This window comes from Phocoena phocoena, chromosome 6 (genome assembly GCF_963924675.1).
Source record: "Phocoena phocoena chromosome 6, mPhoPho1.1, whole genome shotgun sequence".
Taxonomy (NCBI): domain Eukaryota; kingdom Metazoa; phylum Chordata; class Mammalia; order Artiodactyla; family Phocoenidae; genus Phocoena; species Phocoena phocoena.
In genome coordinates this window covers 112070581-112141100 of record NC_089224.1, presented here as the reverse complement: position 1 = coordinate 112141100, position 70520 = coordinate 112070581, and the positions used below count along the sequence as shown (strand labels likewise).

At 57.4% G+C, this 70520-nt stretch overlaps 1 protein-coding gene and 1 pseudogene across 1 annotated transcript; both read right to left on the bottom strand.

Annotated features, from left to right (window-relative positions):
• Window positions 1-30680: 30680 nt before the first annotated feature.
• On the bottom strand, window positions 30681-37820 carry LOC136125154 (transcriptional enhancer factor TEF-4-like; annotated as a pseudogene).
• A 4098-nt stretch (window positions 37821-41918) lies between these two features.
• On the bottom strand, window positions 41919-42269 carry LOC136125153 (dynein light chain 1, cytoplasmic-like). The gene has a single exon (XM_065879968.1). The coding sequence runs from the start codon at window positions 42267-42269 to the stop codon at window positions 41919-41921; it is 351 nt and encodes a 116-aa protein (XP_065736040.1).
• Window positions 42270-70520: the final 28251 nt, after the last annotated feature.

Genomic DNA, 70520 nt, shown 5'->3' with positions numbered 1-70520 from the left:
GTTCATGGTAAAGTGTTTGCAGACTTGACGTGGCCCCTGCAAGTCCCTTTGTGCTGACTCCTATGTCCTTCTGATACGTTTCCCCAACCCCCCCATCCTCTGAGCGCTTCTTTACTTTCTGGCAGAAAAGCACGTTCTGGGTTCATCTTGTCCTTTCCTGACCCCCGTCCTGAAACCAGCCATCTCTCTGAGAAGCCCTGGTTCCTCTTAGATGGAGGACATTAAAAACCAGGATCTGTGCAGCCCGTGGGCTGCTGGCCCCTCAGGGACAGCGCAGGGGCGTCCTTGTGGGCACGTCTATCCCTGAGGTCCAGTCCAACCCCGCAGGCTCACCTGGCCTGCCTCCTCTCCGTCCTGCAACCCTCACCTGCAACATCACCCTTGACGCAATACTCCTGTGCTCTGTCCCAGAAGACACAGAAAGCAGCTTCGGAACTCCAGCCCGCACCACCCGGGAGAGCAAAGCTGCTAACTGGAGGTTTCAGACACGGGGTGTGTGGTCAGAACACTGAGGTCCTGAGGATTTCTTTGTGTCTTTTAGTGTGGTTGTTCCATTCACTTGAAATAAGTTAGATCCACTGGTGTGTTTGCTTTCCGTCCCTCCCTTATTTGTGTGTGTGTGTGTGTGTGTGCGTGTGTGTGTATAAACATTGGCAGGATTCAAAAATGTCCTCAGAGGAGTGTTACCCACCCCCCAGCCCCACCCCATTGTCACCCACCCTCCCCGCAGGTAACCAACCTTCTTAGTTTCTTTCTTTCTTTCTATTTATTTATTTTTGGCTGCGTTGGGTCTTCGTTGCTGCGCGCGGGCTTTCTCTAGTTGCGGCGAGCGGAGGCTACTCTTCATTGAGGTGCACGGGCTTCTCATTGCGGTGGCTTCTCTTGTTGCGGAACACGGGCTCTAGGTGTGCAGGGTTCAGTAATTGTGGCTCGTGGGCTCAGTAGTTGTGGCGCACGGGCTCAAGTTGCTCCGTGGCATGTGAGATCTTCCCAGACCAGGGCTCGAACCCGTGTCTCCTGCATTGGCAGGCGGATTCTTAACCACTGTGCCACCCAGAAGTCCCCTTCCTTAGTTTCTGATTTATCCTGCCTGTGTTTTCTTTCCTCCTCCTCTGCCTCTTCCTCCTTCTCCGAGAATAAGTAGATCCATGTGGACATGTTTTCTTAGTTTTATGACGACTCAAATCTAAGCAACCTGCACACACATGCGCACGCACTTTTGCACTTTGCGTGCTCTCGCCCTCCCAGCTGTTCACAGAGAGCTTTCTCTATCTGTTCTGAGCTGTGTGGTGTGCCGTACCCACGTGCGTGGTTCATCCACCCACGTTCCCACCTCCTATGCAGGAGCACATAGATCGTTTCCAGGGTACGGCACATGCAGACCACGCTGCAATGAATGACTTCGTGCACAAGTGCTTTTGTGCGGTTGCGGGTGTGACCTCAGGGCAATTTCCCAGAAGTGAGGATGCAGGGTCAGGGTGGGCACCTGCGGATCGTGGCAGATACTGACCGTTCACCCCCACGAGGATGGTACCAATTTTCCTTCCCACCAGCCCCCTGCTGCTGGCTTTGCAAGATTTGCCAACCAAAGAGGTGATCACGGTCACCCTGAATTTTAATTTACATCTCACAGAAGTCTTCTGAGCGTCTTTTTGTTTTCATTTGTCCTTTCTAGCTAGGTAGCATGGCCTCCCATGGGAATTTCACAGCAACCTTTCCAGAGCCCTCAATGATGGCCGGGGGTTTGGGGGGCTGTGCTGAGAACCTTGTAACACATCTCACTTGCCCCTCTGAGTTACCCTACTTTACAGACAAGAACACAGGATCAGAGCTGAGAAGCTTCAGGGTGCCCGGAGATATGGGGACAGGACGTCTGACTCTGACTTGGGCTCCATGTCCCTGCAAATGTCCCCCTCCATGGGGATGTATGCAGACCCTTCCCTGAATGAGACACGGGTAAAGAGGCTCTCAGCAGCCGTGACAGCCCAGCCCAGCCCAGCCCTGCCCAGCCGCATCGAATCCCAGGTGTGTCCCAAGCCGATCAAAGATGCTGGAACAAGGCTGCCTGCCAGGTGGCCCCATCCCTGTGCTCTCCTTACAAAGGCTCCTCAAAAACGCTTTGATTATGAAATATTTCATGTCCTCAAGAAATAACATGAAAAACACCCATGCACCCACCACCCAGCTTTAACAGATGCTAACATTTTGCCATATGTTCCAGAACTGTCTCTCTTTTGACGGAAATAAAGCATCAGAGACAGCTCATGCCATCCCTGCACACCCGCCCCCTTCCTGTTCCCTCCGGCTCTCCAACGAACGGCCCTCCTGGGATTGGTGCTTCTCATCCCACGACGGGCTTCATTATTTCCACGTCAAGAGAATGTCTTTCAGCACCGCACAGTGTAGCCTGGGGGGCCTTGGGGCTGACACGGCGAGGGTCTCGGGGTGGCACGTCCATCGGACGCCATCCAGTCACCGTCCATGCGGGGGGGGGTGGCGGGAGCCTCCTGGAAGACCCCACTGTACCCGAGGGAGGGCCCACCAGGGAGGCACCCTGCGGTGAAGGCCTTCAGTGTCACTGGCTTTGCCCAATCGCCCTCTGAAGGTTTGTGCCCCAGAAGAGCACATGCAGCTCGTCATCGTCGTCCGACGGCAGGCCCCCTTGCTGCTTTACTCACGTTTGCACAATTCCGGGGGGAGGGTCCATGCCCTCACGCACCTCCATGGGTCACTCTAGCCTCCTCTTCCGGCCCTGAGTGCACCAGACGGGGTCCGGCAGGTAACAGACACACAGAGGGGAGATGAACACGATTTAAGTGCTGTGGGCAGAACTCAGGGTGAACAGCAGGGAGGGGTGCGGAGCCCAGGCTGGAAGGGGCAGGAGGGGGTGGACCCTGGCAGCATAGTGGTCTCGCAAGTGACACAGCCGCCTTCGTCCCCCAGCAGGAGGAAGCCTCACCACCCCCGCTCTTGATTGCCGGCAGGGCCTCCTGTTGGTCAATCCACCCTGAAGCCAGAGGGCACAGGAGCCCAAAAGGAGTGCTTCCTAGAGATCAGCACCCCCAGGACATGGGAAGGGGGAGGGGGAGGATGGAGAGGAGGCAGGAGGGAAGCAGGCCTCCAAAACCCATCCTTGGTCAGTCTCAGGCAGAGGGGTTAGGCTGGGGGTCTGGGGTCGGAGAGCGGGGGTCACAGGCTGCCCACATTACTTATGTACCAGCTGTGGCCTTGGACTTAACCTTTCTGAGCCTCAGTTTGCTCATCTATGAATTGGGAAAACAACAGAACCTCCTGCCCAGTTGTGGGACGAGAGGAGGCTGAGGTGAGGGATGTAAAGGCCTCACACGGAGCCTGGTACCCCAGAAAACTCTCAGAAAGTGAATGGGGGTCCAGGCAGAGTGTCCTCCTCTGAAACAGCCAAAAGACAGCCGAGGTGGCTACAGCAGAACCAGATAAAATATACCTATAGCAACGAACATTAAAAGGAACTAGAGCGGACCCTACACATAGCAAAAAGTTAATTTCATTAGGAAGCTGTGACAATTCTCAACTTGTATGATACTACGATCCGCTAAGAGAAAACTGACAGCCCTCCAGGAGAAAGGGACAAAAACTCCAGGATGGCAGAAGACGCTGACACCCCTCTCTTGTAACTGATGGCTCGAGCACATCAAAAAATCAGTAGGGACGTGGCAGATTTGAATAATCCAGTTAACACGCACAACTTCACAGAAAGTTCAACCTAGCACCCCAAAACTTCAGGTTACACATTTTTTTCCAGCACAAAGGGAAATATTTTTAAAATTGGATGACATACTGGGATGAAAACAAGTCTCAAGAGATACAAAAGCTTAAGGAACACAGAGACCACATTCTCTGAATGCAAAGCAATTAGGTCAGCAATCAGTGACAAAAGGAAAACTAGAAACGCTCTATGTGGGGAAACCAAGAAAAATAATTCCAAATAACTCCTGGTGCAAAGAATGTGTCAAAATAAAAGCTAGAATATATCTAGTACTGAAAGGTAATAACAATACTGTACGTCAAAACTTAAGAAATGCACCTGAAACGGTATTTACAAGGAAGTTTATAGTGTTAAGTGATTATTTTGGAAAATAAGAAAAGCTGAAAATGTGTAAACTAAGGATGCATTTAAAAACATTAGCAAAAGAATAAGAGACCAAAGCAAAGAAAGTAGCAGAAATTAAATAACAGATAAAGGAGAAAATATATACCAGAGACAGTCAAAAAACAAAAACAGCTCATGGGGGGAGAAATGGGTAAGATAGACAAATCTTTGGAAACATGGATCAAAAATAAAAGAAGATACAGGACATATAAAAACTATTAGGAATGAAAACATAATTTTATACATAACCGTGATTAAATAGTTAAGAGGGCATTACATCAATAAACAGAAACTTTACGCCAATATATTTGAAAACTTGGGTAAAATCGACAAATTCCTAGACAAAAAATACCTTTCAAGACTGACTCCATAAGAAATAGAAAGCCTAAATAATCTTATAAACATTCAAGGGACTGGATGCATAATTTAACATCTTCCCCCAAAGAACACACAAGGCCTGACAATTTTGTGCAGAGCCTTGACTACTTTTCATACAAAATGTCCTGCCCTGGATCGAACACCAGTCAATGCAAGAGAAAAACCAAGAAAGAAAAAAACATCTGAAAGAGGCAAGGGCAGGCGTGGCTGGTGGACATCCCCTCGCCCTGTCCCCAGCTCTCCCCATGCAGACACGACGGATGGGCCTGCCACAAAGACAGGCTGTCACCGCTACACACGACCCGGCCCTGTCCTGCCCACCCAGGCTCAGCTCATGGGCTGCATCTGAAGGATTCCAGCCAACCCTCCGAGGGCTGACAGGAGCCTGGGGCCAGCCCTGGAGCCCTTGGGGGAGGACGGTGGGGACTGCTGGTGGATGTTTGAGGCAGGAAAGCCGGGATTTAGGGCCGGGCAAGACTGTCCACAACCCTGCTCATCCCCCCAGGGCTCCAAGTCTGACCAGGACAGGTCCCCGACCTCCTCCTGCCTGGAGGAGGGCATCCCGTCTCCTGGCACAGTGGTTTGGGAACCAGAGGTACAGCTGGTGGCACGAGGGTGCTTGGCAGCCTGTGACCAGCACTCATGCCAACGCCAGTAGCTGGGACCCGCCCCCCTCCACAGGTGGCCCCACCTGCATGGAACGTGGGCTGGTCGGAAGAGCGTGGCTGGAGGAGGGGACGCACCTTTCCTAATTGCACATGGGCAGTCTGAGAGGGATTATGAAGCAGATCCCCGAGGATGGGTTCACAAATGTGGAGTTTGGAAGAGGCCCTGTGGTCCCTGTCCTCTGGTCCAGGCATTTGACAGGAAAAACACGATCCACTTCAAAGACCCATCTTGCTCCAGGGAGGACCTGTGGCCGGTGGAGACACACGGAGCCCTGGGGACAGGAAGACCCCAGGCGCCCCTGGCCTGTGGTCTCCTGTGTGCTGCCCACAGGACCCTGCAGAGATCAGAGCCCTCAGTCCTGAGTGATGAACATAAAGACCACAGAACACAGTGGTGTCCCGGGGACAGGTAATTTTGGAGCACAGAGCCCCAGGGAGGAGGCCTGAGCCCAGAAGAGGGCCTGGGAATCAGCTGCCGCCACATGGTCAGCCCTGGCCGGAGGCCAAGACCCCCGTGGCTGGGTCTGGGGAGAGGTCAGCATCTGGGTCCCTCCAGACTGCCCACCTACCACGTCTTAGGGCTGAAGGGACGATGCCTGGACTCCACGGAGCTTGAGACCCCCTTCAGCCAGGTCGGGACCCAGACCCTGGGGAGGCCTGCAGACCTTCCACGTAGCCCGGGGTCACCCCACCCACGAGGCTGGACCTGAGCGCTGACCTGTCTGGTTCCAAAGCCCTCATTCTTAATGGCTAAACCCATTGGTTTTAGGGATTAATATTTTTAAAATGTTTACTTCCACATGGCAAAAAACACCTCCAAACTCTCCATAAATGGTCAAAAGACAAGACAGGAGAACACTTTAGCACTTTAGGTCACAGACAAGGGTTCACCTCCTTAAAATACACAAGATCTCAAACGGTGAGGAGTAGACAACCAACAACCTGATAGAAAACTGGGTACAGGACGTGTGAAGAGACCTCACAGGAGAAGAGAGAAAACAGTCCTCAGAGATGAACCCAATGAGGAGAGAAGCCATCACACCTCAGGCTGGCACATGTCCAAGGCTCCCCGGCTCCGAGGGGGACCTGTGGCTGGTGGGGACCACAGAGCCCTGGCGACAGGAAGACCCTGGCATCCGAGCCAGGCGAGGATGTGGGCCTCGCAGAAAGCCATTCCCTTTATCACCCCGACTTCCCCCCGGAGCCACGGACCCACGTCCAGTAAGTGCCTGGAAATCACATCTTGCTACTTCGGTGAAGGCTCGGAGGCTGGAGCCAGCTGAGAAGACCCTGCCCAGCCCTACCCTAAGGAGGACCACCAGGGCGGTGAGACCCACCCCCAGAGCTGAAGGAAGGGGCAGAGCCACGTGCTGTGAGCAGTGTGAGGCAGAGGGGATTTCAGATGTGTGTCTATGGACTTGTTTTCACAAAACAGTGGCTAGATGGAACGAACGTTCCCTAGAAGGGGGTGGGGGAGGGGAGGGGGGAGGGAAGATTCTCCAAACACACCTTTCTTTAAAAGATTCGACGCATCTCTGCTTTTCCCCAAACAAAACGGAATCAAACAAGAAAAATTCTTGCCCCACCGATGACTTGCTAATGGCCAAAGGAAGTCACACCTTCCCAAGGTTGGCACCGGGACCAAGGGACCACCTTCTTAGCGTCAGCACTTCCAGCCCCTGGCGCAGGCGGTCCAGCCCTGAGCCAGCCCCACCCACGTCCTGGGGCCAGAACACCCTGAGTCTGATGGAGGCACCACAGGGAACTTCCTGTTTCCAGACGCACAGGGGACCGGAGGTGGCGCTGCAAGGCCACTGGCCGGTGCTCCCTGGAGGATGACGTCGCTTGTTAAGATGTCACTTCCCGTCTTTGAGTGCACAGCTTCTAACTTCTTGGGCTTAAATCACAGTGTCGTTTCACGCACCAAATAAGTAAATAACAGCTTTAGGCTTTTAGAAAATAAAAGCCGTGTTTATAAATTTAAAAAGTGAATGTTATAAAAAAAAAAGGGGGGGTAAAATTTCTAGCTGAAAAGTCACTAAAGAGGCATCAGCAAATAAGTTGTGTGAACCTTAATTGAATTCTAGTTCAAAAAAATATCTAGGAAAGACATTTGGGGACAATTTGGGCATTTCCACACGCAGGGGCTAGGAGGGAGAGTTGGAAATTATGACTAATTTTTAGGTGCAACAGTGTACTACGGTCACGTAAGGAAACACTCCTGTTAGGAGGCAAAGCCTTCAAACCTCCTAACGTTTGTAACAATTTCAAATGGTTCTGGGAAAGGAGAGGGAGAGGGAGGCAGAGACAGAGGGGGACAGAGAAGGAGAGGCAAGTTTTTAAATAATTAGCATGACCACACTTGGGGGTTGTGTGTGACGGGGGGGTCCGTGCCCAGGGTAGCTGGAGGCCTGGCTCCCACAGGTGAGTCAGGGATGCCACCACCTGCCGAAGGGGAATCAACACTCGCGGAAGGAAGGCCGGCCCCTTGGGATGCGGACACGGGATGGGGCACGTGGTCAGCACGGGAGAGCCTAGTGGCTGGGCTGCATGGAGCCTGCATCTCCTGCGAGCGAGGCTGGGGGCGGGCACAACCCTGCCTGGGATGAGGCTGAAACCATCAGGGGACGGAGACTATGGAGGGGGCCCTGGGGCTCCCGGAGGGGATTTGTCCTGCCCAACGTCAGGAGCCCTCCCTGACTGCCAGAGCCTCGTGGTCATTATTGCGGTCACGTTTATCAACTGCTCGCTCCGTGTGCTGGAATCTTACCATCAACTGGGCTAGCTCTGCTCTGTCCCCCAGAATTTTCTTTCCTGTGTGCTCTGAGTCGGCGTGGCCGCAGCAAGACATTTTGTGCTCCATCTGGAAGGCTGTACCCAAACGCACCTTGTCCCCCGAGCCGCCTCCTGGGCCACGTGTGCGCCTTGCTCCTCTGGAAAGACACCAGCCAGTCGTTCCTTCCGGACTCCCGTGGCGTCACCAAGGACCTAGAGACAGGGCCAGGCCTGTGTGGGCTCCAGCCCGCCCTGCATGCCCATAGGCAGACCCTGGACACACGGTGCCTGGACCGGGGGAGGAGAGCAAGGCCCTTGGCACCTTGGGTGCCGAACTTAAGGAGGTACCAAAAAAACCCTCGGCAATCCAGATAGATAATATTTTAATGCAATACATTTGAAGTCAAAATTAATGCGAAAAAATCCATGATGAACAGATATCAAAAATTTTAAAGAAAGACAGGATCAGTGACGGCCAGGACTGCAGCTGTGTCCAACCGTATGAGACCCTGCAGCAAAAGGATACATGAGAACATCGGGGATCCGGGTCCCACCCCGTCAGTGAGCCCGCCTCTCAACCCTGCTACCTCCGTCCAGTCACCACTCCAGCGGGCTGGGCACACATGCCAAGGGCCCAGGACCCGCCGCCCCTGCACCTGCCGTGATGGGGCCGGGCCCGTGTCTAGGAGGTGGGGAGGGAGAGGCTGCACCGCGGGCTGGACTTACAGTGGGTTTCATTTATTAATCAGCCGAAAGCCACACGAGGGGTGGGGTTCGTGGAAGCCGCGTGCCGTGTGTGGTCTGTCAGTTGAGCTGCTAATATAAATTTGCTCAGCTGTGACACACACAGGCTTGTTCTGGCTGAGAGAAAAAATAAACACCGGCCCATTATTTTCTTGCCGATGGAGCTAAAACTCTCCCGGGCCCACTGGAGTCAACAGGCAGAGCCGGCCTCCTCCAGGAAGATCAGCTGTTCCATCCGGCTCTGTCGCTCCCCAGCCACAGGACCTTGGACAAGGCAGGGCTGTAGCTCCCCCACCTCTGAGTGGGGACAGAACCCCTGCCCACCCGGGGTTGGGAGCTGCTGTCTAAAGAGGAGGGGCTTGGGCAGGGGGTGTGGCCTGAGCGCATGGCTTCTCCCCAGGAAGCCTGGACACGGGGCAGGCAGGCACCGTCTGGAAGGAGGGGAGCCCGTGGCCCCCATGGAGAAGGTGAGCCAGGGGCGGGGTGAGTGGGGGGCAGAGGCACACGTCCAGGTGGGAGACGGTGAAGGCCGAGGCAGGATGGAGGGATTCTCGGGGTCGGCAGACAGGAGCCAAAGGCCAGCTGGAATTTAGGACATTCCGGAGGACGTGGGCCTCAGTTGGGGCAATCCTCTCTTGCCCACACGTGATTTTACAAGGCAATTAGGCACGTATCTGATCGGGGACTTGCATCTACATTACATAAAGAACTTGTACAACTCAACAGTAAAAAGACAAACAACCCAATTTTAAAATGGGCAGAGGAGTTGAATTTCTCCAAGAAGACATACAAATGGCCAACATGCACATGAAAAGATGTTGAACACCATTAGTCATCAGAGAAATGCAAATCAAAACGAAATGTGACACCACCAGGATGGTGATAATCAAAGTGACAGGTAAAAACAAGTGTTGGCAGGGACGTGGAGAAACTGGAGTCGTATGTGTGGCTGGCAGGGATGTAAGATGACACAGCCACTTTGGAAAACAGTCTGGCAGTTCTTCCAAAAGTTAAACCCAGAGTTCCTACGTGCCCCAGAAATTCTACTCCTAGGTATCTACCCGAGAGAGATGAAAGCATATATCGGCACAAAACCTGTACATGAATATTCCTAGCAGCTGATCAGAAGGTAGATTGATCAGATCAGAAGGTAGATTCAACCCAGAGGTCTGTCAGTGGGTGAGCAGATAAACAATACGTGGTCCATCCATAGAGTGGAATATTATTCAGCCATGAAAAGGAATGAAGCACTGATGCCTACAGCATGTGTCGGTACACACGATGCTGAGTGAAAGGCCATATAGTGTATGCTTCCCTTTATACGGAATGTCCAGAGGAGGCAAATCCATAGGGACAGAAAGCAGACCGGTGGTTGCTTAGGACCGGGAGGGGGGAATTAGGGAGTGACCGCCAACGAGTAGGAGGTTTCTTTTTGAGGTAATAAAAACGTCCTAAAATTGATTACGTTGACGGTTGTGCAATACTGTGACTATACTAAAATCCACTGAACGGCACACTTCCAACGGATGAATTGTATGAAATGTGCATTATATCTCCAGAAGGCTGTCACAGAAAAGAAAACTTTCCAGTTCGTCCTGTACTTGTTATTGTTATTTTGGTGTTACAGAATTTCATCGACAACTACATACAAAAAGACGCACGGGGGTGTGAATGAATGTTTAAATCCATTCTAATTCATTTTTCAAAGGGAATTAGGTCATCTCCGTCTCTTCCAGGGTCCAGGGAACAGGACTCAGGACTCCTGGGTTTGATCCCAGTTTGGACGCTGACCGCATCCCCATCCTTGGCTGTGGGACAGGGCTGCTCCCCGCACCTCTCTGGGCTGCCAGGGGAATGAATGGCGATACGATATGACACCCAAGCCAAGATGCTCGCTGGAGGCGCCCCCAAAACTCAGCCCCATCAGGACCCACACATGGGGGCCAGCCTGGTTTCACGGAACAGGAGCGGGGGCTGTGGAAGGTCTGCATCACCCATCCCGGCGAATTACTGAGTCACTAACACGGGTAGGAGAACGGGGTCTTCCCTGGACAGGCTGAGCACTCGGGGGGCTCCCTGCCTGCCCCCGCTGTCTCCCAGGGACTGTAGTCATGGTGCCTCTATCCCTCATAGGGCAGCAGGTGATGGGCACACAAAGGATGCTGGGAGAATCTTGGTGTTAAGAGCGTGATGGTGGCTGGGCTCTCCCTCTGTCTTCTCTCAAGTTTTTGCTCAGACAGCTAAGAAGGAGACAAGGACCAGTCAGGCTAGTGACTCCACAGCGCTGAGGGTAGCCATGGAAGAAATAATAATAACAACAAATAATAATAATAATAAGAGTCTGGGGAGAGCACCAACTTGAACTAAGTGCTTGGCCTCAAACCTCTCCCCAGCAGGACCCTCAGTCCCTGACTCACCCACCCCCCCCAGGCCCACCCCAGCCCCACAAGGCTCCTCGTGTGGGATGGCCCTCTTTTCCTGGCACCTGTGTGCCCTCCCCCACGTCTGCTTCCTCCAAGAAGTCTCTCCTGATAAGCCCCACCTCTGGCTGTCTCTCCCTCCCCTTTGCTGGTGCAGGCGCTCTGCTCATTCTTGTTCTAAAGAGGGACTCAGGGCACAGGGCGGCCTCTTCAGGGGTCCCTCAGTCCAGGGACGGGACAGGACAGCAGGCAACAACGGGAGAGGCGTGGAGCAGTGAGGCTCCCTGGCAGACACTGCTGGGCCTGGAATCGAAGACCTGGAAGGCGGACAGACCTAGGGGGACAGGTGGGCTGGGGGGAGAGGGGCCGGGAGGGTAGCGGAAGGGAGGGTGGGGGTGGAGGGGGAGGTGTGTCCAAGGTAGAGGGACAACACACGCTGAGCCCTAAGGGAGCCTGCAATTCCAGGGGCCACAGGGGGACAGGATGGGCATGCCCAGGATTTGGTCCCTGCCCTGGATGCGGTGGGGAGACACCACCCCACGTGTCTGTGCACCCCTGACCCTCTCCATCGGAGATCACAGCATCTGTCTCTGCAGGAAGCCTGGGACGTTCTAGAGCAGCTGTCCTGGAAGAAGCCAGGCCTGGGCCTTGGGTGCTGTCAGGTGGGAGTGGCCGGGGTCCCAGCAGCCCCTCCTGTCCCTGGCCTGGGACGCATCAGGCCGGCCTCTCTGCCTTGGAGTGCAGAGGCCGTCAGCAACTCAGCATCAGCGACTGCGTCACGGGCCGCAGGGACCTCCCAGCAGTTTCTGACATACTCAGTCGGACTAAACTTATTTATGTTTGCTTTTCCCTTTCCGGTGGTTTCTGTCAGCACTGGTGATAGATGGGTCCGTGTTGATGGATTTTTCAATCTGCTCCCCATAAAAAGATTATATTTTGACTACTTTATTGCTTTGTGTGGTGTGTGCGATCCTGGTGTGATAATTACTGAAGGAACAGCTACGGCCCTGCAACGGGTGGAGGAAGGACGCCAAGGGACCCTCGGTGCCCTTCCCGCCGTGTCCCCCTCCCCTGCCCGTTTTCTGGCTTTCCAGCCTTGGAATGAGAAGGTTCTCAGGCTGGAGAGGGCGGAAGTTGGGGAGACACACAAGGAGTCCTCAAATTCGCTTTCTGGAGTCTGGAATTCTCACCAGAGGAGGGAGGCTCCCCCACCCCCACTTCTCGACACAGGGATGCACAGCCAGAGATGGTGTGAGCACAGACACATGCACACCCCTGGTGGCCCTCGTCAGGCTGGGGTCCTGGATGCCAGCAGATCTCCTGCACTGGGCACAGGACCTGGCTGGGAGCTGAGAATGTGGGACCACACCAGGGACACACTCAGGCTCAGAGGGCTGCCCGGGGACTGTTTCCTGAGCCACAGGCCCCGAAGGACCATACACGGAAGAGCTCGTCTTGGCAGGGAAGCAAGGCCATGGGCAGGAACCCGGAGAGCAGACCCAGGTGAGCCCTGGTGATGGGCCGGAGCCCTGAGAGCACAGGGCCGGGAATGGGCTGGGGGGTTCGGGATGCAGGATGGGGCCACACCTGTGACGCCCACCCGCATGTGGCCGGGGACAGACCAACAGGACCCAGGGGCAGAGGCTGAGGCTCAGGTCCCTCAGCCCGGCCTCATGCCTCCAGTGTCTCACTCAGCTTCCCCAGACTCACTTCCTCACCTGGAAATGTGGGTTCAAAGGAAAATGATGATTTTGAAGAGGACCAGCCCTCCAGCGCTGACTCCACGCCCGACCCCAGCTGAGCACGTTACACACATGTTTTTTAATCTTTGCAAAAATGCTAAGAGGTTGGCAGGCCTTACAATCATCCTCATTTTGCAGATGAGAAAACTAAGGCCCAGGGAAGTTAGGGACTCAGCCATCAAGTGCTGGGCCAGGGTTCAAACCCGGGCAACTGGATCCAGTCATTTTACTGATTGGATCCAGTAAACGTATCTCAAATTACAGGAGGGCTTTGCAGACTCTACACTGCCTTCCAGAAGTGAAGGCTCCTCGCCTCCTGAGCTCTGAGTCCCAGGATGTCCTCCCTCTGGTATCACTTCCCACCTAACTGCCGTGAAAAATCCCGGATGACTCCCCGTTTGTTTTCAGCTCATTAAAGCGCCCAGAGCACTGGGATTGAGGGTCCAGCCCGGCTGGGAAACACCCCCCAACCCTGCCGCGTCCACAATGTCAATGCAAAAGGACCCGGCACCCATGGCTCTGTTCACCCCCTACCCCACCCCCACCCTAGTTCAGCAGCCCCGATTCCCCGTCACCTGCTCACAGGCCTGCCAGGGAGTTTCCGGTGCGCTACTGGTAAGTAATTTATCAGTCATCCGTGAGCAGGGGCAGGACATATAAATATCTGTAGATATGGGCATGGCGAGCACACATGCCTGTGTACGTCTTTAAACCTTGTAAACCGTTCCTCTGATCTAATCGGGCATAAATTACCCGCAATGAAGGTGGCAGGTCTGCTTGCAGACGGTCCTTTAAGTCCCACTATCTCCACTAATAGCAAGGCTGCTGGTGTGCAGGCTCCATCCATTATGACTGTGAGCGGGTTGCTCATGTTTTTTAATGCAAAAGAGAAAAAAGATCCCTTTCTAAACATCACCGTGCGCAAGCCCAAGTCTGGGCCTCCCGGGGGGTGTAGATTTCCCTCCTGTGGCTCTGCTCTGGGGATTCTCTAACTGCAGTGCTGCGTCCAGGCAGCCCGTGGTCTCTGCGAATCCTCCTTCTGGTGCCTGCTCCCTGCTCCTGGCCCCGAGCCCTCATGCCAGTCCCTGGGGTCCGCCAGGAGCCCGACTCTCACACCACAGGTCAAAACGCCCCATCCGCTTTCCCAGGCCATGGAGCCCTATGCCCGCCTCCAGATTCCACCTGCCGTTGCCAGATGGGGAAATCGCTCCCCGAGGGAAGGCTGGGCCCTCTTTCCCCAGACCTACAGGAGATGCCCCATAAACGTTCCTCTAAGGAGCACCTGCCTGGCTGAGCCCAAGCAGAGCTGGAGACTCACGGGCAGCACGTCCCCAGGAGGAAGGGAGGTGTGCCTTTGCCTCGGCCATACCTCCAGCTCAGCCCGAAGCCACTAGGACGGCTCTGGCCTGGCTCTTATCCTGGGATGGGGGCCTGGTGGTAACTACGGACCGCAGGCCCCAGACTGCTCAAAGTAAATGGTGCCCCCAAGCCGGGCGTTCAGAGGTCAGGTGGCCAAACGAGACATCGCAGAGGAGAAAGGCCGCCTCCCTCCAGGCCAAGCCCGAGCCACTGACCCGCCCTGGCTCCTGATACGCACATGGGAGGTGAGGCCATCGCACCCCCTCCCCATCCCAGGAGCAGCCAGGAGCGGCAGTGTGACCCCAGCTCCGTCAATCACAGCTCGTGTGCCTCGAACCCTCAAACCTCCCTCACTGAGCCTCAGTTTCCTCATCTATGAAATGGGGATAATGATCTAATTCAAGGGCTGTGCTGAGGATTAAAACAAGTTAACACACAGGCAAAGCACTTAGGACAGTGGGAATGGTGTGCCTCTCACGAGCGTTTGCCGTTATTATTATTAATTATTAGTATTCGAGTCCAGTCCGCTGCTTCCTACAACAGGACATACACACTCAAAACGTCTTAGAGTGGAAATAGCACATTTTTCCACCCCGCCACGGGGCAGGGTCTGAGCTGTGCATGCTCGGGAACTGGGCTGCAGGTGATCCTGGGGTGCCGGGGCTTCTGGAAACTCGAGTTAGCCTCCTTGGCTCCAGCCTCTACGGCATTAGGATGCGGAAATTCCATCACGACGGTGCAGTTGGCCCGGCGCCGCCCCAGGAGGAGCTGCACTGCCGTTGGCACCTCCGCGTGATACGTGGTTTTAAAAGAACTCTTGTTCTCACCACCCCAGTCGGACAGGTCCACTCCCTGCCGACACTGCCTCCTGCCTCATTTTGAAACTGACCAAAGTGGCCCCAGATTCATCACTCCATCAACAAAGTGCACTGGTGGGAGGTACCTGGTGTGACGTCAGCCCCAGGTGAGCCCTGCGGAGCCCTGGTGGTCCTGGTGGGTTCTGGTGGGTCCTGCAGAGCCCTGGTGAGTCCCAGTGGGTCCTGGGAAGTCCTAAGGAGTTCTGATGGGTCTGGGTGGGCCCTGAGAAATCCTAATGGCTCCTGGCAGGTCTTGGTGGATCCTGGGGAATTAGGAAGCCCATGAGCGTGATGAGGATAGAACCACAGCTTGAAGCCCCAGCCTAGGGCTTCTGCCTACAGGTGGGAGATCTATTTCGTTACCCCAAACACCCCCTAAAGAGGCAGAAATTTGACTATTTTTAAAACCCAAGCTCCAAGGATGGGGAGAGTAGGACAGGGGACAGAGTGACAGCAGATGGATAAAAGCCTAGGAATCTGCAGTGCCCAGACACCCCTTTGCTTCCCAGGCCCCAGGCCTTCTTTCTGCCCCATGTGTGAAGTCCAACATGGGGAAGGGAGGTGGTTTGGGTTCACACCTCTGCCCCTCGTGATCAGATGGTGGCTCAGGCCACCAGCAAGGAGGTGGCAGAGTCAAGCTCCCATCCCAGCCGGGGTAGCCCTCTCATTGAGAACGTTCGCTAGTGATCCGGCCAGACCTCTTCCTTCTGAGTCGCTGTGGTCAGGGCTGGGGTCGGTGACACTTTCTCTGGATCCCAGAAGGAGGGGCGCTCCAGGAAAGAGCACTGAGATAATCTGTAGGGGGTCCACCTTCTTCCATTAGGGAAGCAGGATGCTGGGAGCCTCCCACACGTGAGGGAGGGGACTGGTCACCCCACTGCGCATGCCCACACCTGTCCCAGGGTGTGACACACAGTAGGTGCTTGTGTGAGTTTCCCGGGCTGGCTTAGACAACACAATGTATTCTCTCACAGTCTGAGGCCAGAAGTCCAAAATCAAGGTGTCGGTAGGGTTAGTTCTTTCCAAGGCCTCTCTCCTTGGCTTGCTACCTCTTCACGTGGTCTTTGCTCTGTGCACATGCGTCCCCAGTGTCTCTTTGTGTGTCCTAATTTCCTCTTCTTACAAGGACACCAGTCAGACAGGATTAGGGCCCACTTTATTTATTTATTTATTTTTTAATTTTAATTTTTATTTTTATTTTTTGCGATACACAGTCCTCTCACTGCTGTGGCTTCTCCCATTGCGGAGCACAGGCTCCGGACATGCAGGCTCAGTGGCCATGGCTCACGGGCCCAGCTGCTCCACAGCATGTGGGATCTTCCCAGACCGGGGCTTGAACCCACGTCCCCTGCATCGGCAGGCGGACTTTCAACCACTGTGCCACCAGGGAAGTTAGGGCCCACTTTAATGGGGTGTGCATCTCACAAGAGTTTGCCATTATTATTAATAATATTTGAACTTAATTACCTCTTCAAATGCCCTTTCTCCAAGTACAGTCATATTCTAAGGTTCTGGGGGTTAGGACTTCAACATATGAATTTTGGAGGGGACAAAATTCAGCCCATAAGCGCACTCAATAGCTGTCTGTCGGATAGGTGATGACGACGGCGAAGACGATGGTGATGATAAACAGTCTCCCTTGAGTGGACACCTGGTATATGCCTGACCCCCAGACTAAGCACCTTATTTACCTCACTCATTGTCTCCTCAAGTCTTAAAGAGGTGTCACCAACCCTCTTTCCAGATGAAGAGAGCAAATCTCAAAGAGGATCAAGAATTTACCAAAGGTCACTACCAGGAACGAGAGACCGGACAAATTCAGGCCCATCTGAGTCCAGTCCCAGGTCTTATCCATCAAGCTGGGATGCCTAACACTCTGGGACACCTCCAAAAGTAACAGCCCCAGCTGCCGACCCACTACCATAGCCTAGCACTGTCCCAAGTCTTTTATATACTTCACGCCATTTAATGTGATCTTCCTAACAATTGTGTGAGATGGGCATTCCTTTTTTACAAATGAGATAATTAAGGCCAGAGACGTGAAAGCATTTGACTAACTGCTTAAAAGATAGATGGAAGGATAGATGGGTGGATGGATGGGTAGATGAGTGGATAGATTGTTGGATGAGAGATGGATGATGGATGAATGGATGGATAGATGGATAGAGGCTGGATTGATGGATGTTGGATGGATGGATGGATGGATGATGGGTGGATGGATGGATACATGAATGGATAGAGGGTAGATGGATGGATGGATGGATAGATGTGTGGCTGGGTGAATGGACGGTGGATAGATGGATGGATGGATGGATGGATGGTAGATGGATGGGTGGATGGGTGGATGGGTGGATGGGTGGATGGATGGATGGATGGATGGAGGGTGGATGGATGGTAGATGGATGGGTGGATGGGAGGGTGGATGGATGGATGGAGGGTGGATGGATGGATGGATGAATGGATGGTAGATGGATGGGTGGATGGGTGGATGGATGGATGGAGGGTGGATGGATGGATGGATGAATGGATGGTAGATGGATGGGTGGATGGGTGGATGGATGGATGGAGGGTGGATGGATGGATGGATGGATGGTAGATGGATGGGTGGATGGGTGGATGGATGGTAGATCAATGGGTGGATTGGTGGATGGATGGATAGATGGATAGAAGATGGATAGATGGATGTTGGATGGATGGATGGATGGATGATGGGTGGATGGATGGATAGATAAATGGATAGAGGGTAGATGGATGGATGGATGAATGGATGGTAGATGGATGGGTGGATGGGTGGATGGGTGGATGGGTGGATGGATGGATGGATGGATGGATGGATGGAGGGTGGATGGACGGATGGATGGATAAGTGCCCCATCAGGTCTGTATCCTAGGCCACAAAGGAGGGCAGGGCTACGGAGATGAGGCTGACGGCACCACTGACCAGCCTGCAGTGCCCCTGGCTCAGTGTTCCTGGCCCAGCAGGTCTTCTGGGACAGGGCTTCATGAACTGTGATGCAATTGTAACGCAGCCCAAACATCTCAATGACACGGGTGAATATCCGGATAAGTGCCATGCTACAATTTGAGTTCCCTGGAAGAAAGCAGCTCTTACATGGTCACAAACGAGTCCAGCTCGCCAGGCGAAGAAATGGCAGCAATAAGTCCTGGGTCACGTTCACCTGCACAAGAGCTGGGCACAGCCATTTACCGTGGTTGAATCGTGAGGTTGTTTTCCTAGAAGCAAAAGACATCTTTCAACCTGACTCCTCCCGTCTGTTGAAGATCTTCCGGATGCTTCAAATAGCTGAAAGTAACCAGGCTGAAATAAACATCTGTGAAATTGCAAGGTTGTTGGTGTGATGGTGGCAGGAACCAGATGTGCCATGTCCCCACCATGTCCCCGTCAGCATTCGGAACAGGGCCTGGCCCAGGGTTGGCACCACTAAATGTTGGCAGAAAGAACGAGAGAAGCAGCAGCCAGCCCCTTCCTCTGTGCCCTCACCCTCCCGCCCATGACCTTTTCTCAGGCACCTCCTATTCTGTGCTGCCGTGGTTCTGCAGAGTGGGCATCCCAAGTGGGCCTCCTTCAGTCCCAGGGTGACAGGGACAATAAAGAGAGGGGTCTTACAGTCCACCTCTGAGCAGCGCTCACGGCTGCCAAGACCCCCTATAGGGGGTAAATCTGAGATCGCCCTCCTGGTCCTACACACAGGCTCCGGAAAAGCTCCGTGCACCCAGTTGAGAACATGGGTCGTGGCCGCTGAAGGGGCGGGGCAGCCACAGCACAGATGAGCCTCGTCAGAGACGGGCACTCAGGAAATATGGGGGGAATAAAACCATATTTGTGGCATCTTGGACTCTTCCTTCTCGAACTTACTCGAAATACGTCGGTATTTGTGTGATCCTAGTTTAAGGTCTGCTCCCCGGCTGTAGCTGCCCAGAAGTCCTTGTCTTTGCTTCTCCCTGACCCCCTCCCCCAGCAGCTGGCCCAGAACCTGGCACTTAATAAACGTATGAGGCTCAATGAGTAGATCGTGAAAGTACGGGTGAATTTTGTGAAATTTATCACTGGCATATAAGGTCTCGACGGCAAAAACTGGGCATTTTCCGTCTCAAGATCACCACAGTTTGGTGTAGTGCTTGAAGCTTGACACCCCATAAACGTTTAGATTCTGAATTTTATTTAAATGTAACTGACCGGCCTCGTAGAGGAAAGGAGGACATATTACTCATAACTGAAAAAATATAAGAAAAAAAATTTAAACAAAAATTCAAGAGCCCCTGGCTAAGTAGCTAAGGGGGGGCATCTGGAAGGGAGGGTTTTCATAATTCGTATCTTAGAAAGCCGGACTCACCATTTCCTGCACATGCTCACGTTTAATTCAGTGGTGAAGGATTCGCATCTGCTAACAGAAGCAGCCCCGCCGCCTGGCTCTGGGAAACCGAGAACGCTCAGCCAGGGGCTCTGTGGAGCTCCAGCAACAGCCGGAAACGGGACGGGGTGGAGAAGGACCCTCAGGCTGGAGGGGAGAGGCCACGGGCAATTTTCTGAGCCACGACATGAGTGGATCCTGTGAAGACGGAGAGCCGGTCCCCCAGGGCAGACACGGTGGAGCCCCTCCAGCTTCACTTCATGCACCCATGGGTGCATGTGCATGGGTGCGCATATGCGACGTGGGTGTGCATATGTGACGTGGGCACACGCATGCATGTGCATGGATGTGTACGTATGTGTGCATATGTGCGTGGTTGGGCGTGTGTACCTCTGTGTGCATGTGTGGGCATGGCCATTGCTTGTGCCCACGTGTGTGTCCAATCCCAAACCCTAGCCAGAGCTGAGCTTCTCACCCACGTCGCACAGACTGCCGTGGTGCCCCTCCTTTAGCCGCGGAAGACTGGCCCAGGGAAGGGCTTCATCCAGAGACGGAGCCGAAATACAGGGTGGACAGACTTTTACGGGGCAGCTTGGATGAGGAAAAGGCAGAGACCAGGTTCACAAACTTGTTTTCTGTGAAAACACACAAATTTAAATCTAAACGGTACCGAGAGAAAGTCCAGAAGTCTTTCTGCCAAACCTGTCGTCAGACTACTTCTGGGCGATGGGATTCAAGATGACTTTCCTTTTTCTCTTCACTCGCCTGCATTTTCTGTGTTTCTGCGGTGGGTGTGGGCTGCTTGAGCTACTAGTTGAGATTCTAGGAGTAACCGCTCATTTTAAGAGCCTGTCCAGGAATGTCTCAGGAGCACAAGCAGGGTCCCGGGCCTAAGGCGAGGCGTTTGTTGAGTGACTTTTCCACATGCTTTCTGCACGGAGTCTCACCTAGACGGGGACGGTCACATCCACCACAAGGAGGACAGGGCAGAAGTGCTGGGAGGCCACTGCTGCCCAAGACCACAGGCCGGCAAGAGGCAGCACCTGGACTCAGGCAGGTCTGTCTCCCAGCCTGGGCCCTTGGCGGGTCCCCAGGAGGCTCTAGAAGCGGGGGATCGGCCCCCAGGGAGCAAGGCATTAAGACGGGGAGTGGGGCCCAGCACACTGCCTACCCAGACACGCTCGCTGCAGCTTGGCCTCAGACGCTGCCTGCTCTCTGTGAGATCCCAGGGTCCCTGACGGGTGCACGCCCACCCACAAGGCTACACAGGTGCGGGAAGCGGAGCCCCAAGGTGGGCACAGGCCTTGAACTTCTCCTGTCCAGAAGAGCACTGGACATTCTCTCTCACAGGTGCCCAGGGTCTCCCCAGGTGTAGACCAGCTACCAGGTGGACACCCCCCAAGAGACAAGGGGAACAGAGGGCTTAGAAGGGCAGACCCATCCTTGTGCCGCTTAGGGAGAAGCATCGCTGCCGTCGGGGTTCCTGTCGCAGAGCCCTGGCGGGCTCTGAGCTCTGCTTTCCTTCGCTCTTTCCAGAATGAGTTCTTTCTTCCCTCACCTCCTCCCACGGTCACATCCCTGTTTTCTCCTCCACCAAACCTCTGTGGCTCCAACTCGGTGACGCAAAGCAAACCAGAGGGGATGAATTTTATTATCCTAATAAAATTTCAATGGATGTCATATGAGTCTGGGAGTTTCATGTCTGCACAAACCTTTGTCTCCATTGAGTCAGAAAATAAAAAATAAAAAGCCTGCTCCCTGCGGCTCTGTAGTCCAAACACCGTAAACTCCAAAGATTAAAGAGAACACGCTGGCGAGGCCCCTTCCCTGGTGTGGCTAGCAATGGCAAACAGGCCTCTGATTACATTTCCTGCTTGCAACTGGCGAATAAAATATTTAGACAGTATAAGCTGAATGTTCCAGGCCCAGCCGGCCCGCAGCTGTACTGCTCCGTGCAAATGGGAAGGCAGGAAGACAAAAAAAATTCAAATTAAATAAATGCCACATAAATGCAGATGTATCGTTTTAAAAATTCATCAACACTAACACCCTGAGCAATTTATCTTGGTTTCAATTTATTTGGGTCTTTTCTTTTAGATGAAAAGACCCGTCTAACGTCCTGAAGGGATGACATTTAAGCATGAATGTTTGAGAAATCCCATTTCCCAGTGTGTGAGGTGGGTCCCAGCAAGCCCCCGAGTGGGGAACCCCCGAAGTCCCTTCCGAGCCTGACTGACGGACAGAGGGGTGACAGCCAGCATGCCCCGTGCCAGCGCTGGGACCCGGGAGTCCCGCTCAAGCCTGAGCTCTGCCTTGCCCACCCGGGCTCTGGACATCAGCTCTGCCTGTGATCCCCCGGGCAGCCCCGGGGACACCCCAGGCCTCAGTTTCTACATCCGTAGTGCGCGGGTTCAGCAGGAAGCAACCGAGGGTCGTGCGGACCTTGACCGCACCCACACAGGCACCCATATGGCACAGTGCTGGGTGGACGGGCATCCCGACAGCGTGACCGCCCCCGGGAGGGGAAAATGTGCTTTGCAGGAGGCCACATCAACCGAACTGGGTGCAATCAGGCTACACTTCTGGGAATTCCTTCCTGTTTTGCAAAAAAGTAGAGCCAAGTGTGGGCCCCAGAGGAAAAGATGCTGGTCCCCAGCATCCAGCGGCCAGAGGCACAGTGGAAGGTAAAGGACCGACCTCGGGGGCCGTGGGGCAGGCGCCATGCACACGGTGACAAGCTGGCTCCGAAGCCCCATCCGTCGGAGCTGGGGCCTGTTCCCAGGAGACGCCGGCTCCACTGGGAAACCAGCCAACTGCTCCCCGCAGGGAAGTGTCTCTCTGTAGCCACTAATGGAGCCCTGCGTGTGCAGGATGCCGTCGGCAGAGAAGGGCATTTATAACACCTAACGCGGGGTGGAAGGGCTCAGTCACTGCGCAGAGCTTGGGAGGCGGCTGCTGGCAGGTGGAGGGACCGGAGGTGTGCAGGGGCCTGGCGGGGACACCCGGCTGTGGTCCATCATGAAGTCCCTAACTTTTTCTGGATTCATCCATCCACACTGTTCCCACCAACTGGGGCACCAAGGCCTTCAGGGAAGGTGCGAAGTGGGCAGGAAGGGAACGTGAAGCTCACCTGGCCGGTGGGCCGATTCCCTCAAGCTCCAAGCAGCGGGGGCCTCCAAGAAGTGCCGGGGGCTGTGCTCTGTCCCCGGGGGTCTCTGTTTATCTTCTGTAAGATGGATAATCACGGGCCCCCAGGGACTCCCTCCTGGCTTCAAGGACACTGGCCTGGCCGGGCTGCTTAGTGACAGACTTCACCGCTACCACCCTCCTCCTTCCCACCAGCCACGGTGGTAGCCAGGGCTCAGAGCCTAGGGCAGGGTCTGCACTCCCCTGCATCCCTCAGGGAGCTTCGGTTCCACAGAAGGGGCAACTCCTGCGTCTGATGGAGCTGAGGATGGCACGGACTCAGGGTCCCCGTGCTCCGGGCCGGGGCAGCAGCCCCCCGCCACACTCCCTGGGGTGTCCCCACCAGCCCCTAAGGCACCTCTGTGTAGAGGGGGCACCAGGGCTCCCACCCCGAGGGGCCACACCGAGACGTTCGTGGACCCCGGCACCGTCCCCGCTGTGCCTGACGGGTCTGTCCACCCTGCCCCTGTCCAGCTGCCCAGCTGTGGCCTGGGGAGGTCCACCAGCTCACTCAGAGGACAGCATCACCCAACGGCCTGGGCATGCTCTCCAGCTCCCACCCCAGCCCGACCTCCCTATGGAGTTACCTGTCAGCCTGCCTGCACTTGGCCCTGCGTTTTCTCCAGGTTCCTGGAGGACATGGGGGAGATGGGACTGCAGGAGAGCCTGGGCCCTGGCAGTCACCTCCAGCACAAGGGAGGCTCTGCCGTGGGGTCCCCGTGTTCGGGCCAGGACACAGGGACCGCTGGACAGAAGTCCAGGCTTGGCGACAGGATCTGCCCACCTTGGGGGGGTCCTGCCCTGCCGGAGTCTGTGCCCGCTGACAGCCAAGTGCCGTGCGCAGGTGCAGCAGGTCCCTGCCCGGGGGCCCTGGGGGCCCCGGAGGCCCCACCCACCCAGGCTTCCTTCAGCTTCTCAACATTCCCAGCTGCAGGTGTGGAAAGGCCAGGTGCCAGAGACAGCAGCCAGGTGGGAACTGGGGTGTGAGCCCCCCAGGAGGCAGGCTGGGCGGGTCCGGGGCGCTTCTGTGCTACAGATGGGTCAACCCAACCGAGGCTCAGAGAGGGCAGAGAGCTGGTCTTCTCAGAGCCCAGGGGGAGGGCTGGTCATCTCGCGCACCACAGGGCCTGGCCGGGCCTCCCACCCTCACAACCCTCCCCCTGCACACACAGGCACACGCGTGCACACACGGACACAAGTGCGCACGCACGCACAGGCGTACGCACAGAAGTCAGAAGACACACGCACACACATGCCCTCGTCCAGCTCCACTGGGGAGTGGTTTCCTGGTCAGAACCTCATTCCTCCTGGTGTGAGTGGACAAAACCCACACAGCCTGTTCCAAGAACCCGGCAACGAGGGGTTTCACACCCCCTGGGAGAGGGGGGCTCTGTCGCCATCGCGGTGCTGAGGCCTTGCCCTCCCCCAAGCCCTCCCGGTACCCAGACAGCCAGACAAGGGTTGAGGCAGCGCCATCTAGTGGGCGCATCCGGTGCTGCACAGATGGGCCGGGGTGGCCACCAAGGGTGAAGCCACGGACCCCACCATCCCCGGGAGGACAGAGGATGGACGTGCGGAGTCTTCCCTCCTGTGGCCTGCATGGACAGCACCCCAAGGATAGAAACAGCCTCTGCACAAAGGCCCTGAGAAATGCCATGATCGAGCAGCTGGCATGTGAGCCTCTAAAAACAAAAGAATATGTGGCTTGAGTTCCGTGGAACCCCAGAAAGGCCTGCTCATGTGGCGGCAGCTGAATGTTTGAAAGGGTGGGCTTGGGGTTTTTCTCCCTGTTTTTATTTTTTGCGGTACGTGGGCCTCTCACTGTCGTGGCCTCTCCCGTTGCGGAGCACAGGCTCCGGACGCACAGGCTCAGCGACCATGGCTCACAGGCCCAGCCGCTCCACGGCATGTGGGATCTTCCTGGACCGGGGCACGAACCCATGTCCCCTGCATCGGCAGGCGGACTCTCAACCACTGCGCCACCAGGGAAGCCCTCCCTATTTTTAAAGATATTTTTTAAATGCCTAGCGACACCCTGGGAGCCAGTGCTAGGCAAGTGACACATGTTTAGATGCACGCGTGTCCCCTCTCTGCCCCAGGTCCTGCCGAATCGTGGCACCCTGGGCATGGGTAGGGGGTGGAGAAGGCCCCACCCTCAGATGAGGGCAGGTTGGAATGAAATGGCACGTGCAGGGTGCCCCCCCGGGGCTCTCACACCCACGATTATTCTGCAAAGAGAACAGTGTCCCTGATTGCTAGCGGTCCGTCAGCTCTTGCCTGGCGGCTGCAGGGCTATAAACAACCAGAGCTCTGAGCAGTCGCCTGGGGAGAGCATCTGCCTTCACCCCGAGACTCCGGGCCTCCTCTCCAGGACCCCGCTCACCTCGAGGACGGCCACAGAGTGGGGTTCTATGCACGTCAGGCAGACGTCAGGCAGAGTGGGCACCCTCAGTGGGGCTTGGGACACCCACCACCCGCTTGGACCCTCACTCCCTGTGTGAATGGAAGTTTGCTTTTCAGACACCATTGCTGGGATCCCAAATATTCACAAGCCAGCACTAAGCGGGGACCTCAGCCTTGGGGGAGGCCGGCATCTCACGGCACCAGTAGGCTCAGGAGGAAAGACGTGGAGGGGACAGGCTGGTCATCTTTGCCATCAGATGTTAAAAGCCACCTGTCATGCTGGTGGACACAAGGAGGTGACACCATCAGACTCGAGAGAGAGCCGCCTGCCTGACAAGCACCTGTTCAGCCCCCAGACTCCCCCGCTGTCTGGCACTCGGTCGCAGGGCTGGGGATGGGGCGGGACGGCCTTTCGGGCGAGAAAGTGGGAAGCTGCTCCTTTGTTTTTGCACCTCGTCTCCTGAGGGCCTGCACGTGTATGTGTGTATGTGCCTTTGTGTACATGTGAGTGCACGTGTGCTGCCCACGTGTGTACATGTGTGTGCATTTTGAGCGTGTGTGCATATGTGCCTCTTGTATGTGCCCACGTGTTGCATGTGTGTGCTTGTGGGCACATGTGCATTATGCCTGTGTTTGTGTCTATGTGCCTGTGCGTGCGTTTGTGTGTGTGGTACACGTGTGTGCGTCTACGTGTATGCACGTGCATGGGAATGTCTGGGTAGCTCCAGGTGGAGGCCCACCACCCTGCCTGGGGAGCTTGAGCCTGTGAGGGCCTGAGGGCTCCCCCCATCCCCTCAACTGCAGCCCCAACCCAACCCTGATCCCCAGCAGGACAGGTGTCCCGGGTGAACCTCCCACCCACAGACGTGGCTGCTGAACCCACATTGGCCTTCGCCCCTGCAGGGACCACCCCCCCAGCCCCGCCTGACTCAGGGGCGGCCACCCAAGGACTGCTGGCAACGTGGGCATCCAGTAGCAGAGGACAGATGGGGGTCTGTTTGTCCAGCTTCTCCAGGGACCCACACCTTCGACCACCCCCCTTGCTATCCACGTGGCGCTCCCAACAGGCTCTTCCCCCTGCTGTCTACACGGAGGAAGTGTTCCAACTCCCCGCACACCCTTCAGCCCTTGAGGGCGTGCAGACCGCCCACGGGGTCTCTCTTCTGCTCCCTGAGCTGCCATGCTCCTCGCTGAGCTGCTGCCTCTAGACGCCCCAGCCCAGTGTGTCGCCACACCGACCCCTGCGAGCCCGGCTCCCTCCAGGCCTCGTGGTGCCAACCCCTGCAGCAGCCGTCGGCGTGGACCTTTCCCTGGTGCCAGCCCCACCTGAGATGGACTTTGCTACCTGCATCCCTGCCAGGGCCCTCATCTGCTCTTTCCCTACAGCTTGGCTTCTTACATTAATGATAGGTTTGAAAAGGAATCAAACTGGTGTTCTAGAACATGCCCTGCACTGATTGTGTAAATAAAACTGTAGAATGACCAAAAAAAAATCAGAAGAATTGGCGGCACCCCCCTGTCGCATTTCTCACATCCCCCTGGCTCCGCACCCACTCCCATCTGGCTTCCAGATTCCAAGGAGTTTCCACCCCCAGCGGCTCCGCCCACCCCCACTCCCCAGGGCCTCCTTGGCCAGGGGCTCCAGGGTAACCGCTGGCCACCCACTCCGAGAACCAGGTCCCTCTCTGGGCTTGGGTGACTTCCCATCCCCAGTCCCCAGGTGTTGGTCCTTGTACCTCTCTGGCCCCTCCTCCTCTGTTGGCTTCACTGCCCCCTCGGCTGGCCCATCACATCTGGCTTGGGTCCCCACCTGTGCCCTCAGCTCAGGCCTCTCCTGCAGGCTCTGGACACACAGATCTGGCTTCTCCTCGTCCCGGAGACCCAGCGGTCCAGACGCCACCTCCCCGTCAACCCCATCCACCACCAAGGCCATCAGCCATCTCCCCTGGTCCCCATCAACCCCAGCCACCGCCTTCTCGCCCCGCTCCTATGTGCCTCCCCCGCCCCGGCTGCCTTTCCACCCCGACCCCTCCCACGGACCCACAGACAGATTTCTGTCACGGCACAAACCTTCCGTGCCACCCTCCTGCCGGAAAGCCTCAGGGCTGGCCCGTCTTCTTAGGACACAGCCTGCTCCCTGCCAGGCCCCACCCTAGCCTCACCCCTGCTCTTGACACCTTAGCGCCCTGGCGGTCCTGTATTCCCCACACTGGCCACACTCACTCCCACGACCAGACTCCGTTCATGACACCCCCTCTGCCGGGAATCCTTCGCCCTCCCCCACCCCCTGTTGAAATGTCTCATCCTCCAAGCTTTAGCTGCAGTCACTCCCAGCGAGGTGCTCTGACTCCCAGAATCAGCAGCTTGCTCCTGGGACACGGGGCTGTGTGTGGTGAGGGGTCACATCCATCGCCCGGCATCTCCAGTGCCCCTCAGAGGGGGACCGACCGCATCCAGGGCACTCACTGCTGTGTCCCAGCCCCGCCCGCAGCCGGCACACCTGCGCTGTGCAGACGGCCTCCAGCCCGCGGATCAACACCCCTCCCGGGGGGCCAGACCCACTGAGACACGTGGGGCCCTCATCTCGCTGTCCCACGGGAATGGCTGGGAGAACACCTGCACACAGGCAATTCAGAACATAGGACAGGATGTCTGAGCCCCCGCACTGTGCCGTGGACGCGCTGGACTGTCCTGGTTCCGCCCTGAAGAGCTCTGATCAGGACTCCACCCAAGTGCTCAGCAATCAGCAGCATCTCCTGGGCACAGCTCTCCAGCATCCGGGCCCCGAGGAACCCCTTATTCATCCTACAGAAACTGGACGGGGCTGGGGCCGGGCGAGCCTCTCCGCCTCAGCCTCAGCCTCTGCGTGGCGGCCATCTGGTTTCAACTCAGACATCACCCATTGGTGAAGGCACCCAGGACCCCATACTAGGAATGAGGGATCCCGCCCTTGCCCAGAAAACTCGCTCAGGTTTATTTTCTTGTCCATCGCAGCAGCAAATCATCCACTCCTTTCGTTCAACCACTTACTCCCTACCGTCCCTCCCCCCGCACCAGAGTCGTCTACTCCAGGCCGGCAGGTATTTGGGATCCTGCACCCCTTAGGCACTCAATACATGTTTGTTGAATGACTAATGGAAAGACTTTCGGGCCTGCAGACAGTGGCGGCCCCAGGAGAAATCTCCCCTGGGCTTGGGGAGCTTGAGAGCAGGCGGTGTGGGGTGAATCCCTCGAATCCCCAGGCCTTCCCCAAGCATGGCCAAAGCCAGCTGACTGAGTCTCCAGCAAGGACAGAGCTGGGTTCCAGTGGGTGACCCGCCTCTCTGATCCTGTCTGGACCCTGCTGCCCAGAGCCTTAGGCTGCTCACAGCTGGGCAGCTTCATCCCAGGGAGCCTCGCTCAGGAAGCCTGACCCAGGAGAGTCGCTGGTGGGGACACAGGGCTCAGACCCCTTATCACCAGTCCCTGCGCTGGAAACCACAGATGGGGAAACTGAGGACTGGCCTCCAGTCAGGACAGGGCACAGGCCCAGGATAAGCCCCTTGTTCCTCCCTGGAGGCCAGGGCTGCATTTCTGCTGACCTCCTCCAATTGCTCCCGTATCCTGCCCACTGCCTTCCCGGCAGGGTTCAATCTAGCAAGTGGTTGTAGCTTCTCGGGTTTACCTCCTTCCGCCAACATCATGGTCTCTGATGGCGTCTGACTCACTGCAGCCGAGACCTCTGTGAAAACTCGGGAATCAGGGGAGGCAGGGGAGGCCTGCCTTCCGCCCTCCTCTCCAAGCGACTCACCCCCAGGCAGGGCCACCAGGCAATATTCCAGGGAGACCCTTGGGCGGAGGTGCTGCTGGCCCAGCGTGAATGACCCCTAAGCACACGAAGCCCCCAGCCAGGCCTCCGGTGCCACTACAGACCCTGAGGCCCTGGAGCCTAGAGAAGCAGCCACTGCTGGATCACAAAGGATTCAGCCCTGGAGTGGGAGGCTGAGGACTCTTTCAGCTGCAGAGACCCCGGGGGGCCCAAGTGGGGCCCCGAGAGAGCCAGCTCTCCCTGAGCCCAGGTGAAAGGGCCTTCCCGGCCTCCAGCTCAGAGGTTCCCCAACAGCCTTCCATCCCGTGCCCAGCTGGCTGTGACGGTGTGTCTCTGGAAGTCTAACCTCACTCTCTCTTGTTGCAGCTAAAGTTCTCTCCAGAAGCCAAGATCCCCAGGAGGGCCCTCAGTCCCGTGTCTCAAACCCGCGTGCAAATGGCTCATGGTCTAAACGCACGTGGGGCATGCCCACGGGGGCCAGTCCCCCAGCACACTCTGCCCAGCAGGGACATGCGGGGACGGTGCTCATGGTGAGGGGGTGGGGGCCCGAGGGGGGAGCAGCATACCCAGGGCACCGGCCTCTGGTCCAGACATGCTGCAAACATTAACCTCCTTTGGTCTACACTCATCCTTCCAGTGTTCCCGTCCCGCCCTCAGCTTGCTCAGGCGCTGAGCTGAGTGAGGGCCTGAGGAGAGAGAAGACCCAGGAGCTCGGAGAGCCCAGGGGGTATAGATTTGTGATGGTCCCCAACCCAGGGACAAGCGGCGCAGGCCCAGGGTCAGGGTCAGGGTCAAGGATGCCTTGGCCAAGCGAGGCACAGGGTGGACCACGGGAAGAAAACACTGACTCCCAGCCGTGCTGTGCCCTTTCCACAGAGGAGAGACTGAGGCCCCCAGGTGGAGGTGGTGTGCGGGCGACCACGAGGGCGGGAAGGAGGGCTCGGCCTTAGCAAGATGCAAGTCGTGCCTGTGCGGCCTCGGGCCTCCTCCCCCACGCCCTGCCCCGTGTCGGCCGTCCCCGCAGATGCTGGAGATGTAGCACCTGCTACAAAGCCCTGGGGCAGCCAAAGACTTGGCCGCCCCTTAAGTGTCAGGCCCTGGAGCTCCACTGCGCTCCCTCCTTGGAGCTGCCAGGACCACAGGAGCCCCCTTAGTGGGCTTGCAAAGTGCTTTTTTTTTTTTTTTTTGGTAAAATAGCTTTTTCCTCTGTCAAAACACAAACCAACACACTTTGGGGGGAGGGGAGGAGAACGAGGCAACACAGTCTAGCCCCACGGCTCACTTAGAGGAGGACGTGAGATTTAAAAGCTCACCCCACTGCTTGCCCAGCTGAGAAAATGTCACGACCCTAACACCCACTTATAAATATCTCTTGTCATATATTTGCAGGGCCCACCTGGCTCTACTCCTGCACAGAAAGGGTTAACCTTCAAAATTCAATATCAAGGTTCCGGGATGGGGCTGGTAAGGAGAGGCAGCTTGGGAAGAAGGGGGGTGCTGAAAAACAGAGAGGGACAAGCCAATGTGTAACTGGGGCCCTCCAAGACCTCCAAAACAGAGAAGGGGGAGGATGCCTGCCAGAGACAGAAACCAGTGCTGTGCCAGGGGCTGTCTCACTCCTGTCCCCAGTGTCAAATGCTCTGGAGTGATCTGTCCTTTCAGACACCCCTGTGAGGTCCCGATATCAGGATGCATCCTCTCCTCTCAGTCCCAGCCCATTCAGCTCACCACCGAGCTTTAAAGGTCCTAAGAGGGAGCAGCCCAACCCCTGCCCCAAGTTAAGAAGCGTGAGGAAAGCTGGAGATCCTTCCTGGGAGGAGCCACTTCTGGGGTCCCCCTTCAGTCCCTGACCAGGCGGTAAATGTGGTGCTGGGCCCCCCGCTCACTGGTGGAGACCTCGAAGACATAGGCGGTGCAGAGCAGCAGGTCCTGGGTGTCTCTGTCTGGATGGTGCGGTCCTCCAGGACACTGGTCATCATGTAGCGCTGGGGCAGCTGCCACAGCTTGTGTGGAAAATTCACCAGGTACTCACGCATGGGTGAGCGCAGCAGGCAGTGCACGAACCTCCCGTCCTCCAGCTGGCACGCTCCATCTCTACCTTCTCCACCACCTGCTTGCCAGAGGAGCAGACCTTGGAGGAACAGGTGAAGGTCATGTGCTCCAGGCTCTCGTGCTGGCTGCTCACTCCACAGAAGCCACCACTGCCACCGCCGGCCCCCACCTCCTCGCCACTCGGGCCCCAGTCCAGGTCCGCCCAGAACTCGACCAGGAAGGAGGCGTTGGGGGGCCCACGATCATACAGCTCCCGCAGACCACCCTTTATCTCAGGGAGTGTGTCATAGATCTGCCGGACGTCCACACTCTCGAGGGGGGGCGCTCCGGGGCTGTGGCAGGGCTGGCTGATGTGTACAAACAGGTGCCTCCGCTCAGCCTGCAACACCACCCCGCAAGTATGCGCGGTCTGAGCCCCAAATTAAATTGGAGAGAAACTGCAGGAATTTAAGAGACTCAGTGAAGTCGCCCGAGGGAGCAGGGGTCAACCCAGCGGCCTGGAACCCAGGCTGGGCTCCCCCCGGGGCTGCCAGCGGCCACAGCCAGGATACCAGTCTGTGCACGAGGAGGTGTCAGGAGCCGCCAACCATCTCTATCCCCGTCCGCTCCTGGTATGTGGGCAGATGTTCCTCCAGCGGCAGAGGTCAGCTACCTCGAACCATGATGCATTCGGAGCTGTGCCTCCTGCACCGTACGTCAGCCCAAAGAGGTGTGTGAAACCGTGAGAGTTCTATTAAATCTACCACCCTCATAAGTAATGGCGTGACTTTATAAAGGAATTAATGCAGGCCAGGTTGGAGCTGAGTCTGGCCTGGGATCAGGGCTCAGCCTGCAGAAGGAAGAGGGCTCAGTCTGGAACTAGGGTATGAAGTGACGAGGGCTGAGCCTGAAGCCTGGATCAGGGCTGAGTCCAGGGGAAGGACTGGGCTCAGCAAGGGGCCCCAGGCTGAGAGGCGGAATTTCTTCCCCGAACAGCCAAAGCCCAAGCCACCCACGTGATCCTCTTCTTGCGCTGCAAGCGGCAAGATATTTTCACCAGCTGCCCGATGCATCGCCCATAAAGCCATAAAGCAGGAACTGACTGAAATGGCCCTTTCTCTGCCTGTATCCTCGGGCATAAATTTAAATACAATGGCAATCTAAATGCCTGCGACTCTTGAGTTGTCCTCGTGGGGCTGTCTCTCCGGGCTGCGTGGGGAGACAGAATGCCACCCTAAACCCGTCCTCCTGTGCCACACGGGTGAACGTCGGTGGGGGTGGCAGCGGGGAGGGTGGGCAGCCCTTGGCAGATGGAGCCGACACGTGGGACCGGTGCCTTCCCCTCTGCTGATGCCGGCTCCCAGGGGGACAGGAGAGACGCTGGGTCACCCGAGGGAGGGGCTGCACCTCCGTCCACCTGGGAAAATGGGGAAATACACAGCATCTCTTTTGCACGCTCTTTGTAAGACTTAACAGGCACTGAGCAGACTCCCTACCCACGGTAAGTGCTCGTAAATATCCTGCGTGTCTCCGCCGGGTTGAGAACCCACAGGGAGCGCCGACAGGGGACTCAGCTGATCCAACTTGTGTGGAGCACCCTTCTCAAACCCAAGTGTGTGGAGGAACCCCCAGAGTGCTGGCTCCACCCCAGGTTCTGAGCCAGCAGGCCTGGGAGGGGCCTGAGAACGTGCATTCCTAACAGGTTTCCAGCTGGTGCCGCTGGCACGGGGACCACACTTGGAGACCTGCTGTGCTAGAGAAAGCTCGCCCGGTAGCGGTGACTCATGAGCAGCAGGCGGGTACGGGAGGGCAGGAAGACGGGCGGAGGGCCTCGCTGCGGCCCAGGCCGGAGGCGACCAGAGGGCTCTGCCTGCGTGGGGGCAGGGAGAAAGGAGGGGCCGCCATGCCTTGGTCCGCCCCGGCGCCCCAGCCCTGCCCCAGCCCTACGCATGCAGAGCCCCCTCGCGCAGGGTACCCTGTGCGCACAGCACGGGCAGGGCACGTAGATCAACTGCAACCTGGCCTCAGGCTCCTGCCCACGAGCTCCTCCCTCACGGCAGCAGCCTAGACACAGGCTCCACGTACCGGTGGACAAACCAAAGCTCAGGAAGGTGAGGACCCACCACGTCCTCTGGGCCAGGGAGTGGCAGCTGCTCCCCAAATCCAAATCCTGGGCTTCCTTCCCAAGCCCCTCTCCAACCTTTCTCCCTGCAAACTCAGAGACTGAGCTTCCAGCCAGGTCTCAGGTACAAGCCCTGGTGTTTGGGGGTACATGCCAAACCCACGGTGCCCTTAATCTGGTCCCGACAAGACTGGACCCTCCCCTCAGCCTCCATCCTCTGGACGGCCAGGCCACCCTGTTCCTGTCTCCCAGTGCAGCCCCAGAGGAGGAAAGCCATCAGGACATCACGCTGTCGGGAGCAACGTGGCTTTTACGGATGGCCTTTGCCAAGATCCGCAGCCTGGCACAAACAGGCAGAGGCCCTCACCAACAGTGAGGAAGGAAACTGGTCACAGGATGAGCTCCCGGGACCTGCAGGGGGAGGGAATGGGGGCTGATCTGGTGACATGGGTGGGAGGTGAGGGCAAGAGCCAGCTGTCACGAGGGGCTACAGGCTGGCGTAAGGACAGGTGTGATCGGGTACCTGAAACGCTTCCCGTGGAGCAGTGGGCAGACGTGAGCTCAGCGGCGTGTGCACTCAGCTGTGTGCCCTCAGGTGTGCGCTCACAGCCATATGAGGAAAGGGCTCAGGGGCTTGTAGAAGGTTTTGCAAACAAGAGGGACTTACTGTTCCACAAGCAGAATCAAGGGTCAGAGTGTAGCTGTGGGCAGGGCTCAGGGGCTCTCTCTGGATCGGGGAGCAGTGATTAGCTGAGCGTCTTGTTGGTCTGGGCTCAGAGTCAAGGTCATCCCCCAGCCTGGGTGCAGAGTCCTCCATAGCTGGAGTCCAAGGTCGAGCATAGGTCAGGGCAGAGCCTATGCTGTGGACGGCTGGACACGAAGGAGGCAGGAGAACTTAGCAGGGAGTGCCCGTGCAGAGCGCAGCTGCAGGGCCCAAGCAGCTGGGCATAGAATAGATGGTGTTCACAGGCAGTGGGGTGGGGGGGCTACTCCTCCTTTGACTCAGCCACGCCACTTGTCTACAGTCTGGCTACGGTCACTCAGACCCCTCCCGGCCCGAGGTCAATCCAGTGCACTCTCTGAGGGGCTCGCCAGTGGGTCAGGCTTCTCTGACTCCATTTCCTGCTTCCACCAGGCCCACCAGCCTCCACCAGGCCCACGGGCCTCTGCCGGCCCCCACCAGCCATCCATTAGCCAAGATGAGTCCCCACCTAGATCCGTTCTACGTCACCACCGGCCCTGACCTGCTCCCTTCTCTCTGCCCTCTGCCAAACCAAACGAGGGACACACACCCCCAACCCTGCAACACACCACCCCTGAGACCGAGACAGAAGGTGGGGACTTTAGCTGGTGACGCAGGGTAATGACAAGGGCAGAAGAGGGGGCGCTGGAAGCTGCACAGCAGGAGATGCACAGCTGACATCTGACTTCCTTTTCTAGAAACCTCTTGGTCTCCCTGGAGAAGAGCCCGATTCCAGGGTGAAGCAGGGTAAGCGCCTGGAGCATCCTGTGACGTCAGAAAGTGAAGGGGGCGGGGCATGAGGGCGGGGCAAGGAGCCAAAGGAAGGAGCTCCCCCTGCTGGAGCAGCCTGGGAAAAAGATAAACACCGGGAGTGTTACATTCACCCATAACAAAGCGAACGTCTGCGAGCCCGCACCGGCATTAACAGATAACTGGATAAATAATTAAGTGGAAGAGAAGGGACGAATCTTCCCTAGAGAAGAATTCTAATTAACACATGTAGAAGGAATGAGGGGAATTGGATACCCCGTGAGCACACCGCTGCCAGCAAGACCCACCAACGGCAGCTCAAAATCATGAACAAAAGTTTAAGGAAAAGGAATGAATTGTAAAGTCTCCAATTACTTCCCTCAAAGATATTTATTAGTTATGAAGAGAAAAATAGCAACTTTCCGGTAACTTTTAAAAATAGTAACTTTGCAATAGAGAAACCCGACAAACACCGGTTTGATGGAGGGATCAAGATTAACACCACCTAAGACCTACAGACATCAGGGCCTCCCCACGTGACAGCTGCAGGGGGCGCCTCCCTTCTCTCATATTCCTGCCCAAAATGCAGAGCCTCCATCTAATTGTGGAAAAAGAAATAGTTGACAAACCCAAATTGGGGCACATTCTATAAAATAACCGAACAGCACTGTCCCAAAGGCAGAGACATGAACAGAATGAGGGAACAGCGCAGGCAGAGGGCTCAGGAGAGCAGACGACAAAATGCGAGGGGGCGTCTGGGACGGGATCCACTTCGGATCCTGAAACAGGGAAAGGACTTCAGTGGAAAACTGGGGAGCCCGCAGTGAGGTCTGTGGTTTGGGGAACAGTCTCACACGCACGGTGATATCTTCCCCTTGCTGACTGTATTACAATCAGGCAGGGATGTTAGGGAGGCTGGGCGGGGTAGTATACAGAAGATCTCCGTCCTAGTGCACAACTCTTCCTTTTATTTTGAGATGATTTCAAGTGAAGAAAGCATCTCCTTGGCCACATTTGTGTGCTTGGACCCCAGCCTGGCCTGGAGCAGCTCAGTCTTCTGTCTGCTTCTCCCCTCCCTTCCCCAACCCCCCACGTCCCCCAGCCATCCCTGAGCAGAGCTCTCCCTCCACAAGCAGCTCATTCAGGTGTGTTCCCCAGTGAAAACAGTTTCCTCCCCGACAGGAGAGCTGGCACTAGCCAGCAAAGAAAACTTTCTTACTTGAGAATTGCCAAGCAGCCCTGAGGGGGAGCCCCACACCCACTGCCCCCAGTGGGACCAGTTCCTGCCTCCGTATGCCATGCCCTAGAAAGATGACACCTGCAGTGGGCAGGCCAGCCCTGGTAGGCATCGCTGTAGCACTGGGCCAACTCCTAGCCACTGGCAACTCTGTTGGTGGCTGCCGTGGGGTCAGGCATCCAACCTGGTCCAGGATGACAGGTCACATGACACAGGCTATAGCAGCCTTTACATAAAAATCCTTTTTGAAAAAAAAAATGCCCGCCCAAACTATTCTACCGTCTCCCACCTCTCCTTCTACCTAAACCCATCTCAAATTGTCCATTTAGAAATTTCTTCTAAAGGATTTCCCAATGCTCCCCAGTCCCCCTTTAGGGAATTGCAGGATGGCCCCAACAGCCAGCCAGAAAAGAGAAAACGCAGCCACCACTCGTGGCCTCACGTCCCCATGCTGCACCCAGAAGGGCCCCCCTTAGGCTCCGGGAACACAGAGAAACACCCCCGAACTGTAAGCCTCTTGTCCCAGCCCACGCCCCACCCCAGTCCTCCGAGAACTGCAGCGCCCGAGTCATTTCCATCCAATCAAGGCGGCAGCAGGAGGTATCTGTGGAACACGCCGTATGACTTCACAGTGGGAAATAGATTAATAAACCATTATGATAAGCCAGCTGATTATTAGCATGAGAACGAGGCTCTGGAGCTAATTGAAGCCATCCAGCAAAATGTCAGCGCCTGCCTGGGGTACGAAATATTCATCGCACCCAAGCCCCAAGCAGAGAGCAGAGGTTTGTATGTACCTTTCCTTGTATGGCCAGTGTCAGACGGGGCTCCTTCCCCTGTGGCACAGTCAGGGCCATGGCTCAGAGCCACCTACTTACCGGGGCAGTGGACTTCTCCAGAGGGGCATGGGGTTTGGTTACAGATGTGGTCCTTTTCTTGATCCACTTTAAGAAAAGAGAGAAATTCTTGTGAGTGTAGAGAGCTTATGGGATCTCACCTGGGGGAGGACATTTGTCCCTGGGAGGTGGGGTTCAGGGACGCCTCTTCTGTTGTATTTCAGCTGTGCTCCCTGAGGGGCCTGCCGCATCTGTTCCACAGCCTGCAGCAGTGCCATTCTTGACCCTGGAGTAGCCCTCAGCCACTTCCCTCCCCTGACCTTTCCCTCCCCGTTGCCTGGCCAGCAGCCAAGAGCTCTCTCCTCCAGCCAGGGGTCTTCAGCCAGCTCCAGTCACTGTGGGCGTGCAGGACAGGCCGGCCCCTGTGTGATGCCTTGTCTCCACTAAAGCCAAGAGGGGGCAGTTTCTCAGTCCCCCACAATGTGGAAAATATTAATGGCCTCTTCCCTACTGTCATGGCAACCACACTTTTTACAAAGTAGGGCTTCCCTGGTGGCGCAGTGGTTAAGAATTCGCCTGCCAATGCAGGGGACAAGGGTTCCAGCCCTGGTCCAGGAAGATCCCACATGCCGCAGAGCAACTAAGCCTGTGCGCCACAACTACTGAGCCTGTGCTCTAGAGCCTACGAGCTACAACTACTGAGCCTGCGTGCCACAACTACCGAAGCCCGTGCACCTAGAGCCCGTACACCGCAACAAGAGAAGCCACCGCGATGAGAAGCCCACGCACCACAACAAAGAGTAAAACCCCCGCTCGCCGCAACTAGAGAAGGCCCGCGTGCAGCGACGAAGACCCAACGCAGCCAAAAATAAATAAACAAATACATTTTAATAAATAAATAAATAATTAAAATATCCAACCTTCTATTGTGTGTTGGATGTGAGATTGACATCAATTTTTCTAACACCAAAAAAAAAAAAAAGCTGCTCTATGCCATTTTTTTAATTAAGGTAAATTAAAATGCCTCTGGTTTGAAGATATTTTAAAGACTTTTGTGACAGCCTGAAGATTGTTACTGCCCCCCTGGGTCTCCGGCTGATTCCAGCTGCGACAGCGTCTGCGATCTGCCCTCCGGCCAAGACCCCGGGGGCAGACGCCCCCAACCTGGCATGGGGACAGAGTCCCAGAACCCGCCCTGAGACCTGGACGCTCCCAACTCCCGCTGGGGGTCGGAACGGATGCTGCCTTTGGGGAGCGCCATGCCCGGTGCTTATGAAAAGCCAGATTTAATAGACATGCCACCTCCAGTGGGTGCTACGAAGCGACACCAAAGAGTGGAGTTCCGATCCATCTTACAGTGTGGGTGACCTCAAGAACAGGGTGCTGGTGGAGGGAACCAGGCACTCTCCCCCACGTATTGTGATTCCACTTGTAGAAGAGGCAACTCCAAGACAGAAAGCAGATTAGCGGTAGCCGGGGGCTGGGGCAGGCATTGGAAGGGAGCGCTGGTGGGGACGGGGGCTCCTTAGGGGCAGCGAGATGTTCTCCAATTGATCGTGGTGTTTGCACAGCTCCGTGAACGCACTAAAAATCACTGAAATGTACGGCACATGAATTATATCTCAATAAACCTGTTTTTAAAAAAAAAAGAAATCACTATACAGAAATAACGTATTTATTCTGAAAAAAGAAATGTATAAACACATATACCCTCTTACCTAGCGATTCCACTTCTAGGAATTTTTCCTAAGGAAATAATGAAGGACGTGCACATAAATGCTTTCATACTTTAAAAAAGACATTAAAGTGTCAAGTGAAAGGGCTTTGAATAAATTACGGTGCTTGCATTTACTAGAACACTGCACAAATGGCGACTTAACTCAATGTGGTAGAAACGCATCTACTGACATGGATGTGTGTCCACGATAAACTGTTGAGTGAAATTAACAGGGAACAAAGAGCAAATGTGGATCCCGTCAAATGATATGCCTCGCCTACATGGGAGAGCGGTCGCTGAGTTATACACAGGGGCTACTTCCAGATAAGGGCTTTGGGAGGACTTTTTCCCCTCCTTCTTTCAATTCTCAGGATCATCTAGCTTTTCCATTTTGACCTGTGTTACTGGTGTAATAAACTGGTATGGGTTCTTTTTTGGAGATGGCCAGAGGGAGGGCAAGTAAAGAGAAAGATGGTCTGGTCTGAGCAAACAGAGTCTTTGGGGGGAGCAGAGCAGAGCGGCCTCCCCAGCAGAGAGGGCTCTTGGAGCTGAGGACCTGGGTACCTGGGCAAGACCTGCCTCTCTGGTCCTCCGTCATGTATAAAATATATGATAAATCCCACCTGGAATCCTCGCTCCCATGCTGAGCCCCAGAGGCCCCGAGGAAGCCACTGAAGGAAGACAGCTGTGGGTGCAGGAAGCCAGCCCCACATCCTCACGTCCCAGGGACCAGACCTGGATGACGAGCTCGGGCCCCAGGCCAGCAGGTCGGCACTGTGCCTGCTCCCTTTGCCTGTGCATCATTTCCTGTTACTCAGCATCACTCAGCCCGGGAGATGCCAGCCTGGGGCCGCACCAGCTGCTGAGAGGAGCTGCTCCCTGTTCCGGGCACGCTCGGCTGGGTTTGGGTAGCCCAGGCCTGAGCGGAGTTGACAGCGCTGTCCGCTCCATCCCGAGGAGGGTAGCTCTGCGAGCAGACACAGCAACACCCAGCGCCTGCCTGAAGTGGGGCAGGACCCCCCAGCTTAGCCCTGGGCCCGCCGCCCCTCCATGGCCCTGCACAGGTGCAGGAGGCTGTGAGACAGGACTACCCCAGACACCAGCCTCGGGTGATGAGGCCGGAGGTTCCATCGGGACAGTGGCAGGGCTGTTGCAGAGGGACAGCACGATCCGATCCGGCCCATGGCGTTAAGTGAGCACGTACTAACTGCTCTAATGGGCTGTTTCCCTTACCCCTCACACCAGCCGGGTACCCAGGCTTACAGATGAGGGACCAAGGCCCAGGAAGTTTGTTGCCCAACTTGATTACTAGCTGGGCCCAGACTTAAGTCTGCCTGAGTGGGGAAGCTCTGCCCCAGGCTCGCTGTAGAGGGTCTGGGTTGCCAGGGTCGGGCTGCCCACCAAGCACCCACAGGCCTCCAGACTGGGCCGGGGGCCTGGCAGCTCCATCCCCGTGGGGAGGCAGGGAAGAGGCTCCATCTGAAAGACCGACAGAGCAGGCGGGCAGTCCCGGTGGTCATGGCCTAGGGCAGCCTGTGGTCTCCAGAAGCTCCCGCAAGACAGGCAGGGCCAGGAGCCCGGGTTGGGCCTGTGCCCTTGGGGAGGAGAGGAAAAGTGGAGCCCGCCCACTGGGGGAGGGCCTGTCCCAGCTCTGCTTCCCAGAAAACAGGCTGCAGGAGCGTGGGCCCTGGAGGCCCCCCTGTAAGGGGCTGAGGACAGCAGGTGGGCAGAGAACAAGGCGGGCCTGCAGTGAAGATGCAGCGGCCGAGTTTCCGCAGTTCACACGGGGTGGGGCTGGGAGGGGGGTGGTCTTGGGGGCTAGGCCACCACTTCAGAGTTGCCTGAACTGAGGTGAGGGGGACAGGCCTCCACACCCCCTGCATCAGGTCATCACTGGCACAGGCCCCCAAGGGGGCAGCAACCTTGGACCAGGAGGGTCCAGGTGGCCAAGGGCGGAAGGTGGTGGTGGTGAGCACGTACTGACGGCAGCTGGGACCGGAAGAGGGAACCTGGGTGGATGCAGAGCACAGTCAGGGGCAGAGGCAGCCCCCATCCTGCCCAGAGAGGGCTGGGGTCAAGGCGAGGCCCCCAGGGCTCCAGTCTGCCACGGGGCCAGAGACGAGCCCTCCTGGTACCCTGAGCCTGGGTCCTCCATGCTGGCCGCGCTCCTGGCTTGTGACTGCCATGCCCACAGGTCCTAGTGGGCTTTAGTGGCTCACTCCTCTGGCTTCCTTTCCAATCGCGGATGTCAAACCTCAGGGCACTGCCTGGGTCCCTTTCCAGAGGGAGCTGATGGGGGACAGCAGGTGATAGGGGAGGGCCTGGATTCCCTTCCTTCCCCTGTCCTCTGGCAGGACCCTCCGTGCATCCAACCCCCTACCGCCTCCCCCTAATCACAGCCCGGCCAGACACCCACGGCCATGCTCACCTGGTTGAAGGTGGCACAGCCCTCAACACAGCCCCTCACAGGGCAAGAACGCTACGTTCATAAAAGCAGTGTTTTTTCTCTCTATGAAGATATCGGAACTCACTGGGGGGAATCCAAACCACCCAGCTGAGCAGAAATGAAAAGTCTCCCCAGATCCCTACCCAGCTCGAACCTTCTGCAGCTTCGGTGCCACCCCCTCCCTGGGCCCCCTTGCAGGTTTGCAGAGGTTGAGTGAGGCATAGACCCGCATCTGTGCTCCCACTCTCTGGGTGTTTCACTCGACAGTGTGATGTCCATCGTGTCCAGATACAGATGTGCATTCAGCCTTTCCAGTTACACGTGTCAAACCTCAGGGCACTGCCTGGGTGCCAAGGCCTCTGGGCGTGGGGCGGTGTCCCCCATCCCCCGACAGTTCAGGAGGATGGGAGAGGTGGGCGCCGGGACAGAACCTACAGGACCCCCAAGCAAGTGCAGAGAGCCCGCCAGGCCTTGGTGCCCTGGCCTGGGAAGCAGGGTCTGTTGACCGCACAGCTGCGACCACATCTGGTGAGTGGGAAAGCTCTCAGGAACGTGCGGGTGGCAGCAGGGAAATTGGAGCCGAAGAAGCAGAGACAGCCCGGCTGCAGTAACTTCTTTGCTCAATCAATAGCTATTTCCCGGCTCCAAATTACTTTCTTTTCCCCCTGAAACCATCGGAGGCAGCTACTGCCGATCAGCTATGACACGTTAAAGAAATGCTATTGGAATTTCCAGGCCTGAGAGGGTTCTCCTGACCCAGTGTTTGCTCAGCCATCCGTGGCAATGCCACGGAGAGGACAAGACGTAAAAAGAGCTAATGGACCCGGCTGAGCAGCTCGGCTCCGGCCACGGGGCAGCCAGGACATGCACGAGGCTCAGGGTCCCCAGAGCGGCCTGCTGGGGCCTCCACACCACGGCGGAGTGGGCGCCAGACTTCGGCATCCACCCTGTCCCTCCCTCCCAGGGCCCCGACTTTTTCTGTTTGTCTTGTTTTTGTTTCCGTTTTCTGTTTTGTTTCGCTAATTGCTTTATAACCACAACAAACTAGTACAGAGAAAGCCCTGTACAAAACAACACAATAAAGATCGAGGCGTTCCCTTAGGCAAGGCCGAAGATTTCAGTCTCTGGTATTTGGAATCTAGGCCGCGGTCCTTGTTTTTGGATGGATCACTGGGTGTGTGGCACAGTCCATGCTTTTAACCAGATTTGAACAGGAGAACGGCCACTTGGCTCAGGTAGAAGTAGATGAAGTGTTTGGTTTCACGTGTCACATAACTACCAAAGCTCCTCCCCACGATGCAGTGCCAGGTAGGGTTGTACTTCTTGTCAAACCCCTTCCTGACACGGGCAGCAACGTCCTTCTCTGTAGTACATTTCTCTAGTTCCTGAGTAGCACTCCCCACCGAGTCCTGTTGCATCTCCTCTGACATATTGGCATTTTTCATCACGGCCTTTTGGTCACACGTGGTTACCAAGGGGCAGGGGCTGACCGACTGCAACGGCGGCGCATCTATGGAGCCCCATGCCAGCCGCCGCCGCCTAGTCATGGGCCCGACTGTTAATTGCCCCAACTGCATGCCAGGCGAAGCATGGGGTACGAGCCCACAGAAATGACAGAGACGAGTGCCCTGCCCTCTGGAAGCAGGCAGGATGGGAAGCCACGCAGAAGCAACTCTCAGAGGGCGAAAATAACCAAGCTGGGGCCGTGTGCTCACAGCAAGAGGGAGTCCATCCCCCCGGCAGGGCCCCGGGGACCCTAAGCCTCCCAGCATGGATAAGAGAGCCTCTGGCAGGCGTTTCCTGTAATGGGAACCCGTCTCACCTGTTCCCAAATGTAGTGGATTGAATGGGGGTTCTCAAAAGGTACGTCCGTGTCCTTACCCCCAGAACCCGTGAATGTGACCTTGTTTGGGAAAAAGGTCTTTGCAGATGTAATTAAGTTAACGATCTTGAGATGAGATCATCCTGGATTAACCGGGTAGGTCTTAAATCCGCTGGCAAGTGACCTTATAAGAGACACAGAGACAGAGGAGAAGCCACATGAAGTTGGAACAGAGACTGGAGGGATGCAGCCACAAACCAGGGACACCTGGGCCACCACGAGCTGGAAGAGGCGGGAAGGATCCTCCCCCAAAGCCTCTGGAGGGAGCGCAGCCCCGCCGACACCTTGATCTTGGATTTCTGTCCTCCAGAACTGGGAGACATTAAACTCCTGTTGCTTTCAGCCCCCCGGTTTTGGGCAGCCCCAGGACACTCACAGACCAAGCACAGAAAACACTGAGCCCAGCAGCAAAGCGTGTGGTTCAGGTGGGAGTCCCAGCTACTAGCTGTGTCCTTGGGCAAGTTACTTAACCTCCCTGAGCCTCAGTCTCTATATCTTAAAATGGGAATAGCGCTAGAACCTTCCAGAAGGGTGGGAGTGATTACATGAAATGACGTCTGGCACATGAAGAGCCATGTGAAGGGGTCACCATTCCTAGGCCCCCTCCCTGAGGTCCCATCCTTGCCCTATCATGTCACCTCTACCTAACTTCACCAAGGCCCCCAGGGACTCATATAGGTGAGTTTGGGGGATCTCAGGAGCAAGCATGCTTCCTACCCTACCCATATCAGAAGGAAATGAGAGCCCCTCCTGTTCCTTGGCCTCACATCTCCAAGCCATCCTTCACAGTGCCCGTAGCAAAAATGGCAGTGATGATAGTAGTTACGGTAGTAGAAAAACACGTAGACATTCTTCTGAGAGCGTCATGGTCGCAAAGGCACCAGCACCTCATAATAGACATATAAGGTCAGCACTACAGTTATTCTCGGTTGACAGGTGAGGAAACTGAAGCACAGAAAAGCTTGTAACTTGCTCAGAGTCCCAGGAGCCGGGACACCCACCAGGCCATCTGAGCCTTTATCCTGTTGAAACTTGCCAAAGTGAATATTACAGCTGTATTTATATGATGGCGTCTGAGACTCCGGGTGTCACAAACAGTGCCTAGCGCCAAAGACATGGGATTTCATTCTGCTCCAACCACTTCTGTTTTCTATACGAAAGGAAGGAAAGGGGTGGGGGGAGGGAGGATGTGAGTCTGGGCCCCGGGTACATGGGGGGATGGGGCTGCAGCAGGGGGAGTTAAAGTTGGAAAACACCCTGGGCCCCCAGCGTGGCCACGCTCAGGACAGGCCCGGGCCTAGCCATCCTCCACCCATGAATTTCTAGAACAGGAGATCCCAGCTGGGCTAGGAACCATACTAGTTGGACCAATTAACTATGGTCTACACTAGGCAGTGTTTCCAACCTTGAAAAATACACTTAAAATGAAATAAATAAAAAGATGTAGGAATTAAGTGTGAAGGAGCCACATAGAGGCTTGGCCAGGGGCTCAGGAAGGGTAGCGTCCTGTCCAGCTCACCACTGCGCCGCCAGTCCCTGAACTTGGGCAGACGCCAGTAGCTGAGTGGCCGAGGTGGAGAGCAGGGCCGGGGCAGCTGGATGGAAACAGGCTCTGAGAGTGTGTTTCTCTTCCTTCCAACTCCCAGAACCCAAACGGCTGAGTGGTCTGGGCTCCTGGGTTTCAGGAGGTCCCAGGCCTGGGTCTCCACCCCAGAGGGAAGTGGGTTTCTGATGCCCTCCGAGAGCACCCAGCTCTGATCAGCCGGAAGCCCCTGGGGACTCCCACTGCCCCGAGCTCCTCAGCTCGGCATTCCAGGCCCCCCAGCCTTTCTTTCCACTATCTGCCTTGTGATCAAAAACCCCCAGCCGCTTCCTGATAGCACCCAAGCCAGAGCAAACCCCCCTTCCTTGAATCCCCCTGAAAATCACCCACCACAGGCCCGGGTCCATTCTAAGACCTGTTGTGGAAACACCCGTGGTCCCCAAGGTGTGCACTCCCCACGATGGCAGCAACGAGCCCACCTGGTTCAAGCACAGTGTGTCCGTGGTGGCCTCTGCTGAAGTCATCACAGCACCGTACCACATCACACCAGCTCTGGCCGGTCCCTGTTGCCCTGAAAACGCCCCTTGTCCCCCTTTCCCCTCACTGCTACCTGCGGTGAATTCTTACCTGTCCTGTAAATCTCCGCTTGGACGATACCTCCTCCAGGATGCCTTTCCAACTCTCCAGACTGGCTTTGCTGTGCACATCTGTGCCCCTGCCCTCTTGAGTCCCTCTCAGGGTCCTGGCAGGCTCCGCCACGGCTGCCTCTTTCCCCACCAGACCCTCCCTGAGGGCGTGGGCTGGGCCCTGACCGCCTCGGTCTCTGCAAGGACCCAGGGTCCGGCCCCACCCAGAGGAGATGAGATGCACAGGGAGGTTCCGGAGCAACCTGGTCTCGACCCCGCCAGCAACATTATCAGCACACGGGTCTGTGCAGGACCTCGGGCCACCTGCCCCGACAGTAATGAGAACAAAGGAGAGTGGCCTGAAAACACTTGCCTTTCTCGTGTCCGCCGCCCCGGTGACTCTGAGTGGGTGAGAAACTGGGGGGACGGCTGGTGATGGGGGCCGACATTCCTCACCAGTCCCCTGGGAGCCAGCGTCCTCCCGAGGGGCGGAGACCAGGGCACGGGTGCCCCCTCACCAGCGGTGTCCAGCACAAGGCAGCCTGATCTTTTCTGCAGGACTCACGGGCTCCAGGCTGGCCTGGGAGTAAAACGGCCCAAGCACAGGCGTCACCAGCAAGCGCATGAGCTACTCTCGCCAGGACCTGCTGGGTTTTTAAAGAGGAACCCAAAAGAAAGAACGAAGCCAGAGGGTGACATTTCCGCCAGCAGGCAGGCCTTCTCCGTGGGCCGGTGCTCAAGAAGATTGCCACCGAGCTCCGGCCTGGGATGCTCTCAGTCAACTGACCTCCAGCCAGGGCTGCGGGAAGGCTGAGGGTCCTGGAGGGGAGAGGGTCCTGAGGGCCTCCATGCGGGTTTCTGAGGACCTCCGATCACCTCCTGAGTCAGCAACCGCGCCTTCTGTCATTCCCTCACTCATTCCTCCAGAATGTTGATGGCGTGGTGCCGGCCGAGTGGCCCGCGCGTCAAGCCTCCATTGTTCATTATTCACAGACTTAGTCATTCATGCATTTAGTCATTTCCTTTGTCTCAAGAAGAAAGCAAATCCCACCTTCCGCCAGCCCCAGCAGAATGACTGGGCACCCCAATCACGGCAGTCGGGATTAATAAGTTTTCTCAGACCCTCATTACCATTTCAGAATCGCTGTCCAAGGTACAGTGGGCAGGGGCACCTCATGCCAGGAAGGTGTTCCTTTACAAGATGAGCAATGAGAAGGTCAATTAAGACAGGGGCCCCCCCGGAGGGGAGGCTCCCAGCCCTCCCCAAGTGCACAGAACTGGCCCCCAGAAATGGGTGTACCAGCCGGAAACTGGGGGTGGTGGGGGAGGTGGCAGCCGTGAGGGTCACTGCCCTGGACCACCAGCTCGAGTCCAGGCCTTTAGGGAGTGTTTGCTGGAGGCCACTGTTACAAAAGCCACACGGACAGCCGGGTCTCCCCCGTGCGTGTTAATGAGCTAACTCACATTCACACACGCATTCATTCAGCCACGTGTGCATCTTCAACTGTTTCGTGAACATCTAGTGTGTCCTCCCTAAGGAGCCCACACATTTATTTATGAACTCACACGTCCACAGTGCAGGCAGGCACACATGCGTTCAGTCCTGTAGGCTGTGTGCGTTTTGCAGGGGCAGACAGCCGGGTGGGTCGGGGGCCACTGGGAGAGCAGGCAATGCTTCCTGGGGAGGGGGCATCAGAGTGCTGTGTGGGGAAGGCCTGGAGTCGCTCTAAGCCACAGCAGCAGGGAAACCCCAGGCGCCAACAAGAGTGAACCTTCCAGGTGGCAGAGGTCATGCCGCCATCCAGGGAGTCGGCAGGCTCTCAGAGGGCGTCTCAGTTTTGGGGTCCAAACCGTGCGGGCTGTGGGCACCCCCATACCCACGGCACATCAGAACCCACCTGGCCGGCCCTACAATGCCCAGCGAGGGGCACGCTGTGGCCAGTGCAGCAATTGACAATGAAACACTCATCACTGCCGGCAGAGCCCTGACATACGGCAAGGAGAGAGCAAAAAGAGTCATCTGTCATTCAGTAGTTGGGTCAACAAAGCTCTATTTGGAAGTGAATTCAACCTGATGGCATCCCAGCCAGTGAGCGTGGGGACCCGGCCAACCTGTCCTGCAGCGGCAAGATGATGACTCATTCCCGGGACATCCAGGAGAGAGCTCGCCAACGGGAGACACACCTGGGCAAGGCGCAGACTGGGCTTGAGGTCATAGCCAACGGTACTCCACTTAAGGGGAGCCCATGAAATTTTAACGACATTCTGAGGTTTGCCAAAAAGCATCCTTTTAAGAGGAGAGCAAGAAATGCCCCTGCGTGGAACCTGGGCAGCAGGGGCTCAGAGGAACTCATTCCTTCCCATCTCCCCATCACTGAGCTCCAAGGCGGGCACGCCCGCAGGGCCGCCCAAACTCCGGCTTCCCAGGCAACCGCAGCTCAGGCCCTGCCTCTGGCTTCATCCCCCTGTAAGCCCCTCCCCAGGGCAAAGGCACCCCTCGTCCCAAGGACCGGTGTCCCTCTGGAAAGGGCTGCCTCGGGCCCACATGCCCCTCTTGAGTTGCTTTTCAGAAGTAATTTCCATGTAATGAGAGCACAGGGAAAACTCATTATTCTAGACACCGCCAATTAGGGGTCTGGGGCCAGCAGAAAGTGACATTTGCTTTCTCCACAGACAGTGCGAATTAACAACCAGACAAGATCGCAGGGACCTTTAAAGAGCCAGAAGCAGCTCCCGGCCAGCGGCTGTCAGCCGTCAGGAGAGCCCTGGGAGGGCGACACCAGTATTATTCCTATTTCACAGGGGAGGAGACTGAGGCTCACCCTGGGTCTCACAGGGAGGACCCCACAGAGACCAGAGACCACCAGGCCCCACTGCCTGGGGTCCGGCTCACTCCCCCCATGGCAGTCGGTGGAGAGGACACAGGCTGTGTACTCCATCCTCTGGCTTTGCCAAATTCCACCCCATCTGGGAGACTGGAAGGATGGGGGCAAAGGGACCCTTTTCCTTTGTAAACTGTGAGATCCTGGGGGGGTCAACAGAGAGGGGCAGCTGGACCGGAGGGATCGTGTGAGCAAAGGCGTGGAGATCTGTGTTGCAGGAGTGAAGCGTCTCTGAGGGGCACACGGTAGGGCTGGGCAGTGGGAGCCACGGAAGGTTACAGAGCATCCAGGAGCCCGGCCGCGCCATTCCTAAACTGCCCAGCCTCCCCAGCTAGAGGAGGTGGTGGAGGAAGCCCCTGCCACAGGAGAGAAGGGACGGAGGCCAAACTGAGGAAGGGGTGGGAACTGGGGCACATTTCCTGAAAATTCCGGCTCCCCCCTGGCATTCTCCCCACGCAAAGGTCATCCCCTTGTCATGGAGAGTTGGAGCCCCCAGCCCACACTCACACTGTCAGGTTCTTACCAATCCGTCCGCTCCGCGTCGCTGAGAGATGTGGCCCCACTTAATCCCACACCCACCCCTGGGGTGTGACACCCGTGGGTGTGCGTGGATCTGTCCCGTCCCCCCTGGGTCCACAGCTGAGGAGCCATGCTTAGGGGGGTGGGGGTTAGGGACAGGAAACCTGGGAAAAGTCACATCCGCCTAAGAGGGTCCCGTGCAGGGGAGGGGGTTGGGGGTGAGGGCTGCAGCCGTCCTGTGGCAGAATCTCCATCCCACCCTCCCCCCACCCCTGCAGGTGCGGAGGCTGCTCCAGCGGGGTCAGCATGGTGGCAGCCACGGAAGGGCAGACCGTCCACCCCACGGACTCTCCTGCGTACGCAGAGGCAAGATCTTTCTCCACCTTCAGCTCACGAGGGATGGAATCCCCAGCCGCATGGGGTCTCCATCCTGTGTCCGTGGCCTTGAGCCCACTCCTGCTGAGAGCGGACCAGGGGAGGCTTCTGAGCCCTTGATTGGTCAGTAGCTGGTAGTCGTTGAGCTGGGAGGAGGCCCACGGTCACCTTGCCCAGAGGCCCTCCTGGCTGGGAGGGGTGGAGCAGGTGGGAGGGGCTGGGGGCGGGGCTCTGGTGCCGGTGGGCAGGCTGGGGCAGGACTGCAACGGGCAGGGCCAAGCAGGTGACTTGGCGCACAGGGGCAAAGGGCTTCAGGGGTCATCAGCTTACTCCTCATAAGATACTTGCTGGACACACGATGCAGCCCAGGCCCTGTCCCTCCCCAACACCCAGTCAGCACAGCAGTGAGGTTTTCTCTGGACACAACTGCAGGGTGGGAGCTGCGGGGACCAGGTGGACAAGGGGGTTTAACCAGGGCTGGGGTTTTGCCGGGAGAGGGCCCAGAAGGGAGAGAGGAAGGAAGGGAGTGGGGCGATATGAAGGGCATGGTGCGGGCGGACTGGACTCCAAGCCAGGACAGAGGGCAGCGGCCAGGGGGCCTGGGGAGGAGGGGGGCAGAGATTGGGGTGGGCAGTGAGTCAGCGGGAAGCTGGGGTGGAGAAACAGGTCGGGGAGGGCCCCAGGTGCAGGCCTGGAGCAAACTGGAAATGCAGGGCCCTGTTCAAAACAGCAGGCAAGTTGGGTCATTAAAGGCACTGAGATCCAGAGTCTGGTCCTTTCCTCCACGCGATGTTTTTTATTTGCTGCTACTTAATGTCATTCAAAGTAGAGAAAAATTTTAAATGTAAATTCTTAGCATGAATTTTACCACTTATCCTGGTTTCTTCTCTGATTATTATATCAGAGCATCTAAGTCGTATATGGAATCACAGCAATTATTCCATTTGTACTTCATGCTCTTTCCTAAGGAATGTCTGCATGGAGCTGAGGAGAGAAGCCAAGCCAGACTCAGGATGGGGAAGAGGACGCCCCCCCCAGGCAGGAGCTGCTCCAAGGAGCGCTCCCTCGGACCCTCGGGCAGGGCGCAGACCTGCCACCTTCCGGGCACACCCGCTCCGACCCGGCTGCCGGGTCTCCCCTCCCGCCAGCCGCCAAGGGATGCACACACCTGAGTGCACGCCCCCAGCCCACTCGATCAGTCGACCCCAGGGGCCTTGCAGCCTGTGCACCAGGACTCGGTAGGTAGTGGATGGGGGGGCGAGAGGCTCACCCCCCCAAGTCGCCGCCCAACCTGCCTGGGCCGGCGCCGTGGCTCCCACCTGCCCCGGCTCCAGAGACCAGCCCGCCCGAACCCTAGTGCCAAGGCCCCTGCCAGGACAGAGGGCAGTCATGGTCTCTGGGCAGGGATGGGTAGGGGAAAGTCGGGCTGGAGTCTAGGTGCTGACGGGTGACCCAGGTGGGATGTGGAGAGAGAAGCTTCGTCCTGTTGGTCTCTGTACAGAGGGCAGGGGGAGGGGGGAGAGAGGGAAGGGGATGGGCCCCGGGGGGAGAAGGGGGAACATCTTTTGGGAGCAAGCTTGCCCTCCTGCCAGAGCCACTCAAGGCCCGGAGGCTGGGGGAGCAGGGCCGTCGGTGGCCGGTTCTGCGCTGGCCTGGGCCCCAGCTCCGGGCTCCCCGCCAGCGTCTTCCCCGCCTCCACCCCCGAGTCCCTGTCCCCTTTGGAGGCAGGAAAATCAAGGCAGCCAGCATGGATGCGGTCAGGATCACAGGCCACACCGCCTCCAGGAACGGCCCAGAGGACAGGGCGCTACTGCCTATCCTGACCCCACCACGGCCCCGGGAAGGCTGTTTCTCGAGGATTCGGGATATATGCAGACCCGGGCCTGCGCTGACCCCAGGCACCTGGGCTCTGGCCCCAGCGCTGCCCCTCCCCTGCCATTGCACCTAGCTCTGGACCTGTCTGTGGGCCTGGACACTCACTCAGACTGTCCCCAGGATGTCTTGCCCTGGACCTCCCCAGGCTCGCCCCTCGAAGGAATTTTCCATGAATCTGCAGGTCACCTCCGTCGAGTCCCAGGTGACACCCAGACCTGGTGTCTGGCAATCAGTGAGCATGTGAGTCTGCATGTGTGTGTACACGTACGCCATGCCTGCACACACACACACACACCATGGGGTCTGGTCGCCACACCATCCAGCCTTTCACAAGTAGAAACCCCATCTTTCTGGGGTCTCTGTCTCTCCCTCTCCCTCTGTCTGTGTCTCTCTGTCTGTTTCTGTTTCTGTCTCTCTCTGTGTCTCTCCACCTCCTCCTATGTCCTTCTCTAAACCGGGATGTTTCCATCTGGGCTCCAGCCCACCAGCGCACAGGATGGGGGACCCGGGGCGTCGCCCTCCCCCGTAAAGGGCGGTCACGGTGATTTATTCGACTTTCTGGCAACAGCTTAATCGAGTCTGGATGGGTACCTGGTTCTGGGCTCATCCTCGTTGCCAGGAAACCCTCAGCCTGTAGACCCCATCCCGTCCCAAGTAGCAGAGACGGTAGACAGAACCTCTTGTGGCCGAGGCTAGGGCTGGGATGGCTGGGACAGCTGGGGACTACGGTGGCCTGTTCACCTACTGACTCCCTGGGGAAAGGGCCTGGTTGACGAAGCTCCCACGGGTGCAGGGGACCTGCTTGCCCCGGCCCTCCCCAGGCACCTGACTCAGGGCCCTGCACGCCCACCCCTCCACCCTCTCCCCGAGACTACTGCTTCCACAGACCTGGCTTTGTCTACCTCTCCAAACCGTACGGTGCCGTGGGGCACATCCCTTTGAGTGTCTCTCTGCCTGTAAACCATAAATGCCTGTGATCAGGACAGGTCTTTCTCATCATCGTCTCCCCAGTATCCTGCAGAGATTTCATTAGACACTTCAGACATTTACATGCTGGGGCGTGAGGTTGGGGGGGGAGGAAACGGAAGAAGGGAAAGAAGGAGGGCTAGAAGGAAGGAAGGAGAGGGGAGGGTGCTGCTGGGAGTGAGCTGGGCGCCCAAGTCCTGGAGAAACTCGGGGCAGTGCAGCATCAGGACCAGACAGGGTGGGGCAGCTGACCTCACCAGGTCATTCAGACGTGGATGCCAGATGCCAGGGCCACTGCACTTCCGCCTGGCGTGGCAGAGCTGAGAGGAGCCCTGGTCCCCTCGGCCCTCAGCATCCTAGGACCAAAGACCCCCTTCCCTGGAAATCGCCGTCCTCAGCTGTTCCCATTTTTCTCCTTTCAATAATTCTTGCAGCCAATGTTGTGTAAATAAAATTATTCTTCCCCAAAAAATCATTAGCAGGGCCCGACATTAATTCCTCCCCCCCCCACCCCGCAATCTGTGTAATTAACTGCATGTAAGACAGGACATTAAAGGATCCATTTGCTAATCACCACTCCTCTGCTCCAGACACCTAATTAAATCCCTTCCTGTTTATCCATTTACAGGATCCAGGGCAAAGATACAGACCACCGGAAAAGCTGCTGTCATAAATCAGCTTTTTGTAGTTGTCAGAGGGCCTTCACAGTATGTGAATTACATCACAGTGAAACATCATCGTGGCAGCCCAGGCCGTGATGAAGCCCACCCACGGACCTCTGGGGCCCCCCGCAGCTGGAGGAGACCGGGACAGCCCCTCCCCTGGAGCCTCCAAAAGGAGCGGCCTTGCATCGTGGATCTGGACTCTGGCCTCCAGAGCTGTTGTTTCCAGGCACCCGGTTTGTGGCCATTTGTTACAGCAGCGCAGGAAACTCATACTTCTTCTGAGTCAGAATCTGAATTTTATAAGATCCCCCGGGTAACTCAGTGCACGTTACAGCTTGAAAAGCGCTGGTCTTCAGGCGCCTGGAACCCAGGCTGTCTCTGGGCTGAGCAAGGCTTGGTTCTGAACTCAGTACTAATAACACTACCTCTACTCAGAGTGGGAAACCGAGGCAGGAAGTGAAATAGCTATGCCAAGGGCACACGACACAGGGCCAAGCGCCCTCCCCCGGGGCCCTTGTCCACACGGCTGTGAGAGTGATGAGGTCCCAGCATCGGCACGGTCCATCCAGAGTAGAGGAGGCGGGTGGGGACGGTGAAATCAGGCGGCCAGACTGAGTTTGTTGGAAGAGATTCGAATTCAACCTGAAAGCACCGGATGCCTGCAATGAGCCTCCACTGCCCGGATGCCAGCCCCCCGCAGATGCCCAGGATGGCTTGATTCCCCTCGTGGGTTGGTTCTCTGCACCCTGCCCCTGAGACGGAGATGGGGATGCGGGAGGTTCTCTGGGAGCCCTCTCGGGTGAGGGCCTGTCGGGTGAAGGAGGCAGGACCAGGCAGTGGGAGTGGCGAGGCGGTCTCGACAAAGGCCTCAGTCCGTCCCGCAGATGCTCGGGGCCATCCCAGATCAGGGCGAGACGCCAAGGCTTTCGGACCCACACGGGCCAGTCTGGGATGCTAGCCGCCCTCAGAAGGAGGCACGGGCTGGGGCCAGGCTGCTCTCTTCGGCCCAGGGCGAGTCTGCAGAGGGCTCGCTGAGAGCGCAGGGGGTGCAGGGGATCTGGGCAGCGTGAACCAGCTCCCAGCACCCTCAGCCTGGTGCCAGCCCCACGCAGTCCCCGCCACCCAGCTCTCCGTCTGAGTCCCCTCCCCACACAGCTGCCTGCCTCCCACCAACGTGGAGGCCCCTCTTCCTGGTCAGCACAGAGGGCCTCAAGACTGGGGTCCAGTGCAGAGCTCGGGGGGCAGAGCCATTACCCACCTTGATCAGGGGGTCAGTGGCGTGAATCATCCTTCATGTGCGCGGTTAAATCGGGCAGCCTGCCGAGCCCGTCTCCAGCGATTTCCTCATGTTAATAATGCTTCCGTTGGCCCCTGCAGCAAATCTGTCGCAGCTAGCCCCCTTCTGGCCCATATTTTTAACTTCTAGTTATGACCAGATGTGGGATACTGAGTAGTGTGAGGTCTTTTAGACGTCTACCGAGATTTCTTTCTAATAATATAATTGTAAGGCTCTCATAGCTCATAACGTGGGTCATCACTGAAATACGTATACATCAGTGTCTCCAAAGTTGGACCCTCCTCCCCTAAGAGGGGAGTTTCAGGGGGAGAATCGGAGGTTGGAGATGGCCTGGTGAGGAATAACAGAGGCAAAGACCTTCTCAGGTCCCGGCCGTGAGCCTCTGCTCCCAGGGGTGCCTCAGGTGCGCCCGCCCCGACACCTACTCCTGAGTCTCTGATCACCTGAGAACAGCTCTCCTGTGTCACAGAAGAGCCCTCGCCAGGAGGGAGACGTGGGCCACCTCCCCTGGAGCAGGACGGTTAAGGGTTAGGCGGGCTTTGGGTCAGGAGCCCCCGCTCTCTGAGTCTTCCAAGCTCCTCCCCAAAATGCAGCGTCAGGAGGGCCAGTGAGGGGCTTCAGTGTCATAAGCCCTGGCACCTGCTTACGCGGGACCTTGCTGATGGCAAGGTCACCCCACCAGCTGCAGTCGTGGGCATTGTTGTTCCCGGGCGGCAGTGCCTCGTCCAAAACGGGAGCTCAGCACCGAGCACATCCCTGCAAAGAGCGGCAGAGACACCCACCCAGCCCACAGCCCGGCTCACACGTCTGCCAGTGCAAGTTCGACACCGACAGCTCTAAACTACAACCCTGATTGATGGCTCTTTCCTTGCAAAACACCTGCTGGGTTCCCCCAAAGACCCCTATCTTCCCTTCTACAGAGCCACTCATCACCCCTGCTACTACGCCCAGGACGGGGCGGACGCTGTTCCTTCTTCCCAAAGCAGGGCTAGTGGCAGCAGACAGCAGGGGCCACGTCGTAGCCGTGACTCTCAGACACACCCTGCCTTCCGACAGCTCCGAAACATCAGTCAAAGGACGCCCAAGGCGGAGCCACAGGTAGCGTCCTCGTGGCCAGTGCCCCCAGTTGATCCACTGGCCCTTGAGGCATCTTCAGCTGCTTGGCTGGACCTTTGCTGCCCCTGAGATAGTCACCACGGTTTGCCTTCCCTCTCAGTGACACCCTCTGGCCCCCGGAGTGCTGCCTGCTCTTTACGGGGCTCTCCCCAAGGCACGAGAGTGTCCGTGGCCCACTTCCCAACTGGATGTGACCTCTTTGAGGCTGGCGGCTCCAATGGGCGCCTGAAGACGAGAACCACCGCCTGAGTGCCCATCTGCGACCCCGTGATCTGCACATCCTAGCTCCAGACCACCTGTGCAGGGGCCACCAGGAGGCTGGGAGACAACCCTGCCAACACCCGCCCCTCCCACACCTCCCAACCCTGGAAGGGGACATGAAGAGTCCACCAAAGGTTGGAGAAGCAAGATGGGCACTTCCTCAAAGAAAACGTGGCCACGTGCCATGTTCTGCAGGGAGGTAGGGGATCCTCCTGTCACTGCAGGTCAAGTGAGGGAACCCGGGGCTGGGCACCTGACTGTCCCAGGTGAGGGGCTATGCCTGGAGCATCCTTTGTGACAGAGCAGGGAGTCGGGCTGTGTATGCCATGGCCATGGTGCCGCGTTTGGGGGCAAAGACTCCAGTGGGGTTCTCTCCAGTAGGGCAGCTGGGTTCTGGTCATCTTGGAAGAGACCCCTCCCACAAAGACCGCTTGGAGTGGCCAGGTGACCCCAGGAGAGGGGGCAAGGGTGGCCAGCCAGCCAGCAGCCTCACTACCCCAGGAGCCACAGGCAAGAGATCCTCGGAGATGGGGTCTCCCAGACCCACACAAGGACCCCGAGGAATCTGTCACACCCGGCAGGCACCAGCAGCAGTTACAAGGCACCGTCCAGGGTGCCCTTCTGCCCCCCCGGCCCCCCTCGACTCTGCTGGCGCCAGGTGGGTGGGGGAGGGAGACCAGGTAGGGCTCAGAGAATCAGCCCACAGGCGTCTCACCCCCGAAGGCTTGACCTCGGATGAATGTCTTGAGATGAGTGGCTGTCGGAAAGACCGTTTATTACTATGTAGCCTTTATCAGGGATGAGAAGCAGGGCAGAGAAAGCGCGCCCAAGGGAGGGTGAGAAGGAACAGGATGCCGTCGGCTCCCGCCTCCTGGCGCAGCTCCTCCAATAAACCAGTGACCAACTCGAGGCCAATGGTGGATGAACACAGAAACCGGGTGTGGTCCGTCCTTACCGTGGAACACTATTCAGGCTTAAAGAAGAAGGAAATTCTGATCCAGTCTACAACACGGACGAGCCTTGTAGACACCACGTTCAGTGAAGTGAGCCAGTCACAGAAAGGTCAGTCCTGCAGGACCCACCCCTGTGAGGTCGCTGGAGGAGCCAAACCCACAGAGACAGAACGTAGACGGTGAGGCTGGGGCTGGGGGAGGGGAGTGAGTGTTTAATGGGGACAGGGCATCCGTTTGGGAAGATGAAAGAGCCCTGGAGACAGGCGTGCTGATGGTGGCACAATAGGGTGAATGTGCTCGATGCCCCTGAGCTGTGCACTTAAAAGTGCTTTAAGGTGGTGTCATTTATGTTATGTTCATTTTACTGCAATTTTTAAAATTTTAATAAGCCCGTTACACATGTATTTATTTTTATCAAAACTCTGGAAGCGCGGACACCCAGCCCGTCTCTGGCTGAGGTGCTTATTTCATCTCAATCGCTTGTTCCTAAGTTTTCTACGCAAACACTCATTATCTTTGTCGGAAACAGGTAGAGTCATGTGGGCCCACCCGCTCAGAACGGGTAGGGGTACAGACAGCCAGGCCATCTGGTGGGACTCAGGAATGGAAGCTGGGGGACTGACCGCACCCAGGCCCACAGGTCGGGGTTGAGTCTGCCCTGAGTGACCCAGGGTGGGACTCAGCACTTAGAGAAGAAGCAGAAAAGGTCATCTCTGGTGTCAGAGAGCATGGTGAGAGGCAAACGGCCCGGTCCATTCCCCACCCTGAGCCAGAGCAAGAATGCCTGGGGCAGAGCCCGCCATTCAGGGGAGCCAACCAGAGGGAACCGAACCGGCGAATCACTGCCAGCCATTTGAGCAAGTGGGTTCTCAGGCCACCAATAAATGATGAGTGGTTGCCACAGCAACAGCCCCACCATATTTCATCTCCTGGAGACTCAGGAAAGCTCCAGCAGTGCTGCAAAGAGCCAGGCTGAAAGGGAAGGGGCTTCAGCCTCCCACCTTTACGTTGGCCAGACCCCCGGGATCTGAGCTCAGTGTGGACACTGCTTGGATGAGATGGGGGTTTGGAGGGAACAGAAAGTTTGGGTTTGAGGCAAGAAGGGTGGTGAGCGGCACAGCCCAGGAAGCAAAAGGGAGCCAAATTCAACCCCGGCTGACTCTTGATCTTTGTTGTATTGTCCAGGTCATGTGACCTCTCTGAGCCTCAGTTTCCTCATCTGCCAAACGGAGATAGAAAAAATGGAATATGATACGATATGTGGAGTGCTGCGTGCATGTCAGCATTCAGTAAATGGTATCGAACATCATTATTGTAGGTAAATAGATGTAAACTGTGGTTACCCACATAGTTACCATATTGGGGTTTTTATTCTCCTGTGTAAATCCATAATTCTATGTGGCATCACTTCTTCCTGAAAGACAGCCTTCAATATTCCTTGTGATGCAGGTGGTTGGTGATTCATTCTTTCAGCTTGGTGTATGCAAAAAGCCTTTATTTCACCTTCATTTTTGAAAAAACGTTTTCGTGGGGTATAGAACTCTAGATTGACAATTCTTTTTTCTCTCAGCACTTTAAAGATCTTTCCCTACTATCCTCTCACTGGTTTCCTATGAGAAATCCACTGTTTCCCTCATCGTTTTTCCTCTGAGTATAATGTGTCTTTTTATTTATTTATTTATTTATTTTGGCTGCGTTGGGTCTTTGTTGCCGCGCACGGGCTTTCTCTAGTTGCAGAGAGCGGGGGCTGCTCTTCGTCGCGGTGCGTAGGCTTCTCATCGCGGTGGGTGGCTTCTCTTGTCACGGAGCACGGTCTGTAGGCACGCGGGCTTCAGTAGTTGTGACACGCAGGCTCAGTAGTTGTGGCGCACGGACTCAGCTGCTCCACAGCATGTGGGATCTTCCCGGCCCAGGGATCGAACCCGTGTCCCCTGCATTGGCAGGCGGATTCTTAACCACTGCACCACCAGGGAAGTGCATAATGTGCCTTTTTCCTTTGGCTGCTTCATCACTGGTGTTGAGCAAGTTGATTATAACATACCTTGCTGCTGTTTTCTTCATGTAACTTGTGCTCGGGTTCATTCAGCATTCTGAATCTGTGGGTTTACAGTTTTTATTAAATTTGGACATTTACGAGCCATCATTTCTTCCAATAACTTTGTGTTCTCCTCTTTTCTCTCCTTCAGGGCTCCAACTGCTCATACATTAGGCCACTGAAAGTCGTCCCATGGCCCTCTGTGCACTGTTCATACTTGTGAGGTTTTTTCCTCTGTGTGTTCCGTATTGGATAACTTCTAATGCCATATCTTCAAGTTCATGTATCTTTTCTTCTGCAGTGTTTAATCCCATCAGGTGTATTTCTCATCTCAGACACTGCAGTTGGTTGCTCTCACCTCTAGAAGTCTGATGTGAGTCTCTTTTATAGCTTTCACGCCTCTGCTTAATACGTTCAGTTTTCTGCCGGCTTTTTGAACGTAGTGACAGCAACTGTTTTAATAGCCTCGTCTGCCAATTCTAATACCTAGGCTAGTTCTGGGATGGCTTTGACTGATTGATTTTTCTCCTCCTCGAGGGTCATATATTCCTGCATTTTGTGTGCCTGGTAATTTTTTACCAAATGCCCAACCAAATGAAGTTCACCTTGTCAGGTGCTGAATCTGTTTTGTTCAGGTAAGTAGTCTTGTGCTTTGTTTGGGGGTGCATTTACTTTGAAACAGTTTGAACCTTTCCAGTCTTGCTTTTAAGCTTCATTATGCAGGATCAGACAGTGGTTAACCTGGGTTTAGTTATTCCTCATGACTGAGGCCAGACCCTGCTGAGTGCTTCCTGCAGGGACCCGTGAGTCACGAGGTTTCCCATCTGGCTGGTGGAAAGGAACCCGACTCCCAGTTCCGTCAGCCCAAGGGCTCTTTCCTCTCATCCTCTGGGTGGTTGCTAGACCTCAGGAACCCTCCTCACACACATGCAGCAATCAGCACTCACATGAATATCGGCGGGGGGTGGGGGGGGTCCAAAATCTCCCCTGCAGCTCTCTCCTCCGGGGCCCTGCCCTGTGACTCTAGATGCCTGGGTCTCCCTGGGCCCTCGGGTCCCTCTCCTCCACTCAGGGCTTCCATCAGGATCCTCCTGGGGTCCCCTCCCTGTGCCACAGCTGGAAACCCCCTCCTGGCCATGAGCTGGGGGCAATCGTGGGGCTCACCTCACTCCTTTCAACAATCACTGTCCTTCCTTGCCCAGTGTCCGGTGTCCTGAAAACTGCGGTTTCATAGATCATGTCTGGATTTGGGGAGCAGCAGAGGGGAACACTGAGGCTTTGAGCAGACTCCCACCAGGACCTCGAGTTGGCCCCAAGTCCAAGTCCAGGGGCATCGAGCCAGGCCCACGTCTGGGCGGCAGTGCCAGCAGCATCATTGCCATTGCCATTTATATTTTAAGGGGAGACAAGAAAAGGGGAGGGTCTCACACCCACCGGGCCTTGTCTTTCAGCCTCAGTCCCTACTGGTCAGTAGGAAAGGCCTGTCTTTACCACTTGGTGCAAAGACTGTTTGCAGACTGGAGGCCCACCCATGTTTCCTTGAGACTGGTCAGGGCCAGGCCAGCAGGTCCAGAGCACAGGAGTGTACGAGCCCATCAGGAGGACAGAGCCCCATGGGCCTGGGCATCCACCCTACGCCCAGATGGTTACCCACCTCTGGGCCAGATCAGTGGCTGGGGGGAGGGTCTGGTAGCCCAGAGAGAAGGGGGAGGGCTCTGCAGGCTCTCAGGAATCTTATTTTCATCATTGCCATCACTTCACCTGCATACACAGGCCGCTATCACAGAAGGCCCCAGCCTGACCTTCCCTCCAACTTCCCACCCGGCTTCCACCTCTGCCCGGTCCACAGTGCCAGTGCCGGGGCCCCGCAGGGGCTCTCTCTAGACAGAGGGCCGGGCTCATCCCCTGGCTCTCCTTGGCTTCCCTGAGTCCCAGGAGAGACAAAGCCGGCAAAGCCACTGACCTCCAGCCGATGGGCCTCTCGCATAAAAATCTACCACCAGACCGTGAGATGTTTAAACACCATGTTTCACTCCTAAAAAGTGAGGCAGAAGCCAGCACCTTCTGAGCCAGGATTTTCCTGGGTACAGATGGGCATTTTATAGACCAAAGCGATAGAATAAAATACATATGACCAGCGAGCTGCTGGGGAGTGGGGAGCTCTGCCCAAGGAAGAACCAGTGGGCAGCCTCCCTGCATCGTCTTGGCACCACAGCGTATCCTGGCTCAGAGCACTCGGCAGACAGGATGGTTCAAGTCTCCGATTTCCAGAGGAAGAGCCTGAGGTCCTAAGAGCTCCCATGACTTGTGTAAGGCCCCCCAGCCCTGTGGTGGAGACAGGCTTGAGCCCGTGTGAATCCAAACCCTGCTCGCCTGTTCTTGAGCCCCCATGCCGCCCACACCCAGACCAGGAGGGCTTTGGCCTCCTCTTTGCACACACAAGGGAGGGCGGGACATGGGGTAGTGGTGGAGAAACACAGCAACCCCTGGAGGGACACAGTGGGATGGGGGTGGAGGTGGTGGGAGGGCCCCCCTCTCTACTCTGGGAGGCTGGAAATCCCTAAACCGGACCCAGGCGGCAGCTTCCACACAAGCAGGGTCCTGCAGTGGGTTCTCCCACCCTCCCCCACCTAGGGGACCCCCAAGGTCCTCTCCAGCCCCCGCCCTGGATGCCCTTGACCTCAGGGTGGGACAGGAGACTGGCCCCCCCAGCCCAGATGGCCCCAGACCTGCTCAGAGGCCACCCGCCCGGCTCAGCGGGGGGCAGGGGAAGTGAGGGGGATTACCAGATCCCCCCCACCCTGGGCGTCACGGGGCTAAGAGCAGCAGGAGGGGCTGGTCATCCACCCCTCGTGCCCCTCGTGCCCTCGCACCCCTCGCAAGTACAGCCAGCATGTCCTGCGCCTACCGTGCCCCTGGCACGTGCGGGACACAAGGCATGTGGGAAGGGGGCATCTCCCGGGAGTGGACCCTACCACGCCCTAACAAATAGACAGGGGAGGGGCGCCGGGGGGCCCGCATGCCCAGGGTCCCCTGCGGACCACCTCAGCCTGTGCTGCAGCGGGTGCGTTTGGGGTCGGGGAGGGAGCCCTGAGGGGATGAGGCGGAAGGCTGGGGACCCAGAACGGCAGCCTGAGCGGTGGGGAGCTTTCCTGAGCTCGGGGGCCACCATCAGAAGCTTTAGGCCGGAGGGGGTGAGAACAGGGGCAGCCTGTGTGCTCCTGGGGGCAAGGGCGGGAGCACATGGAGGGCGAGCCGCGGCGGTCGGGCTGCAGGTGGAGGGAGGGGTGGCAGGGGGGCGAGGCTGCCTGCCGGCCGTGTGGCCTTGGACAGGTGAGCCCCCTGAGCCCAGAGAGCTTAAAGGTTAGGAATTAGAGGTCTTGGCCCAGAGCAGGGGTGGCTCCCCCCACCATAAAAGGGCCGCATCGAATTGGCTCACACATGCTGCTGGTGTTGTCCTCAGCCATGGCCCCCCCCCAGGGACCCCAGTCCCTCCCCTGCCATCCAGGAGACACCGACTCCCACCAAAGACTCGCCTGCAGACTTCTGTGCCTGCGTGTTCTGCTCCAAGCAGCTCCTCGGAGGCACTTCCCGAAGCTGGCGGTCCCTCCCGAGAGGCGCTGAGCCCACCCAAGACAACCGTGTTTGCCCTCTGCCACGTGTTCTTTATGAAAGCGGAGAGCACTCCAGGGTCCCAGACAGCCCGTCCCGGCCAGGGTCACTAACAGTCCAACAGTCAGAGTGAGTCCGTGAAGGAAATCCCGGCCTTTATTTATGCTTCTTAGAAAAACTGGAACTGATCCAAATCATCAAGTCCTTTACTTTCTTCTTTTTCTCCCACAACCCACAGATGCTCCAGAACCTCCAAGAATGTCCATCCCAGAGTCCACCCTCTGCTCCTGGGGCCTTAAACTCCAGCCGCCCCCCAGATGCTTCAGAACCCAGGGCATCCAGGAGATGCAGCCCAGCCAGCACCCTGCCCTCACCTCCCTTCTTCCTGCTCTCCCCTCCCCCTTCCCTCCCCACCCCCTTGCCCAAGATCCAGTTCACAAAGGCCCAGACTGCCCTCCCAGAGCAAAGCCCACACGCTCTCTTAGGAGGGAAGACTGGATGCAAAATTCGCAGACCTGGTCCCCAACACATCAGAGAACAGTGATTTCCCATCTGCCCCCAAAGCCTGCTGGCCCTGCCCTGTCCCCACTGGGACAGCCCTGAAAGATGAGATCATTCCAAACGGGGACATCAGGGCCACCAGAAACAAGAGGAGCCTGGCCCAGGGCCTGGGAGGGTTCCAAGATCTGCAGCCCCACCTCCATCCGGCCCCTCCTTTGACAGCGGGAGCCTCCCATCCACACCCATCCACCAGGAAGGGGGGCGCCACCTCCCTCTGCCCCTCCACACTCCCCAAGAGAGGAGGGAGGCATCAGGGTGCCCTTGAGGTCTGGCTGACCCCAGCCCCAGCGAGACCAGCCTGCCCTGCTGCCCTCCCACTGGGCAGGAGGAGCAGTTCCTCACCCAGGTCTGCCATCTCAGCGGGGCAGTGAGGCAGCAACTAATTACGCTCCCCAGGGAAGGCCTTTCCGCTTTGTGTCCATTTTAATGAGGCTCTGGGTCTGAGCCTCCAACCACCACCATCAATTATCTGTGGGCGGGTCAGGTTGCCCACCTTCATGAGCCCCCTACGCTCAGGTCTCGTCCTGCAAGGGGTGGGGCAGGCACGTCAGAGAGCAGAGAGCTGGCCACAGAGGGCACAGCCGGCAGAGGAAAAGGAGGCCTGGGGGACCCCAGCAGGTCCCCAGGCCTCTGGATTTGAGACAGGCTGGGACCTGGGACCCTTTGCTGCAGTGCTTGCACCTGGACACACCTCTCCTCGAGCATCAAAATACAAAGAAACTATAAGGGACTAAAAATAAACGCGTGCATGCACAGTTGGGGCAAATTCTGGACAAAAGGTACAAAGAGATCAAAAAGCCCAACTGCCACTTCTGGAGAGCCGGGAACAAAAGCAGGGGGTTGGGAGCAAAAGCAGGGCACTGCGCATGCCCCCTGCACACACCACCACCAAGGGGGTGGGCAGACCTCCTAAGCCACGCCTCCGGCCCGACCCCTGGACACACCCCCTACCCTCATCCCATATAGGGAACCAGACGCCCCACCACCACCGCCAGCTCAGCGAGTAAGGGAAGTTCGTGCTGCGGCCCCAGTACAGCCTCGCCTGAATTTCTCGTCTGGCCGCTAGTCAATTTCTATTGACTGGGGAAGGTCAAGAACCCTGGTTGGTATCAGACCGAGTGTCCCTTCCATCGGCAGGAGACCCACACCTGACCCCCAGCCCACCGCCAGCTCAGCAAAGGCTCAGTTGTCCTCCCAGAGCCACACTTTCCTTCCCAACCCAGCCCCTCATCAGCCAGACCACGGGCCGCGCTACAAAGCGGTCGCCTCTCTGCCCTCCTACCACCCCCCTCTGCCACCCTAACCCGATCACTTTCTTCTCTGTCAGCACCGTAAAGGCAGCAGGGCTTCCACTGCACCCACTGCTGTAGACCTGTGGACCCCAGTGGGGACCATTCTGCCCCCCAGGGGACACTCAGCATGTCTGGCGACACTTTGGCTGTCACACTGCCAGGGGATGCTCCTGGTACCCAGCTGGCTGGGGCCAGGGATACTGCTCAACACGCTTACATGTCCAGGATGGCCCCTTGACAAAGGTCAGTCCAGCTCCAAATGGCCACAGTGCCCGGGGAACGGATCTGCGAGAGACTCGCCACCTGGCACAGGGCCAGGCTCCTGGTAAGAGCTCTGTGACGTGTGCCCAAGAAAGGCCAAAAAATGGTAACGAATGAATGGTGGGTGACTGCTTCCCAAGCTGCAGGGAGGGGCTGATGTGTATTTTGAGACGTGCTCACACATGTACGAAGGTTCTCTGCGACAGTCGAGTTCATCAGACCACAGGGGCACTGCCCTGCTCCGGAGTGCACACGCTCTACACGCCCCCTGCGCCCCTGCCCTTCCCCAAGTCCCGCCCATGAGCTGAAGCCACACCCACCACCCTCTCTCCACCCTCCTGGGCTGCATGGACCACACCCCACAGAGGAGAAGGCTCAGTCCTGCCCTTTGGGGCTCTGTGCCCAGGGATAGATCAACACCTCCCTTGATCCTCAGTTTCCAACAATGGCGGCTGCCCGGCCACGACCCAGCACCGTCATGACAAAGGAACCAAACACTGGACTTGGAAGCACCTTGCAAATTGTAGGGTGCCACACCACCGGGAAGAGCATCCCTCCCGTGCTGTTGGGCCCTCCAGGCCCAGGCCCTTCTTCACCAGGGCACCTGGGCATTTCATGGGGTTGGAGTCCAGGGCCCACGTGTACAGCTGGCAACTGTGTCGGGGCCAGGCAGCCCACAGGCCCCAGCACGCTCGCTCAGAGAAGGAAGGAACCAGGCAGGTGGCTCGTGGGCAGGCTGGTGGCACCACCCCGTGTGGGCAGTCAACGCAGACTTCTTTGTGCTGCCTCCTCCACACTGTATCAGGAGACACATGGGGAGAACGAGTTTGGCCCCAGAGACAGGCCTCCAGGATCTCAGCTAAGCTGTCTGTCTTCCAGGAAGCCTTCCTTGACCACCCCCCGCCCCCATCAGGCACGGCTCTGCTGGCTGCCTCTGCACCCCACCCACTCCACACCCATGGATGCAACTGGTTTGCTCATCTCTCACGCCACCGGACTTTGGTTCCGTGAGGGCAGAAACTACCTGGTTTTTTGCCTTTGGATCTCTCCCTCCCTGCCCACCCCCAGACCTAAACCGACTGTGTGGCTTGCTCAAGAAAAATATTTATAGAGTGAGGGGATGGATGGATGGACAGATGGATACATGGCTGGCTGGATGGATGGATACATGGCTGGCTGAATGGATGGATGGGTGGATACATGGCTGGATGGACAGATGGATGGATGGATATATGGCTCCTGGATGGATAGATGGATGGACAGGCAGACGGATGGACGGACAGACAGAGGGACAGACAGATGGATGTACAGATGGATGGATGGGTGGGTGGGTGGAGGAATGGATGGATGGATGGATAGATGGATGGACACATGGCTGGATGGACAGATGGATGGATGGATATATGGCTGGCTGGATGGATGGATGGACAGACAGACGGATGGACGGACAGACAGAGGGACAGACGGATGGATGTACAGACGGATGGATGGGTGGGTGGGTGGATGGATGGATGGATACATGGCTGGATGGATGTATAGATGGACGGGTAGTGGATGGACAAACCAACAGACAAATGGAGAGGATGGATGGATAAATGGATGGATGGTAGATGATTGGTTAGATGAGTGGATGGATGGATGGATGGAAAGGCAGATGGTTGGTTGGATGAGTGGATAGATCCCCGGACAATTAACACACTCAGCACATAAGTAGAGGCCTAACATGAGATGCAGAAAAGCTGGAGGTGGACAGAGGCAGGGCCCAGGCCTAGAGCCAAGGCATGAGGCCCTAGGACAGCAAGCCCGGGGAAGCAGGACCATTTGCAGGGCAGAGCCAGGAGTTGGGAGTGATTAAGCCTGCGTGCTCATCCCTGGAGCCCCAGCAGCCCAGCATTCATTAAGGTGCGGATTAGGAGAATTTCATGGGAAATAGACATTGTTGTCTGAGGTGCTCCCAGCCCTGGCACCGCCAACCTCCTGATCAAGTGTCTCTCAGGGTCTCTCCACGGCCCCAGGGCCACACTGCCTGCAGAGAGTCTCCAGGAGTGAAGGAATCCTTGAGCCCACAGGGTCCCTGCCCAGGACGATTCAAATGACCTTCTGAGGCCCCCACTTGTCCCCTCCCTCCACCAAAGAAAATACAAAGACCCAAATACCAAGGACTTTAAAAACCACCCAGGGACTTCCCTGGTGGTCCAGGGGTTAAGAATCCACCTTCCAATGCAGGGGACATGGGTTCGATCCTGGTCGGGGAACTAAGATCCCACGTGCCGCAGGGCAACTAAGCCCGAGCACTGCCCGCACGCTCTAGAGCCTGTGTGCCCCAACAAGAGAGCCCGCGTGCCACAGCTACCAAGCCCACGTGCTCTGGAGCGGGTGCACCACAGCTAGAGAGAAATCCGCGTGCCACAACAAACAGTCCACATGCCGCAACGAAAGATCCTGCGTGCAGCAACGGAGATCCCGAGGCCCGCAACTAAGACCCAACGCAGCCAAATAAATAAATATTTTTTTAAAAAACGCCCAGCTCAGGCTGCCTGTAAGCACCCTGGGTGGACTTCCCTGGTGGTCCAATGGCTAAGTCTCCACGCTTCCAATGCAGGGGGCACAGGTTCAATCCCTGGTCGGGGAACTAAGATCCTGCATGCCCTGCGGCAGGGCCAAAAAAAATAAAAAATAAAAGAAGAACCCTGGGGGGCTCAGCCCTTCACCCACGGCCCTGGTCCCCCCCGCGCCCCCCCGTCTTTCCTTTCTCACGTCCTCATGTCTGAACAGGGCGCCCTTTGCGTATCCTGCTCATTTGAGACACACACAAGGCTGGCTGTTAGGTCTCTGCCTCTCAATTTCCAGATGCAAAACTGAGGTTCCATGAGGTGGGGTAACTTGCCTTGGCCAAGAGGACACAAGCCAGAGCCGACCCCACGTGTGCTGTGGGCTGCTGGGCAACGTCCCCTCGGCCAACTGCACAGCAGTTGTGGAGGCTTGCCCATCACCTGCTGATGAACCTGGACGCTCCTGGCACCCAGGAGGCGGGAGGGAGGCTCGGGGACCTGCCGGAGCCAAGAGCCCAGCCCCAGAAGCCAGTGGGTGCCTGGGACTCACGGTTTCCCTAACACTTGCACGCCTGAGACAGGTGTGGTCACCCTGGGACACTCCCATCCCGTTCACGGGGGAAGCAGCCAAGCTCAGAGAGTCTCAGCACCAGGCAGAGCAGGCAGGGGCTTCGGTGTCTGGCTCAGCCGGAGCGCACCGTGTGACCCCGGCAAGCCCCTTCCCCCTCCGCACCCCACCCTCATCTCCCCCAGGGTGCAGGGATGCAGACGACCTCCCTCATAGGGTGGAGAGCTCTGTTCCTGGGCTGCCCTGCAGCTCCCCAAGGCCCGTCCATCTCTGGACCTGTCTGAGCCCCACGGGGACCTTCAGTGTGATAAACAGACAAGGGCCCTCGTACGGGAAAGGACAGCAGGTTTGAGGCAGCTCAGCACGTCTTTGCTGGCGACCCCATTTCCTCAACGTGCGGATGGGGGATTTCACGTCAAGTTGGGACAAATTAAAACACATTTGTCATCCGTTCTGAAGGCGCCCAGCCCCCGGGCAGTCCAGGCACCGTCTAACTCCAGCTCGCCCAGTGCCAAGTCAATTGCGGGAGCAGCGAGCTTCTGGTTGAGGAAACGCGGGGCAGGGCTGTGGTTGATCCTGGGCCCATCGCTCAGCCCGGACGGAGCCCTGGCTTCAGCTTCTCTGGAGCCTCGTCCACACTCTGCCCTTGGCCATGATGAGCGCGCTTTGGGAGGACCCTCCCTGCTTCCTCGAGGTGCCTCCTGCTGCGCGGGTGAGTGACAGCCCGGGGAGTCCTGGCACAGGCTCAGCCCCGGAACAGGGGGTGTGGTCCCAGACGGCGCTGGCCGCGGGAGTGGCGGTGAGGACCGCTGTGTGAGGGCCCGACGGCGAGCCTTCTTCACCTGGATTAACTTGTTTGGCCCTCAGAGCAAACACCGCTCCCATCAGCATCTACGGAGGGGGCCCTGCCCGTCTGCAGGGCGCCCCTCACGCGGAGCAGTAATTACATCACCCTCAAGACCACAGGGAGAAACACGGGCACTGGCAGAGCAGGTGGGCGGGGATCTAAGCCCATCGTGGGCCGGGATACGGCCCTGAGGATGTGACTGTTAAGACCGGACCCCAAGGCTGGAAAGGCCGGAGGGTCGGAAAGGGCAGGGGCCACTGAGACTGCAGGAGGTGTACCCTGGGCAGGACTGTCGGCCAGGAGGGGCTCAGAGTGGACTCAGGGTCCTCGCAGCTGCTGCACAGGCAGCCAGTGGGCGAAGGGCTTCACGGTCCTCAGAGGGACGCCCTTGGCCGGTTGAGGCAGCTGCGTGACCACAGAGGAGGGCAGACGTGCTTGGGGTGCACCCTGGGGACGGGCGGGCTGTAGAGGGTGAGGACCCATCCCTGCACACCTCACCTGGGGAAGATGGCAGCCCCTCCGGAGCTACTCGGCTTAACCGTGTGCTGAGAACTCAACCCACAGCCCACTGGCCCCTGCGTCACGTCCCAGCTGGGCGCTGTCATCGACTGCTTTGCGCAGGAGGGCCTTGAACCGCCCCGGGGGGCTGACCCCAGGCCCACCCCTTGGAGACGTCCCCGTCCTGTGCCAGCTCCCAGCTGTCTCTGCCCAGCCTCCGTCACCTCCTTCCCGGGAGGATCCCGCTGTCCATCTCACCCCAACCTTGCTCCGTCTCACGCCCCTCACAGCCCAGCAATGCCCCCTCTCTCCTGACTCTTCACACCCCAGGTTTCCCTTGCCTCCTGGAGGACTTTATCTCAGCTCCAGAAAGATGCCCAGGTGTCCTCCTTACCTCCTCCGCCCCCTGGCGGCCCCCTCCCAGCCCATCTCCCTGGCCTGGACCGCCTCCAGGGGCTGCTCTCTCTGCTCCTGTCCCCCCACCCCCGCATCACCTTGGCTGCCCTGGCCCACCACCCTCCAGGTGCCGAGACCCCCTCGCCCACTGTTCCCAGGCCCTGCCGTCTGCGTAGACAAGCACACTGGCTGTTCCTGGGCTGGGCACCGGCTCCCCGCCCCTCCTTCCCGCCCCCTCCCCAGGCCACCCAACCGCCCGCAGGCTCTCGGCGCCCCCTGGTGGACAGTCGCAGGCTGGCCCTCGCCCGCCCTCCCTCCCGGGCAGCGCAGGGCAGGGACCCCTCCCCGCTCCCACACAGATCATGCCCACACCGCCGACAGCAGGAGGGCGGACGGAGATCTGAAAGGGGACCCCACGCCTGCGGAGGCGAGCGCAGCCCTGCGGTGAGCTGCTCCAGTGGGGGTGGAAGAGCCTCACAAGGGGTGAAAGGTCGGGGGCCCACATTGAGGGATGACACCAAAGGTCCCCGTCTACGAGCAGCCATGGTTCTGATGCATTAGGGCCCGGAGGCCCCAGGGCCACGGTTCACTTACTTATTCAACCCTCATTTTACCGAGTGCCGACCGCGTGTGGAGAGACCCAGCTCGGTGGCCCGGCTCACAGAACACCCCATCTGGGGGGACAGAGGCATGAGTGAGCCATGCGGTCACCCAGCTGAGGGATGCGCATGGGGTCTCACAGAGCCCCGAGGACGGGCGCATCCCACCAGGGCTGCGGGGCGGGGTCGCACGAGGCTGGGCTGCTCACAGGAGCTCGGGGGTCTGAGCAGAGGATGGACATGGTCAGATTGCTGAGTTAGGGGGAGGACTCCGGCCGTCCGGGGAGGACGCTGCCCGGGGAGGGGACCATCTCAGGGTCCAGGGCAGGGCCGGGGGGGTGGCAATGTGGGGTGATGGGGTGGGAAGAGGAGACAGACACGTAGAGGCCGAACCGGCAGGCCTGGGTGGACTTGGGGTGAGGGGGCAACAGAGAGGACCCCAGGCCAGGGCAGGGCCCCCAGGAGGAGAGGTTTCTAGAGGAAGACAGAGATGTGAGTAGGGGTCAGGGGCCGTTTAGGGGACTCTGCAGTTTCAGTGGGGAGTGGCATTGGCAGCACGGTGGGTGCTGGGGGGAGGCACACGGGACATGGCCGGCAGAGGCCCAGGGTGACCACGGGGCCTCACAGCCACCTCCTGCCTTCATGCCTGTTTACTGCTAACATGTACGAAGACCCCAGGGCAGGGAGGCTGGGGTCCCGGCACCGGTTCCCAGGCCATTTGCTGAAGGAAAGAGTGAGGTATGAGAACACGTGGGAAAGTGGAGGAATACTTTTTCCCACGGAAGCAACGTTGTAGCTTCCGGTTGGCATGATCAGGGCAGCGGGTGTCTTTGTCGAGAAGATGTGGGGGAGGAAGCAGGACTCCACTGGCGGCAACCAGGCAGCATCAGCTGAGACAGCTCAGTTGCCTTCACGCGCTGCATGCGTTCCTGGTTTTCATAAACTGACACGTAGACGGCACTTTTTCCTGGGCCAGACACCGTGCCAAGCAGGTCTCAAACTCCAATTCGCTTAATCCCAGTGATAACCCTGTGTTTCAACGTCTGACTGTATGTATTTTGCCTTTTGTGGAAACGTCCAAGATAGGAGCAAGGACACTCCTGGGCCCAGAAGCCAGCGTGCTCCCTGGAAGGAGAGCAGTGCTGGGGACGGAGCAGCCTCGGGGGAGGTAGCAGCCTCCGGAAGGGGGCAGCTGGGAATCAGCCCCACCCTCCGCCACCCTCACTCAGACCCCCATCCTGGCCTCTACCAGACGAGCCCCCAGAGGGCCCAGGACCAGGGCTGGGGCGTTTGCTCCTGGATCTGTGCTCGCTCTTTCAGGCTAAGTACTGGTTGCTTCTGGCCACGCTGTCTCCTTTGTTCCCCCCAGGCCCCTTGGGTTTTAAGGGAAATGGCCCTGACATCCGGGTCTGCTGAGCTCCAGGCCTGGAGGACTCGGTCTCGTTGCTGGGGCAGCCCTAGCCTTTCAGCCACTCCCCACCGGCCAGCTGTGGGCAGGGACCCCCGAGCTGCCCCTGACGGGAGCCGAGGAACTGAGCCCAGACGCAAGGCAGTCTCACCACAAGCAGGGTCAGCCAGACCCAGGCCCCCAGGGAGACAGCCTACACCTGCACGAGA

Coding starts and splice junctions, on each gene's coding strand:
- LOC136125153 (XM_065879968.1), bottom strand. CDS start 42,269: ATGACTAGGCGGCGGCGGCTGGCATGGGGCTCCATAGATGCGCCGCCG.